A 60,948-nucleotide genomic window follows, 5' to 3' on the forward strand; every position below is an offset into this window, starting at 1 on the left:
GGTCCCACAGCATAGTCATTATTACCGTTTCCAGTTTATCAAGTTTTGCGACCAATGCAGCAGTTTAGTTTGTGTTTTCTCATCACAGTCTAAAGATATTTTGGCTAATATATCTCTAATTGCCCCGTAATTTTCTTTGAGAGTTTTTATGGAGTCTGCTCTGCAATTCCATCGGGTGGTGCTGAGGGATTTAAAAGTGTATTTAATGTTATGTTCGCTGTTATTGAGAACTGTATTCAAGCGATGTGTTGATGCACTACAAAATCTATACAGAGACTGCAGCAGTTCAAAAAAAGAGTTAACATCCTCACAGCAATTATCAACGCAGTTAACACCTATGAGGTTCAGAGAATGGGCAGCACACGGTGTATAATGAATTAGCGGGTTTTGTTTTTTCAAGTGCGCCTGGAGCCCGCTTTATTTGCCAGCCATGTTGCTAGCATTATCGTAACTTTGGCCACGAGAGTTTGACAAGTCTAACCCCAAGCGACGCACCATTTCAATCACAGATTCAGCTAGGCTAATACCTGTGTGGCTGTGGATGGGCTCAAACCCGAGGAATCTTTCCACTACTCTGCCATCTGCACTGACAAAACAAAAAACAAATGTGAGCTGATCTACATGTGCTAAATCTGGTGTTGAATCAACGATTACAGAGAAATATTTTGCATGTTTGATTTCCTCTGCAATCACTTGCTTAGTTTTTTCACCCATTAATGAAATAAATTCTTCGCCATGTATCTCAAGATGCTCCTTTAAAAAGGGGTCAAACTCCGCTATTAATTCAAGCAGTCCCAAATAGTTCCCATTGTGCGCAGAGCCCAGCAGTTTGTTGTCGCCTCGAAATGGCAGTCCTCTCGCTCCCAAAAATGTAATAACAGCCACCACACGTCTGAGGACTTCTTTCCAGTATTGCAGTTCTGACTCACACTGTTGGGCAACAGAAGCGTCCACTCTGCATGCATATTTAGATCTGTGCAATAATGATAGCATGTTTTGATGTTCTGCACTCTTTTCGTGATCACTAACCCTCTCTGGATGTTTCCAATCACAGAATCCAATGCAAAATGCATGCTTTTGGGATGACAGAAGTTTGCAGGCATAACAATAAACTGATCCAGTTGATGGCGAGTAAAGAAGCCATTCCCTTGGCACAATTTGATTGTTTGGGAGCCGGCAGTGAAGCAAATCGTTGGTGAGGGAGCGTGTCCTGCTAACGTTACTTCCAAGTCGGGACTCCCTTACCGATGCAGGATACTTGGCGGCCCGGTTCTGGAAAGCTGCAGGCCCTCTGTACATCGCTTCTTCCCGGAGCCGCTCCGTAACGGGCCCCCACAGTGCAGGATCCCCAGGGAGTAGAGGCGTTGAGATGCAGGGGCTGCTCCCAGACTCGACAAGCGGCTCAGATGGCGCCGGCGGTGACACTGGAGACCTGCCATCACCGCTTCCCTCTACGATCAGACTCGCTGCCTCTTTGTTGTTGCTTGAAGTTGCTGCTGGCTCTTCGCTCTCTGGGCCGTAAACGTAAGCTGGCGGTGTAGAAAAGTCCTGGCTAGCTGAGTTGTCCTCGTCGTTGACGGAAGCTGACTTAACAGAACTGTCGGCAACATTAACAGGAGTGAAGAAATTATCTATTTTTAAACTTTTTCCTTTTTTAATTTCCGCTTCGCGCTCCCACTTAGCTTCTCCATGTCTGATTTTTTTTCTGTTGTAGCAACGCCTGACGTCACGTAACCCGCTCGGCTTGCTTTATTGCATTTGTATTGTTTTCCTAGTAGCACTTTCACAAACATTTATAAAGTATATATCATGTAATTAATTTTACACATGCTTTTAATAATATTTTTATCGACCCCCTCGCGATTTCCGCCTGTGCAACTCCATTATATGATGGACGATTTTATAAGTTAAGCACAGTTAAAGAAAGACAGAAAGATGGAGTTTCTGAAATATTACCGTGAAGAAGGGGAAAAAAGATATAAATGTATTGTAACAGGTAGTGATGACAAAGGAGATCGCGAGTGTGGGGAGGTGATTACAACGTCAAAAGATTAATTGTGGTAGTAACCTACTGCGTATTAGTTGTACAGTGCATCTTCTGATCAGATCGGAGTAATTATGAAATGCTTTGAGCGTGGAGCGCAAATTCTTTCCGCTCCGCTCCGCTCCGCTCCGCTCACATACTCTGGTCTGAACTCACGTTCAAACTAAAGTCATAAGCAGCGCAGCGTCTCTCTGTGCAGTGCAAAAGCCCGTGTTGAATATAAAGCGGGAGATTTACCAGATACAATATTTTGCTCGTGCCCTTGCTGCCCTGGGCCCTTTAGAGGTCTTGGGCCCCTGGGCAATTGCCCAGTTGCCCGTATGGTTAATCCGGCCCTGGACAGAGTGAAAGATAACAGCAACAAACAAGGAAAGACTTAAATACTTTTTGAAAGCAGAAAAGAAGACCAGAAGCTGTGGATTAGCATTCGGCTATCTGAAAATTTCCCTCCAAAACACTAAAGGATTATATGAAGGATTTTTATCAAGGAACCACAGCTTAAAAACATCACACAATTGTTGATCTTCGGCTTCTGAGCAGCTCTATTTGCCTTTAAACATGAACACAAATTATATATTTGACTAAATTTATCATTACAAGCTAAAAGCTCAAAGCAGCAGCAGTACTCTGGTCACCATGGCGACCCTGGTGCTCTCAGAGAGCAGAGAGGTGTATTACCCAGAGAACTGTATAAGTGTTCAGGCCAGAAAAAAGCACAAAGACAAAACTCTTAGAGAAAATCCTGATGTTCTGTTTGCGGACTACATTCAACTCAATGAAAATAAAATTAAAAATAACTTCATTGCTCGGATAAATGCAAGGAAATCTGCCATTTGTGAAGAATACACACATATTTGTAAAGGAATTGGCAGAGGTGGAAGATTAACAATATGTGAAGATGAAATGCTGGACACAGACAAGCCCATTCTTACCATAACCTACTACACTTAAGGCACTTTCCTTGTGCAAGGCAATGAGGTGAGCCTGAACTAATTTGAAGGGATTTTCCCACAGGTGAAGGCCAGAACACAAGAGGAGAAAGACCAGACTGATGCAAAACACTCTGGGGACGAAGGCCCAGTGAAGCCTTCATCTTCACATTCTGATCAGAGACTGAGAGACACTTTAGCCTTACTAGAACTGGACTTCACTGAATTTAAAGAACACACCCAAACCAAACTCAGACAACAACAACACAAACACATACATACAAGAGATTAAACATCAACTCCAACTGTTGAAAAAAGACTGCAGCTCATCCATCGCTGAACTCACGAAAGCGCTACAAGAACAAAAAGAGGAAAATCAAGCTCTCCGCTCACAGATGTGCAAACTAGCGGAGGACGCACAGAAAAAAGAAGAGAATTTCTCCAGACCACGTTATGACATCTCGTATGAGTAAATGTGCCAGTTAAAACCAAGCCAGAGACAATGGCACATGTCCCCCAATCCCTGGGATCCTGCTGTATACGTGTTAGGCAGTGTAAAACGCTATTAAAGAAAACGGCTATATCTGCAAGTGCACAAGCAAGTGAAGGACTAATGAACGTCAATGTTATTATCGCGCTCAGTGTTTTATAGATGTGTTTTGCACGCATCGAGTTTATAAGTATGTGCGAGTGTTTTATAGATGTGTTTGTGCAGAGTTTGTATATGTGCGAGTGTTGTTTAGGTTTGTTTGCACGCATCGAGTTTATATGTATGCGTGAAAAAGTGTACATGCATGCATTACTAACATAATATGTATTGGTATGGATTTCACATTAGGGTGCACATGTTTTTTATGTGTTTGCTTGAACATCCAATACTATACATATATATGTGAGCAATGTATATGTGTGTACGGACGCTTTTATATTTGCTTTCATAAGCATAAATGATTAAATGCCCAATCCTACATACAAAATGCCCTATCCTGTGTTATTGGTTATAGCAGAAATTAAAAGTGTTAAATTCCTTTTTGTTAATGTGTATGCTCCAAATATAGGATGGCAACGTGAAATAACATACAAAAATAAGTGATGCAATACAACAATATGAAGATGGCAATGCATGTGTTGAAATAGGAGGTGATTGGAATTGCACAATACAGTTTTTATTGGATAGGAATGGAGGTGGGGCTCACTCAAAATCTAGTAAGTTACTACTTAATATCACAAATAAATTAAAGTTGGTGGATGTGTGGAGAAGTAGAAATAAGTTGGTGAAGCAATATACATGGATAAAGAATTTAGATTCTGTTGTGACTTACATTTAAGTCAAAGTTCAAAAGCTACATTTTATTGGCATTTTAATGTAAAAGTACTTCAGGATGCAGATTCTTTTGAGAAAATCTGTAGTTTTGGGGAAATTTGGAGACAGAGTCTGAAAATCTGACTCAATGCTAGGAGGTGGGAAAAGCACAGATTAAAGTTTTTGTAAAAAAAATTCTTATAATGCTACTGCTACAATGAAGAGAAATGTGAAAATGTTGGAGTTTGAGATTAATGAAATGGAAAAAATAATGATTGATATGGTTTATGATGGTGCAGTGAATATTTAAAAAAGAAAAAAATAGAGTTGAAGTCTATGTTGGAGCAAAGAGTTAAAGGTGCACTAGTTCGAGCGAGAATATCTTCAATTAAAAAATGGATGCTCCAACTGCGTATTTTTTTGGACTTGAATGGAAGGAAGCACAAAAGAAATGTATGCTTCATCTTAAAAGAAGAAATGGAACTATTACTTCAGATCGAACAGAAATGAGAACAATGGGCATTGAATTTTATAAAGAGCTGTTTGGTAACATGGACTGTGATGTTGGATCTATGACCAGTTTTTGCAAGATCTTCCTAAATTAAGTTCTGAGGATAAAAATTCATTGGATGTAATGATTTCTTTTGATGAACTTTCGAAGGCGGTCAAACAGCTCTCTACAGGAAAGTCACCAGGAATTGATGGTTTACCGGCTGAGTTTTATAAAACCTTTTGGGGTGTCTTACGCGTACAAAAAAGTATGAGCATATTAGCCCGGTTCTGTCAACCTTGCACTGGTTACCTGTAAAGCATCGCATAAACTTTAAAATCTTGCTTATTACCTATAAAGCCTTGCATGGTTTAGCTCCTCACTACTTGAGAGAACTTCTAACGTATTATAGTCCATCACGTGCACTACGCTCTCAGGTGTCAGGTCAGTTGGTAATACCTAGAATTTCAAAATCAAGTGCAGGCGGCAGATCCTTTTCCTATCTAGCGCCTAAACTTTGGAACAATCTTCCCTGCACTGTCCGGGAGGCAGACACACTCTGTCAGTTTAAATCTAGACTAAAGACACATCTTTTTAATCTAGCATACACTACACTATCATAATATATATATTTCAAAGATCTAGGCTGCATTAGTTAGATCAACCAGAACCAGGGACACTTCCAATAACAACTGATGCATTTGTTGCATCAAAGAGTGCAGAACAGTACTCTACTCTCAGCCAGTCTTGTCTCATTGTTCCAAGGTTACTAGAGCGGGCAGAATGCAGTCCAAGGTTACCGGAGCGGGCAGGGCGCAATCCATTCCCAGACCTGACAAATGCTGGACGAAGGACGTGGCGACTCTACAAAACTTCAGTCGCTATTAGATTATTAATCTTAATTAGATAATTGCCTTGTTGTGCAAGCACTGTCGAGCTTGTGCAGAGGCAGCAGTTTTTGCCAGAGGGGAACTGGAATCCCCTGGTTAGGCCTGTGTAATAAAGTTCGTTAGAAGGGAAGGAAGGAGGCGGGAACCGGCGAACATTTGAAAAATAAAACTTTAATTAAATAAACAATAAACACGGAAGTAACCGGCAGCCACCTCAGGGTAGACTGCCGGCCATAAAACATACACAAACTAAACATATGTCCGGGCCCGGTCCTCTCTCGTCAACAGTCCTGCCGAACATCCTTTTAAGCGCCCAATCTCCTCCGTGATAAGATGCAGGACCGGTGCGCGCACAGCTGCTTCCACTTATCACTTACGCCACCAGCCCCGCGTCACGGCTCTCGTCCCGCCTTCCTCACCACAGCCTAGTTTCCCTTTGAGGTTTTTTTCTCCTCCAATGGAGTTTTGGGTTCCTCGCCACCGTTTGCATACTGTTTTGCACTGTTTGCCTGGCCAGGGGGGGCTGCTAGAATTTGATAGTCTTATTTAATGAACACTGCATATAGGAATTTATTGTGTGTCTGATATTTGACCTGTGTTTTGACTTCCATAACCTTTTATGTTTTGCTTATAGTCAATGTTTTCTTGTACAGCTGCTTTGTAACAATGAAAATTGTAAAAAGCGCTATATAAATAAAGCTGACTTGACTTGACGGGGCAATAGCCCTAATTAGCGGGTCACTGCGGGGCAACTCATAGCTACACAAACTGTCACACACCTGTTCCGTTGGAATTTGTAGCATTGAGTCCAGAGGTGGAAGTTTGAAATGGGCGTGCATCCTTTCACTAAATTTTGCCCGGGCGCTCTCTGCTATGAGCATCTCATCACTCCATTATGACGTCTAACATTCAGCCTCCACGACTGGCAACTCGGGAGCACTCTGTTCTTAAGAGTGCTGTCGTTGCTCAGAACTTCTCCAACTTAACATCTCCATTGCTACCCTGAGTGAAACTTGGCTGACCGGTGTTGGTTCTGTCCGGGAAAAAAACTACACTTTATTCTGGAACGGATACCCAGATGGTGCTAGACCAATGCATGGTGTTGGCTTTGCAATCCAAAACAAATTACTGTCCTCAGTGGAAAAACCTGTGCCCATCTCTTCGCGTCTCTCATCACTGCGCCTGCACACAAACTGTTGCCCAGTTACAATCATAGCCACTTATGCCCCTACACTGACTTCTGATCTAGTTGTAAAGGAATCATTCTACAATCAACTGAGCGCCATTATTTAGATGACCCCCTCATCTGAGCGTTTGATGATCCTTGGTGACTTTAATGCACAAGTGGGAGCCAACTTTAGCGCATGGCCTGACATTCTGGGAAGCCATGGAAATGGCAACATGAACGATAACAGTCAGCGCTTACTGGAACTCTGCAGCACCCACAAACTCTGTGTCCCTTCCTCATTCTTTAAAGGCTCAAGCTCCTCCAAAGTCACCTAGCGTCATCCACATTCTAAGCGCTGGCACCAACTTGACCATGTACTGGTGAAGCGTGAGAATTTGAGGGAAGTAACACACTGCCGATCACTGCATTCAGCAGATTGTGACACTGATCACGCCCTTCTACATTGCAAACTAAGGATAGTCCCAAGTAAGTTTCATTACGCCAGGCTCAAGCCTACCTCTCGTCTGGATGTTTCTGCAACCTATGCTCCTGCGTCGCAGCATGCGATCCAGCAAATACTTGCTTCCAGCTTTGACTCTCCACCTTCTCATGTGGACATCACGGATGCCTGGCAGCACTTCCACTCTGTTACCACAAAGGCTGCATTCTCCATCTTTGGAAAGCAAACCAGGTCACAGCCTGACTGGTTCAAAACCCATGCCAGCCTCCTTCTACCTGCAGTTGACTAAGCGTTCAGCCAGACTGTCTTACCTGCAGCATAACACTCGCTCAAATAAGGCAGCATTGAAGCAGGCATGCCGTAATGTCCAACGGGTCACTCGCACAGCCATGCAGGCTCACTGGAGAACACTGTGTGACCGTATTGAGTCAAGTTCATCCATTGGAAACACCCGGGGTGTCTTTGAAGGTCTGAAAGAAGCCCTGGGCCCAGTTCCTAAAAAATCCTCTCCTCTTAGTTCCCTATCAGGCGAACTTCTGACTGATTTGGAATCTCAATTGGCAAGATGGGCAGAGCACTACAGCCTTCTCTATGCTGAACCTGTCACAGCCAACATACTGGCAATAACTGCTGCTGTTCCTGAGCTCCCCACCATGTCTGATCTGGATGCAGACATTACCATCAAGGAAGTCAAATCTGCAATTAAATCAATGAAAAATAACAAGTCTCCCGGAGCTGACGGCCTCCCCCCTGAGGCTTATAAGGCAGGCGGTGATGTCCTTCCCTCTGTCCTACATCAGTGGATATCTCCCGTGTGGGTCAGTTGTGGCCTGGGGGTTAGAGCGTTGGTCTTGTGATCAGAAGGTTGCTGGTTCTAATCTCAGTGCCAGCAGGTCATGACTGAAGGGCCCTTGAGCAAGTCACCTTACCCCTGATTGCTCTGCAGTAATGTGTCACTGTAAAAAACTACTTGTAAGTCGCTTTGGATAAAAGCGTCTGCCAAATGAATAAATGTAAATGTAAAGATGTCCTTAGAGATGCCAACATCATCACCATCTATAAAAACAAGGGGGACCACGCAGATTGTAACAACTTCAGAGGAATATCTCTGCTCAGTCCTGCTGGCAACATATTTGCAAAGGCAAAATTAGCTGGCAAAGGCCCCCCGCAAACAAGGTCGCCCCATCTACGTTTTTAAAGACGTCATTAAGAGGGATCTTCAGGCCTTCTCCATCAACCTGGATAACTGGGAGACACTTGCAAATGACAGACCAAACTGGCGTGCAGCAATTAACAAAGGCCGCAGGGACTCTCAGGAGGCCTATAAGTATTTTTTGGAAGAAAGACGCTCAAAACGGGAAACAGTTCGACGTACTCGACATGAATGGCCATAGTAGTAGTAGAAGTAGATAACAGCTTGGAGAAAGACATTTATTATTCACAGAGACATTTTATCACCCGAGGACTGGATAATGGAAGAACCGCTGTTCCATACACCATTAATAAGAACAAGGATTTTGTCATCTAAATCTGTGGAAAGCTGTTTTGTGAAGGCTGGGATTGTCAAATTGGGGGATCTGAGAAGTGGTGATGACTGGAAAACAGCTGAGTCTTTACAGAGTGTTCCGGGGTTGAGATCTCTTCGACTTGTGAGACGAACAATGAAGGAGGTGTGGGCAGCTGTACATGGGGCCTGCAGAGAGGCACTGTCACAGGACTTAAATGAGCACTATTTATTTCCACCCATCAAAGTGTCTGCTGCTGTGCAAGATGAGATGGAGGAAACTGGACATTCGATTTTATCATTCGAGTACCCCGAGTTGGGGAGTGTGGTGAGGAAGGCGGGACGAGAGCCGTGAGGCAGGGCCGGTGAGTGATAGTTGCAATCAGCTGTACGCGCACCGGTCCTGCATCTCTCACGGAGGAGATCGGGAGCTTAAAAGGACGACCGGCAGGACTGTTGACGAGAGAGGACCGGGCCTGGACATTGTTAAGTTTGTGTGTGTGTGTTTTATGGCTTTACTTCCGTGTTTGTTTATTTGATTTAATTAAAGTTTTATTGTTTGAATGTCCGCCGGTTCCCGCCTCCTTCCTTCCCTTCTATGGAACTTTATTACAGGGAGTTTTCAAGATGTAAAGAAGAAAGAACTCTAAATAACGTGTGTAAAAGTGACGCATCAGACTGTGCTGAGAGGAGTGAAGACTTGGAGGTGGTCAGAAGTGTTTGGGACAGATTTTAAGGCATGTTGGAGGTCTCTATATAAGTTGCCTGTTGAAAAGCGTACTGCAGATTTGCAGTGGAGACTGATGTTCGGGGCTATAGCTACGAACAGACACGTGGCACACCTCAATCCAGCAGTGGGGACAGAGTATTTATTTTGTGGCTTAGACGAAACGGTTAATCACTTATTTATTGATTGTTTTAGGTTGGAGGGAATGTTAAATTTTTTAACACAAGGTTTTATCAAATTTGGAGAGGATTTTTCTCATCAAAATTTTTATAAGTGGTCCAATAAATTTTTTTCAAGGAGGAAGAAATGTTTACTTAACTCTCTGTTGGATTCAGCTAAGTTGTCCATATGGAAAACTAGAAAAAATAAAATGTTAGGTATAGGTTCAATTGATGCTGAAATGGTACTAAAAGGGATGATAACTGCTAGAATCAAGATAAGAGTATACATATTATAAATTGGTTAGTGACATTGTAATGTTTTTGAAATTTGGTCAGTGGGGGGAGTACTTTGTCAAATTGGAGAAAATGAAATGTTGTTTTTAAATGTGTAGAAATACAAAATTTTCATTTAACGAATTAAAATGTCTATGAAAATTGTATTGAGGTAAAAGGGCAAATGGTCCATATTGTTAAGCCTCTCTCTCTCTCTCCGAGTGCATGCTGGGAGTGTGTGAACGTGTGTGGAGTGGGAGCGTTTGCCGTGGGTTGAGTGAGTTTTCTATCTTTTCTTTATACTTTTGCTAAGTTGTTGGTGTATATTTTGGAGGTTTAAACAGAGAAAGTATAAAGCTGTTGATCAGCGTGTGCTGGTCGAAATGGCAGCGTCTGAAAATGTCACGCTTGATAATCTAACGCGGTGACATGGTATCAAAGTTCTCCCCGCGGAACGCTGCTCCGTAGAGGAGTGTAGCGTAGCGGTAGCGCGAGTTGTTGGCTATAAAAGCATTCTGTTAGCGTCAAGAATGAACAGTACGATTGTTTTGTTCTTAGATAATGTGCAAAAAGTCAATGAGATTGTCGCGAATGGAATCGTCATAAATGAGTCTTACACAACGGTAATGCCTTTAATACAGTCGGCGACGAAGATCTTGATATCAAACATTCCACCTTTCATAAAGAATGAACTGATTGAAAGAGAATTGTCCAGACACGGGAAAGTTGTTTCGCAGATCAGAAAGATTGCTGTGTAAAACTGAACAGCTAAAACATGTTGTTTCTTTTCGAAGACAGGTGTTTATGATTTTTAAAAATGAGAGTGTAGAGTTAAATCTTGCTTTAAAGTTTAGGATTGACGAATTTGATTACGTGATTTATGCTGTTTCAAATGTGGACAAGGTGGACATCTTGTCAGTGGGTGTCCAGAGAATGTAGAACAGGACGTAATTCAAGGTGATATTGAAAGAGAGAGACAAAAAGATAAAGATGAAAGTGAAATCCAACCGGAAAAAGACAAGGAATTGATAGTGAATGAGGGAAGTGGGGAAAGTGAGCAAAGTGAACAAACAGTTAATCATAAAGACACTGTGAATGAAAGTAATGAGGGAAGAATAGGAGGAGAAGAAACAAATTCTGTTTCTGTTTTGGAAGATGAAATTCAAAGAGACATTGACATGACTGAAGATGACAATCTTTTTAAAACTCCGACATTGAAGAGAAAAAGTAGTGGAAAGAGACGGGTGAAAAAATCAAAGATTGAACAGGTTCAGGAAAAAAAGATAAGAGAAAGAGAGGTTCAGGAAGATATGTCTGACCATAGTAATTCTGATGACTCTGTAACAGAAAGTGAGGCTGAATCAGTGAGCTCTGTTGACTCAGTCTTTCAAAGAAGATCTGGGAGGAGTGCCTATACAACTGAAAAGATTAAGACTTTTTTGCACAATACAAAAGGAATGAAGGGAGTCCAAGTGGAAGAGTTCTTTCCTGATCGGGAATTGTTTATAGAGTCAGCAAAAATATCAATGAAAGAAGTAGGGCTGGGGGGTCTCACAGAACAGGATGTATACAGGTTAAAGAAAATTGTTCAAAAGTTGAGATCAAGTATCCTGAATGATGAAAAAGAAGTGTCTTAATTTTTCTTTTTTCTTTGTTAGCTCATTGTTTTTGTTTTGCTCAATATCTGTTTTTATTCAATTATTAATGAGTAATTTAAGATTGGGCAGTTTGAACATAAACGGTGCAAGGGATTATAGAAAAAGAGCAAGGCTTTTTGAATTAATAAGGCAAAAAAATATTGATGTTATACTTATTCAAGAAACACACAGTGACATGCAAAATGAAAGTGAATGGATGATGGAATGGGAGGGAGATGTGATTATAAGTCATAAGACTAATAAAAGTGGAGGTGTAGCTGTTTTACTAAGGAAAAATATTAATCCTGTTTCATGTGAAGTAGAACATGTTGTTGGGGTACAGTTGATGAAAGTACGGGTCAAATTTGAGCAGTTTACTGTTGTATTTATAAATCTGTATGCCCCAGTATTGGGAGGTGAAAGAGTCTTGTTTCTAAACAACGTTGAGTAAACCTGAAGAGTATCTATTTATATCAGGTGATTTTAATTGTACTGAAAATGATAACCTTGATAAGAACCACATATGGCTTCACAACAGGTTTTGAGACAAATTATGAAAGAATATGAATTATTTGATATTTGGAGGGTGTTGAATAAAACACAGAGACAGTATACTTGGACACAAGTGAGAGAACATTTTGTGACGATGGCTAGATTAGACAGGTGGTATTGTTTTAAACATCATTTTTATATTATTAAGCAGTGTGCAATTTCACCTGTAGGCTTTTCAGATCATGGCTTAGTCAGTTGTAATGTTTTTATTTCTAATGAAAAGCCAAGAAGTGGCACTTTAATTCTGTTTTATTGCAAGATAAAAAAAACTTGTGAGGTGTTTGAATATTTTTGGAAAAATTTTAAGAATAAGAAGTACTTGTTTGATTCTCTTCAGCAGTGGTGGGATTACGGAAAAGTGGAGATACAGCAGCTGTGCCGTTTGTATACTTTCAATGCTTCGAGAGACATTTCCCGATCGCTAGAAGATCTAGAGAGAGAAACACTAAACACAATGGAATCTGTTAGAGATAGAGAACATATTAAAGTTCTCAAAGATAGAAATAAAGTTTTGGATGATCTGTTGGGTGTCAAAGCACAGGGTGCTCTGGTGCGCTCACGCTTTCAAAGTGTGGCGCAGATGGATGGCCCGACCAAATTCTTTTTTGGACTTGAAAAGAAAAACGGGCAAAATAGAAATATACATTCTTTGATTTCTGAATCAGGAATGGAAATTATAGAAGCCAAAGAAATAAGAAAAAGAGCGGTGGGTTTTTATTCAGAACTGTATAAGAGTGAACACAGAGAGGTGAAAGATATAGCCAGTCTTTTTTATGAGGGTCTACCTAAAGTTCCTCATGGAATTAATGAGAAACTGGAGAAGCCTTTTACGAAGGGTGAACTGTACGATGCCCTAAAGAGTATGGAGTCTGGGAAAGCTCCAGGGATAGATGGTATTCCTGTAGAGTTTTATAGATCTCTCAGGGCAGTTTTGGCGGATGATCTGCTGGAAGTGCTAAATGACAGTTTGACCAGAGGGTTGCTGCCTACAAGCTACAGGAGAAACGTAATCACCCTTCTACCAAAAAAAGGTGACCTCAGAAACATTAGGAACTGGAGACCTGTGTCACTCTTATGTTCTGACTTGAAGATCTTATCCAAGGCTTTAGCAATTCGGTTAAGAGAAGCGATCGGGTTGTCCATGTAGATCAAACGTGCTGTGTACCCATTAGGTCTATCTTTGACAACATTCATTTAATTAGAGACATTTTGGACGTCTCTGGATCATTGGGTCTAGATTTTGGTCTTATTTCTCTGGACCAAGAAAAAGCTTTTGACCGGGTTGAACATAATTACCTCTGGCAGACCCTGAGAGAGTTTGGTTTCGGCTCAGGTTTTATCAAAATGGTCGGGGTGTTGTACGTAAACCTTGAAAGTGTACTTAAAATTAATGGAGGGCTCCTTTTAAGATCACAAGAGGTATAAGGCAAGGGTGTGCACTATCAGGTATGTTGTATGCGTTAGTTATTGAACCACTGTTATCAAGACTTAGAGCAAATATTGATGGTTGGAGTATACCTCAAACTGAATGTAAAATTTAGTTATCAGCATATGATGACGATATTGTTGTCATGATAAAAAATCAAGAAGACGTAGACACTCTGCAAGTAATTATAAATGATTTTCGAAAAGTGTCTTCAGCCAGGATAAACTGGATGAAGAGTGAAGCAATAATATGTGGAAAGTGGGAATGTAAATGTCTTCCTAAATTGCCTGATGGACTTGAGTGGAAAAAAATGGTTTTAAATACTTGGGTGTATATCTTGGGGATGACTCAATGTTGCAAAAAAACTGGGAAGGGGTTTTAGAGAAAACAAAAGGACAATTAGAAAAATGGAGATAGCTGTGGCCAAAAATTGCTTTTAGAGGACGAGTGGTGGCTTCAACTTTCTGGCATCGATTGGCATGTATTGAGCCGCCAGGTGGACTTCTTGCAAAACTGCAGGCTCATATAGTTGACTTCTTTTGGACTAAGTTTCATTGGATACCACAGAGCGTACTCTATCTTCCTAGAGACGAAGGGGGACAAGGACTAATACACCTGGTCAGCAGAGGAGCAACGTTTCGTCTACAGTTTATTCAAATACTTTTGACTGGTCCTGAAGATCTTGTCTGGAGAAGTGTTGCTAATTTTATTTTAAGACAAGTTGGAGGTTTGGGTTTGGACTCTACTTTGTTTTTAATGGACTCTGATAAGATTCAATTGAATGGTCTGACACCTTATTATAAAGGGATCTTTAAAGTTTGGAGTTTATTTGAAAAGAGAAGAGGAGTTTCTGAGTGGTTATTAGTTGAACCAACTGTGTTTGGAGCCAGGTTTGATGTATCAAGTGAAATTGCAGTGGGTTTTGAAAATGTAATGTGTACGTCAAAAAAGTGTAAACTGTATCATCTAATAGCTGCTGGGGGTCCTGAGTTAAATAATTCACAAAAGGTAGCTTCTTGTTTAAAATTAAAGTCGGAAAGATTAGCAAGAAAACTGTTGGATGTTTTAAAGCAGAAACTGACAATAGATGAAAAGTCTCTCCTTTTGAGTTATGGTGAAGAAAATGTGTTTCCAGATAATAAAGATCATTTCCCAGAGGTTTATATTACTCCTGATCTTAAAGGAGCTAATGAGGAGATGTTGGATAATTTACAAGACCTTAGCATTAATGAGGCTGATGGTAAAAAGTTTACCATCTTACCACCAAAAGTATAGAAGTTGTGTCAAAGTGTTAAATAAGAAAACTTTAAATGGAAGAGTAGATACTGTTTGGAGAGACAAACTAGGTTTGGATCAGAATGTAAAACCTGGTGGAGAATTCTGTATAAACCTCCCTTAGAAAAAAAAAGAGTTGGGGATCTCCAATGGAGAATTTTACACGGCGCAATTGCTGTTAATTCTTTGGTGAGTCATTAATCCAAATGTGGATGATGTGTGTCCTTTCTGTGAAAAAAGGGAGACAATTTTTCATTGTTTTATGGAGTGTACAAGACTGTGTTATGTTTTTGACTTTCTTAAATTGTTGTTTAGCAAGTTAAATGAAGTTTTTACTGTTCAGAGTTTTATTCTTGGAAATCAATATGTAGAATAAAATGTCAACTATTGAATTTCATTTTAGGTGTAGCAAAAATGGGAATATATATAAGCAGGAGGAATAAAATTGAGGGGTCAGAAGGATATGAAGTTGTATCTATTTTAAAGAATAAGATAAAATCAAGAGTGTGGATTGATTTTAAGTTCTACAAGATGATAAAAGACTTGATGTTCTTTTTCAAACCTGTGGTGTTATAATGATGCAATTTGCTCAGTTGTAGATGAACTTTTAATTTTTTCTTGTCTGTTACAATGATTAGCACTAAAGTTAATTTGTTTTATTGTGTTGATTGTTATATTGGAATTGTATGGATATAAAAACTGTACAATAAATGTGTGGTTAAAAATCAAAATCAAAATCTCTCTCTGTCTCTTACTCTTTCTGTCTCTTGTGTGCATGTGCAAGCGATTGCAGAGTGAGATAAGGAGTAGTTTTCTTTAGAGAAAGTTGTGCTAGTCTGCTCCTGTCGTCTTGTTGCCGGGAATCATGGCTGCTTCAGGTGTTACAAGTAGTGATGGTCTAACTCAGCGTCATGGGATTAAGATTTTGTGCAAATTTAGCGTGGAGGAATGTGCTTTAGCGGTTGGCAATGTAGCTGGTTGCAACACTATTGTTTCTGCGTCTAAAATGAACAACGCAGTTGTTTTATTCTTAAACGCGATCGAAAAAGCTAACGAGCCTGTTCAAACGGGAGTCATAATTAATGATGTGCTTACGCATGTTCTGCCGCTTAGTAGCCCTTCTAGAAAGATTATTGTGTCGAATGTTCCTCCTTTTGTTTCTGATGCGAGAATTGTCTTCCTTTGGTAAGATAGTCTCTCCTGTGCTGTAAATCACCCTTGCTGAAACATGTAGTGTCTTTTCGGAGCAAAGCCTGAAAGTTTAGTCACAGATAATGACATTGACTCTTCAGATTCAAATATTTCTGATTGTTCTTATCTTTCATCACAAAATAAAAATGATAATCAGACCACATTATATAAAGTTGAGGACATTAGCAAATTTCTTAAAGAAACTAAATGATTACTTGGAGTTCAGGTTGAAGATCACTTCCCAGATCGCTCGACTTTCATTAATGATGCAAAAATTCTAATGAAAGAAGGTGCTTTTGAAGACAAAGAAGTTTGCCGTCTCAGGAAAATTGTGAGTAAACTTGAGTTTTACAATTCTTTTTAAATGCCTTTTTCTCCAATCGCGTCTAGGGTCACCATCTGATTAACATTTCTTCAATGTTCTGCGTGTTCAGAATTGGAGAGAGGCCAGTCAAATTAAAATCTTGAAGTTTATTGATCAGAAGATTCAAAAATACAACAGCTGCTGGGTGGGTTGCCTCAGACGCACACGTCTCACACAAAGAAGCGACGTCTTACAAAGGTCCCACCCCGAAGAACAATTTTACATGGTATTTATAGTATTGATGATATCTTTTCTTAGTCCGAGAAGCTGATGTCCTTTCTCGGACGTGGAATCCTGGGAACACGTCCAATCCGTTTCTCTTCTTTGTTCTTTGTTCGGTGGAGATTTTAACTGCACTGAAAATGATAAACTAGACAGAAATCACTTAGAGCCACATATTTTCTCAAAAAAAGCTCTCACGCAATTGTTGAGAACCTTCGATTTGTGTGATGTTTGGAGGAATGTGCATCACAACAATAGGCAATATACATTGGCACATAGTAGAGAAACCTATTTCTACGGCAAGACCAGATAGGCTCTATGTATTTAATCATCAGGGAAATCAGGCCAGAGAATGTAATATTATTCCAGTAGGTTTTTCTGATCACTGTTCTGTTGTTTGTAATATTTTTATTAATTCTATACATTTAAAGAGTGCTTACTGGCATTTTAATACATCCCTTTTAAATGATAAAAAGTATATAGAAATTTTTCATTTGTTTTGGGAAAATTCTAAGAAACAAAAATCGTTTTAATTTTCCTTACAACAATGGTGGGATTGTGGCAAGGTCCACATTAAACAATTATGTCAAGAGTACACTCTTAATGCCACTGAAGACATGGCCCAATCAATGAAGATTTTAGAGAATGAAATTATAGAACTTTTAAATACAACAGCGTCTACAGGTGATGGTGAGGTTTTTGAAAGCAGTAACTCCAAAAAGGAATTGCTTGCAGATTTGTTGGTGTCAGGTACAGAAGGTAAGGACTCAAAAGCAGATTCAAAATAATGGTTTAATCGGATAATAATAATGAGCAGGAATAAAACAATAATAAGCAGATCAGAGCTTCAGATAGTCCAAGGGCTAGGCAGAGACAGGGTCAGACAGGCGGTAGGTTGGTCGAGGTGCGAACAGAGTCCGAGCGGGTAATCCAAAGGGTAAACAGTCGAGGGTCAATTTAGGTACAAACAGAGTCCAGAGGGAGAAGGCAAACACATAATCCTAAACAGCAGATCAGTCCAAAGTAATCCACAATACACACGATTACTGGAACTGGAAGAAAGCACAGTTAGCAAATAATCCAACAAGCCAGGATGGCTAGGGTGATGTAGAAAATACAACGCAACAGCAACGAAGGAGAGAAACAGAGAGGAATATAAAGGGAGGAAAATAATAAGCAGTAAGAATCAGCTGTGCACATGGAAAGGCGAGTGAGAAAGTGAAGGGAGATCAAACCCGGGACCTGACAGTAACCCCGCCTCCAGAAGCGCCTCCCGGCGCGCTTGAGGAAGGATGGTTGCGGTGGAAGGCATCGATGAGAGAGCGGTCCAGAATGTCCCGAGCCGGGACCCAGCTCCTCTCCTCAGGACCATAACCTTCCCAGTGTACTAAGTACTGGAATCCCCGGCCACGGCGCCTGGAATCCAACATCCAGGTGGAAGGATTGTGGGAAGCCATGCATCGGAGCATCCTACCCAGATCCTGGTTGGCGCGCTCGGACTGCCCGTTGGTTTCTGGATGGAATCCGGATGACAAACCGGCAGAAGCGCCAATCTGTCGACAGAATTCCCTCCAGAATTGGGAGGCAAACTGAGGGCCTCTGTCCGAAACCACAGCCTCGGGAAGGCCGTGGATGCGGAAAACATGATCCACCAAAACCCGGGCTGTTTCCTTGGCCGAAGGGAGTTTGGGAAGACCAATGAAAGGTGCCGCCTTAGAGAAGCAGTCCACTACAGTCAAGATCACAGTATTGCCACTGGACTGAGGGAGACCGACCTTAAAGTCCAGGGCAATATGGGACCATGGACGGGACGGAACCGGTAGAGGCTGTAATAAACCAACGGGAGGCGCATTGGAAGACTTATTCTGCGCACAGACCGGACACGCCCCCACGAACTGGTGAACGTCCTCTCTCATGGCTGGCCACCAAAACCGCAGGCGGATGGCAGCCAACGATCTCCTAACACCCGGATGGCAGGTGAGCCTGGAAGAATGGCCCCACAGAAGGACTGCAGTGCGTACCGACTCAGGGACAAAGAGCAACCTCCACCACGAACTGACGAGCAGGGTCAGGAGTGACCAGAATAGGTGCGGTGACAAACCTGTTCTTGAGTTCATTAAACGCACCCTGAGCTGCCGATGACCACTCAAAGATGTTCCTAGTGGAGGTCAATGCAGAGAGAGGGGCTGCCACCTGTCCGAAGTTACTGATGAATCGCCGATAAAAATTGGCGAAACCCAGGAACTGTTGAACCCCCTTAAGCGAGACCGTTGTCGGCCAATCGGAGACGGCCCTTACCTTCGCAGCGTACATGCGAACTCCCTCATCCGAGATGATGTGACCCAAGAATGAAACTGACCGGGCATGGGACTCGCATTTCTCCATCTTGACGTACAGCTGGTTCTCAAGCAGCCGTTGGAGCACTTGTTTGACATGACGGACATGCATCTGGAGGGAAGAAGAAAATATAAGAATGTCATCCAGATACACAAAGGCGAACCTGTCGATCATGTTACGAAGAACATCATTAACAAGTGCTTGCAAAACAGCCGGAGCATTAGACAACCCAAAGGGAAGGACCAAATACTCAAAATGCCCCGTGGGGGTGTTAAAGGCTGTCTTCCATTCGTCCCCCTCTCTTATCCGGACCAGATGGTAAGCGTTGCGAAGGTCCAACTTTGTGAAGAACTTCGCCCCCTGCAGGAGTTACAAGGCTGAAGACATAAGTGGTAACGGATACCGATTCTTAACAGTTATGTCGTTCAGACCTCTGAAGTCAATGCAGGGGCGAAGCGAACCATCCTTCTTCACAAAGAAGAACCCTGCACCGGCCGGAGATGAGGAGCGACAAATGATATTGGCTGCAAGAGACTCGCTCAAATATTTCTCCATGGCCACCCGTTCAGAGGCTGACAGGGAGAAAAGCTGTCCGCGAGGTGGAGAGGAACCGGGGAGAAGATCTATGGCACAGTCGTAGGGTCGGTGTGGGGGAAGAGAAGAGGCCCGGGACTTGCTGAAGACCGCTCTCAAATTATGATACTCCACAGGTACCCGGGATAGATCTACCTTTTCCTCCTGAAATGGAGGAAGGGAAGAGAGGGGGAAACAAGCAGAAACAAGACAATGGGCATGACAAAATAAACTCCATCCTGACAGAGAACCGGTGGACCAGTTAATGGACGGATTGTGGCGGGAGAGCCAGGGATGGCCAAATACCATGGGCGCTGCGGGGGGACTTAAAAATAAAAAACTAACTCCTTCCTATAGTTACCTGATGTGACCACATTCAAGGGAGCAGTGAGAGAGTCTATTGTCTGCAGAACTCTGCCACCAAGAGCACGGACAGTGATGGGTGGGTGAAACTGCCGAATAGGAAGACCCCTCTTACTGGCCCAGGTCTCATCCACAAAATTGCCCTCTGCCCCAGAGTCCAACAGCGCCGACTCGTTAAAGGAAGAGCCGCCACAGAGTGTTACCGGAAGAAGAGTTCGAGAGCAGCTTGAGGGGGAGACTGAAGTACCGCTCGCCAGGATCTCCCTATCTACCGGCGAGCGTTGGCTTTTAGCAGGCAAGTAGAAGCCTGATGACCTTGGCCCCCGCAATAGAGACAGTCCTTCATTTAGCCGACGAAGTTTCTCCTTGGCCGGAAGGCGCAGCCTACCCTAGCTGCATGGGCTCTGAAGTATCAGTGTTATCGGTGAAAGCCACCGCAGGGGACTTGAGAGACGGAAATGTGAATGAAGGTCTGGTTGAGGTCCTAACCTGGCGTCGCAGTTCCATCCTGGCGTCGAGACGAATAGCCAGGGCTATGAGATCATCTAACCGCCCCGGAGGATCACGATCATAAATCTCGTCTTTAATGTCACTGACCAACCCCTCAAGAAAACGTTCAGAAGTGCCTCTAGATTCCACTGACTGGTTTCCGTCAGAGTGCAAAATTCGATGGCGTAGTCTGCTACTGATCGATTCCCCTGCCGGAGAGCTGCTAGGAGTCTGGAAGCTTCTTTACCGAACACAGAGCGATCAAAGACCTTAATCATTTCCTCCTTGAAGTCTTCAAAGTTGACCTGAACACCAGAGTGGGCTGTCCACCATGCCGCGCCCCAATCGCGGGCACGACCGGACAGGAGTGAAATGACAAACGCCACCCTAGATCTCTGTGAGCCGTATGTGATCGGTTGAAGAGAAAAAACAACTTCACATTGAATAATGAAGACTCTGCATAAGGTGGGCTCACCATCATATGGAAGAGGGTTGTTTATGCGGGGTTCGTGGGCTCGCTCAGAGCTGGCGGGGATGACAGGGGGCTCAGAAAGTTGGAAATGCTCCATCGGGGTCCTGAGGTCAGCTACCTGGTGGGACAACGTCTCAAGAGTCTGCTGGGTAGCGACTAAGCCTTCTTGGTGATGGCCCAACAAGACCCCTTGTCTCCCTTGCCAAGCCGCATCAGCTGTGCACATGGAAAGGCGAGTGAGAAAGTGAAGGGAGATCAAACCCGGGACCTGACAGTTGGGTACAAAAGCTTAAGGGGCGTTAATGCGGTCACATTTTCAAAGCATCTCACAAATGGATGCACCATCTATATTTTTTTTCAATTTGAAAAAAAAAACAGTCAAAGTCGTATTATTCATTCATTACACTCTGACACAGGGAAAGAACTTACTGAGCCTAGTGAAATACGCAAACATGCTGTTGATTTCTATTCAATTTTGTATGAATGTTAACTGACTCATGGAGAAGATAATAGAAAAATAAATAGACTATTTTCTTAATGATCTTCCAAAAAATGAGGAAGAGTCGAACATTAAGCTTGAAAACATTTTGTCACAAAATGAATTGTATACCTCTATGATGAGTATGGAAAATGGAAAGACTCCTGGAATTGATGGGATTCCTGTTGATTTTTATAAAATGTTATGGCCAGTGATCGGTGAAGATTTATTTTTAGTTCTTAATGACAGTTTGAATAAAGGAATGTTACCATTAAGCTGTAGAAGAGCGGTTATTACTTTGTTGCCCAAGAAGGGAGATCCCCAAAATATAAGCAACTGGAGACCGATATCTCTTTTATGTGCAGATTATAAAATTGTATCAAAGGCTTTAGCTACAAGGTTAATCAAGTCCTGGGTCAAGTTATACATTCTGATCAGAACTATTGTATTCCCAATAGGTCAATCATTGATTACATCTCATTGGTCAGAGATGTTAGGGAGGTTGTAAGGCTTTTGGTGTTGATGGTGGTCTAATTTCATTAGACCAAGAAAAAGCCTTTGACCGTGTAGAGCATACATATTTGAAAGATGTTTCAGAAGCTTTTGGTTTTAGTCAGGTTTTTATAAATATGATTGGGGCCATGTATTGTGACATTGAGAGTGTCCTCAAAGTCAATGGTGGTTTGAGTGCTCCTTTTAAGATTCAGAGGGGAGTTAGATAGGGATGTGCCATGTCAGGCATGCTATATTCCCTGGCTATTGAACCTCTGCTTCATAAATTAAGTTGAGTGGTTTTACTGTACCATACTGTAATGTCAAGTTGCACCTTTCTGCCTATGCAGACGATGTAGTTGTGTTTATATCTAGTGCTGATGATATTGAAAAATTGAAGATTATAGTAGTTTTAAAAGAATGTCTTCTGCAAAAGAAGTTGTGCTCATGTTAACGCCACCTGTACAGCGGATGCTTTCGCCAAGTAAGAAAGAAGCCGAAACTAAAGAGAATGAGTGAGGCAGAAAAATGCGCAGGTACGTCTGACAAGAACCCGATGTTGTTTTATTACCAAAGAGAGGATCTTATTCCAGAGTGTGGGCTTTTTTCGGATACAAACCAGATGATACTAATCAGCAAACCATATACTCCAAGCAATGTTTAGCGATTGTTTCTGCACCAACGAGTAACACCACCAATCTGCTAAATCACCTCAAACGTCATCATTTTCTACAGTATGAGATGGTACAGGGGAAAAACTTCTCGATCACAAAGTACCAGCAAGCACTCAAAACAAACGCCAATTAAAGCAACATTATTCAATGCAACACCATACCCATCAACCTCTCCGAGGCACAAAGAAATAACGGATGCAATCGCATTCCACTTGGCTAAAGACATGGCTCCCGTGACTATAGTTGAAAAAGACGGGTTTAAAAGACTGATTCAAACACTTGATAAGCGCTATTGCGTGCCCTCTCATAATTATTTTTCACACGTGGCAATCCCTGCTCTGTACAATAAATGTCGTGAAACAGTTGAAACGGAATTGGGAGATGTGAAGAATTTCGCAGTAACTTCAGATTTATGGTATAGCTTAACGGTCCACTTCATTACTGCAGATTTTGAGATGAGAAGTAGGTGTCTACAAACTGGGTTTTTCCCCGAGGACCACACTGGTTAAGCTTTGGCGCAGGGATTAAGGGAAGCTCTCTTAAACTGGAAATTGGATGAGGAAAATATTGTATGTATTACAACTGACAATGGGAGCAACATTGTAAAAGGCCACATCTTTAAATGATTGGACACGACTGCAGTGTTTTGGCCATAGGCTTCATCTTGCAATATGTGAGTTTAACAAACATAAGTATTGTCTTGTTTTGAGATTTTTTTAAATAAATTTAATCAATGCTTAGTCATTTAAATACAGTAGCAACTAGCAAGGCATGTGTGTTAGTTTTTTAATAATACTTAAACATTTACATTTTAAAAGTTAAATTAAAAAAATATAACAAGATTCTTAATAAGGATTAATAGTTCATGAAACTATTGTTTTCACCACCTAGTGGCATCTTTAATAATAGTCTTTTTCTCTCTTTAAAATTTGAGTGGATCAAAAAGACTTGAATGTGAAAATAACTTAAGCAAGCTACAACAAAGTTACATTAGTTGTGCATCTAATTTAGCATTATTATGCTTCATGCAGTTAACTATAACTGCGTATTTAGCAATTCCAGATTTTAATCAACACAAGTATACCAAATGACTTGAGACTTGTATTTATTTTCTAGAACATGCAATGAAGGTGTCACGAAACAGGTAGGCGAGAGAAGAACCCAAGCGCAGGCAGCAATTAGGGGTAACACGGATTTTAATAAAGTAAAACAGAAAACAAATACCCACGAGGGAATAAAATCAAGGACAAAAACAGCAAAAAACAGGAACGAAAAACTCACGGAGGGTAACAGAACAGGAGGGTAACAGAACAGGAGGCTAACGCTGGGACACAGCGTAGGGACAAATCCTCAATAGAGCAGTTACACAGCGCAAACAGTTACCACGATGAACGAGATGTACGAGAGGTACGAGAACAAACGAGCACAAGACAATAGACAAGAGGGTATTATATAGGGAGACTAACAAAGGAGATAACGATGAGCAGGTGTGGGTAATGAGACACAGGAGGAAAGCAATACTAGAAACGAGAGGGGCGGGGCCAAATGACGAGACAGGAGAGAACGCATATTATGTCCTGATTGACAATAATATGTTTCTCTCCACATAAAACACGTGGGTCTGTCATGATTCTGCCCCAGACCAGAAAATCAAGACAAGAGAAGGCAGAATCATGACAGAATCCCCCCTTAATGAACGACTCCTGGCATTCACCAAGGGAGCAACTAACAAGACAAGACTGGGTAACAGACATAAACCAACAGAACATTGCAAACATGACTAAGGGCATACAAGAAATAATCACAAACGGGTTGGGGTGAGACAATAAAAATAACAAACAAGGGAGGGGGTGGAGGCAACCAAAAGGGAATGGATAGGGTGGAACAGTCTTAGAGGGAGTCATAGAGGCTCTAGGAGTCCCCGGCTGAGACACCGGCTGGCTGGGCAGGGCTTGACACCGGCTGGAACGCCGGACGGGCAGGGCTTGACACCGGCTGGAAGGCCTGACTCGGGACCACCGGACTCGGAGCCGCCCTCCGTTGCCTCTTCTTCAACCGAGCCACCCGCCTGGTGGCCGGCTGCAGGAACGAAGAGAATGGGATGAGTGGCTCGGGATTGGAGGCCTCAAACGAGGACCCCCAGGATTCCAGTCTCCCTCGCATGTCAGTGAGACTGGGTGGTTGTGGAGAGACTGCAGGGGTTGGGGTGTGGTGCGTGGCAATGCCCACATTCCTGATCTGCAGAGGACCACTCTCGGGTATCCCAACCAGCGGAGATGAGTAAAAGGAGTTCGATGAGGTAGTGGACCACGAACGACCTGTGGCAGCATCCCACACAGCATCGAAATCCAACTGTCTCATCTCCAAGCGAGAGAGTGGCTCTCTGAGACCGGTGTTAAACAGCACCGCCAGCTCCTTCTCCCCGAAGACGCCCTGTCCTGCGATGTCCAGGAACCTCTCCACATAATCATCCACAGTCTCACTTCCCTGGCGAAGGCTGCAGAGGCGGCGGGCCAAGCTAGACCGGCCAGTGTCCATGCTGCCGCTGGGTTCTGTTTTGGCTAGTTTGTTCTGTCACGGAACGTGGTGGGTGAGAGAAGAACCCAAGCGCAGGCAGCAATACGGGGTAACACAGATTTTAATAAAAGGGAACAAAAACACAAAACAAAAACCCACAATGGGGTAAAATACAGGGGATAACAAAGACCGCAAAAACAGGAACGAAAAACTCACGGCGGGTAACCAGCTGTAACAAAAAGGACGGTAACGCTGGGACACAGCGTAGGGACAAATCCTCAATAGAGCAGTTACACAGAGCATAGAGTTACCGAGAGGTACGAGAACAAACGAGCACAAGACAATAGACAAGAGGGTATTATATAGGGAGACTAACAAAGGAGATAACGATGGGCAGGTGTGGGTAATGAGACACAGGAGGAAAGCAATACTAGAAACGAGAGGGGCGGGGCCAAATGACGAGATAGGAGAGAACGCATATTATGTCCTGATTGACAATAATATGTTTCTCTCCACATAAAACACGTGGGTCTGTCATGATTCTGCCCCTAGACCAGAAAATCAAGACAAGAGAAGGCAGAATCATTACACCTCACAAAATTTTGTTCTGATTATTGTTCTTAACATTAACAGTCCGTTTCTAAACATTTAAACATCTAAACACGGTCCGTATAATCTCAGTGTAACTGTGCGCAACGCTCATGAGCACAGGCAATGTGCTTCTCTCCGTGAACATTACAGGTATGATGATTTTTATTGCCTAAAAGCATAATGATCGCTCTCTAAGTGTGATTTTGAGTGCGTTTCGTCATTTGAGCATGTTAGTTGTGATAAAGTAGTATATGATTTTACGAAAATGATCATGGTGCTAACTGATTCGTCTGATATGTTTAGTGTGTACAAGAGGGAGAGAAGCTGATACCCCTTTGATCCACTGATGTTCATTATTTTTTACAGATAAAAAAATAAACTCTTGGATCTTGTGGTCGTGTGGTCTTTTGTGTTCGGGAGTCCGTTCCAGACATGCTACACAGCTACATACAAACAAACATATCTCTTACCTTCAATTTGGTCTTTTCATTTTTCCAGATTTGGGACATTTCAAACTAATCCATAGAGAGTACCTCGTCCAGATGGGTCTCAATGTATCGTCTCACAACAATTAGCATAAAAATATAAATTCATAACCTTTGAATAAAAAGTACAGGTCATGCATGGATAACGTCTCGGTTACATATGTAACCTCTGTTCCCTGATGGAGGGAACGAGACATTGTGTCGAACCGACAGATGGGGTTTGACTTGAGAAGCTATCATCTTCTGACTAGTTTTGAAAAGACCAATGAAATTTGCATGCCGGACTCCGTCCCGGATATCCGGGTACAAAGGGAAGACAGCGTGCTGCATTCCTTCACCTATTGTGCTGAGGAGCCTGAGAGAATCTCTCGACTGCTGCAGCGGACGGCAAGTGTTGTGGCATGAAGGAGGGGGGCCTCGTCAGGGAATACCACAGCGGGCAATGGGTGGTGTCCTGGGAGGCAAACAGATCTACCTGTGCCAGCCCAAACTGCATCCAAATGAGCTGGACTGCACGGGGTGGACTCGCCACTCTCCACGAGGCATCGACTGACAAGAGAGAGCCCGTCGGCTGTCTGGTTCATTTGTGGTAACTATTCTTTGTGAATGCCATCCTGATGGTTGCTATATGCTACGGCAGTTGTGCTGTCCGACTGGACCAGCACATGCTGGACCTGCGCGAGAGGCTGTAGTCTCCTCTAGTGGAGGAGAGGCTAGTGGAGGCAGAGGCGGAGAGAGTGGTAGAGGCTAGTGGAGGCAGAGGCGGAGAGAGTGGCAGAGGCTAGTGGAGGCAGAGAGAGTGGCAGAGGCTAGTGGAGGAAAAGGCGGAGAGAGTGGCAGAGGCTAGTGGAGGCAGAGGCGGAGAGAGTGGCAGAGGCTAGTAGAGGCAGAGGCTAGTGGAGGCAGAGGCGGAGAGAGTGGCAGAGGCTAGTGGAGGCAGAGGCGGAGAGAGTGGCAGAGGCTAGTGGAGGCAGAGGTGGAGAGAGTGGCAGAGGCGGAGAGAGTGGCAGAGGCTAGTGGAGGCAGAGGCGGAGAGAGTGGCAGAGGCTAGTGGAGGCCGAGGCCGAGAGAGTGGCAGAGGCTAGTGGAGGCAGAGGCGGAGAGAGTGGCAGAGGCTAGTGGAGGCAGAGAGAGTGGCAGAGGCTAGTGGAGGAAAAGGCGAAGAGAGTGGCAGAGGCTAGTGGAGGCAGAGGCGGAGAGAGTGGCAGAGGCTAGTGGAGGCAGAGGCGGAGAGAGTGGCAGAGGCTAGTGGAGGCAGAGGCGGAGAGAGTGGCAGAGGCTAGTAGAGGCAGAGGCAGAGAGAGTGGCAGAGGCTAGTGGAGGCAGAGGCTAGTGGAGGCAGAGGCGGAGAGAGTGGCAGAGGCTAGTGGAGGCAGAGGCGAAGAGAGTGGCAGAGGTGGAGAGAGTGGCAGAGGCTAGTGGAGGCAGAGGCGGAGAGAGTGGCAGAGGCAAGTGGAGGCAGAGGCGGAGAGAGTGGCAGAGGCTAGTGGAGGCAGAGGCGAAGAGAGTGGCAGAGGTGGAGAGAGTGGCAGAGGCTAGTGGAGGAAAAGGCGGAGAGAGTGGCAGAGGCTAGTGGAGGCAGAGGCGGGGAGAGTGGCAGAGGCTAGTAGAGGCAGAGGCTAGTGGAGGCAGAGGCGGAGAGAGTGGCAGAGGCTAGTGGAGGCAGAGGTGGAGAGAGTGGCAGAGGCTAGTGGAGGCAGAGGCGGAGAGAGTGGCAGAGGCTAGTGGAGGCAGAGGTGGAGAGAGTGGCAGAGGCGGAGAGAGTGGCAGAGGCTAGTGGAGGCAGAGGCGGAGAGAGTGGCAGAGGCTAGTGGAGGCCGAGGCGGAGAGAGTGGCAGAGGCTAGTGGAGGCAGAGGCGGAGAGAGTGGCAGAGGCTAGTGGAGGCAGAGAGAGTGGCAGAGGCTAGTGGAGGAAAAGGCAGAGAGAGTGGCAGAGGCTAGTGGAGGCAGAGGCGGAGAGAGTGGCAGAGGCTAGTGGAGGCAGAGGCGGAGAGAGTGGCAGAGGCTAGTGGAGGCAGAGGCGGAGAGAGTGGCAGAGGTGGAGAGAGTGGCAGAGGCTAGTGGAGGCAGAGGCGGAGAGAGTGGCAGAGGCTAGTGGAGGCAGAGGCGGAGAGAGTGGCAGAGGCTAGTGGAGGCAGAGGCGGAGAGAGTGGCAGAGGCTAGTAGAGGCAGAGGCTAGTGGAGGCAGAGGCGGAGAGAATGGCAGAGGCTAGTGGAGGCAGAGGCGGAAAGAGTGGCAGAGGCTAGTGGAGGCAGAGGCGGAGAGAGTGGCAGAGGTGGAGAGAGTGGCAGAGGCTAGTGGAGGCAGAGGCGGAGAGAGTGGCAGAGGCTAGTGGAGGCAGAGGCGGAGAGAGTGGCAGAGGCTAGTGGAGGCAGAGGCGGAGAGAGTGGCAGAGGCTAGTAGAGGCAGAGGCTAGTGGAGGCAGAGGCGGAGAGAATGGCAGAGGCTAGTGGAGGCCGAGGCTAGTGGAGGCAGAGGCGGAGAGAATGGCAGAGGCTAGTGGAGGCAGAGGCGGAAAGAGTGGCAGAGGCTAGTGGAGGCAGAGGCGGAGAGAGTGGCAGAGGTGGAGAGAGTGGCAGAGGCTAGTGGAGGCAGAGGCGGAGAGAGTGGCAGAGGCTAGTGGAGGCAGAGGCGGAGAGAGTGGCAGAGGCTAGTGGAGGCAGAGGCGGAGAGAGTGGCAGAGGCTAGTGGAGGCAGAGGCGGAGAGAGTGGCAGAGGCTAGTGGAGGCAGAGGCGGAGAGAGTGGCAGAGGTGGAGAGAGTGGCAGAGGCTAGTGGAGGCAGAGGTGGAGAGAGTGGCAGAGGCTAGTGGAGGCAGAGGTGGAGAGAGTGGCAGAGGCTAGTGGAGGCAGAGGTGGAGAGAGTGGCAGAGGCTAGTGGAGGCAGGGGCGGAGAGAGTGGCAGAGGCTAAGAGCTTTTCTGTTTGCCTTTATCTTATGAGCAATTATTGGCATCTCCTCTATGCATGGTTTTAGATGGTCTATGCTGACCTTGGGGAGAACTTTGCTGCAGCTATTCATGACGTCAGCAGATTTCCCTTCAACTCTTGTCACTGTAAATGGTCCAAAGAAGTCAGGATCCAGTTTTTCACCTTTGCATTGCTGTGATCTTACATTCTGTCTCCACACAAGATCACCAGTGTTGTAACTGCACTGGATTTTTTCACGACTGTCCTGTTTTCTTTTCTCTGCTGCCTCCATATTTTGTTTCCACAAAACCTCAAATATTTGTTCCTGTTGTTTAATCCGGGAAAATAACCACTTCTGCAACCACTTCCAACTCATCAGTACCAACCTACACATAATAACCAAAAGTTGAACTTCAAATATTGGATCAGAAATCTGGACAAAGATAACAAAGCTTTGTACTTTCTCAAACCTGCTAGTGCTCTGGGATTTCTGAGGGGTCAATCCCAGACTTTCTTAGGGGACACCTAATAACAATTACCTCTGTTGCATTAATTTTCTCCACTATTGGTAAGGGGGACACAAACTCCTTTTAATACCCAAAATTTCACACACATCCAATTTATTTTGGGAACGTGAACTGATGGAAGAACTTGACTATGCACTTAGTGACCTCACTGGCTGACTTTTATTTAAGATGGGAGGCCTGGGGCCACTTTGTAAAAAAGATGTACTGATTTCCATTCTCAGTAGTGCTCAGCTTCCCTATAAGGTCCATGCCTACAAGCTCAAAAGGGCTGTTGACCTTAAGATGTATAAAAGAACGAATACAACTTTTTAAACACAAAAAACGAAATGTTTCATAATTAGAAATGTACATTGAACTGCATCATAAAATGTTTAGAAACTGTAGCAAAGTCTTTAAAAATGCATTTCACACCCAATTTTTAACCATTTTTCCATTCCAGTATCGGGGTGTATTCCACAGTATTCTTTCTGTTGCATTCTTTTGACTGGCATACTGTACAACTGTAGACCTTCAGTATAACAAACATAATTCTGTTATTTTAGTTTCGTAAGTAAAAGTCCACAAAAGCTCAGACTAAAACTGTGCCCATGAAGACGTACGGTCTGTCTTTATCATTTAATAGTAGTTTGGTTACACCTTATATTATATTTATATTATATACACAGATTCATCATTACCTACTTGCTTATCAACATGCAAATTGGTGTCGTATTTGTTTGTGTAAAGCACTTTCTGCAATACCCAACATCCTTTAATTCTATCCAATACCTAAACCTAATAACTATCTTATAAGCAGTAATAGAAGTTTACTGAAGCAAAAGTTGTAGTTAATAGTGAGAGTTTGTCCCATTCTAAAGTGTGACTGGTATTTTGTCCCACCGTCTATTTAAGTGAATGGAATACAGTTTTGAATCATCCAAAAGTATTGGTGTCAAAATATTTCAAACATAGTCCAAAAAATAAATACCATCTGGTGTGAATTCACACATTTGTGATCTACACTGGAGGGGAATAGTAAAAAAATTACTTTAAATTATGTTTATATTCTTCTTCGGCAGTCACTCGAAACGAGTATAACTGTCCTCTCCGTCGGGTCGCCTTATTTGTGGATCCTCAGGTGGCTGTAAAGGCCGATCTGTGATCCACAGATTCTGCTGCAATGTTGACATTTGAAATCCGAGGTGGTGTGTAGTGGTGGAGCCCTTCTCTGTTTGTCCTTGCGGTGTTGCCGCCTTGCATCTGCAGCACGGCGGAGTTCTGTTTCATGGTGTGCTGCACCCTCCTGCACTGCCTTTCTCCAGTAGTCCCTGTTAAACACTAGATTTTCCTGGTCACCGGACGTGATGTTAAACTTTTTCAGGCTGGTCTTGATATTGTCCTTAAAGCGTTTCTTTGGCCCACCAGGGGCTCGCTGTCCTTCCTTTAGCTTGGAGTACAGGATCTGCTTTGGGAGACGGTCATCGGGCATGCGGATGACATGTCCTGTCCATCGGAGTTGGTTCTGCATTATGGTTGTAGTGATGCTGGGCATATTCGTTTCCTCCAGAATACTGGAGTTTGTACGTCTGTCTTCCCAGTTGATCCTCAATATTTTTCTTAAGGTTCTTTGGTGGAATTGTTCCAGAGCTCTCAGATGTCTGCTATAGGTTGTCCAGGATTCCGCTCCATACAGCAGAGTTGGGAGAATCACAGCTCTGTAAACCTGGACCTTGGTTTCAGCCCTCAGGTCCCGGTCATCAAAGACTCTTGTCCTAAGTTTGGCATAGGCTCCACTGGCACAGCTCATGTTTAACTTCATAGTCTATATCAGCCTTGGAAGAGAGAATGCTGCCAAGGTAGGTGAAGTGGTCCACACTTTCCAGAGTGGTGTTATCTAGTTTGATGATGGGCTGGAGTGATGGCTGGTTGGATGGTGGTTGATACAGAACCTGAGTTTTCTTGATGTTCAAGGCCAGATCCAGGGCTCTGTTTGCCTTGGCAAAGGCATTTAGGATGCCTTGGAGGTCTTCAGGGGAGTGTGCTGCAATAGCATTATCATCAGCGTATTGCAGCTCCATGACGTTGGTAATCCTGACTTTACTCTTGGCTTTAAACCTGTTGAGGTGGCTTTTAAACCCCCTGTGACAACTCTTGGCCAGTAAGGTGAAGTATGGCTGCAATGAAGATGGCAAATAGGGTAGGTGCAATGATACATCCCTGTTTGACCCCGGTTTCTACAGTGAAAGACTCAGATTCAGAGCCACTGTTGAGCACTGTGGCTGACATGCCGTCATGCAATAGCCTCAGTACACGGATGTATTTGGCATGACATCTATACTTTGATAGTATGCTCCACAGTGCCTGCCGATCCACGGAGTCAAAGGCCTTTGCCAGGTCTATAAAGGCCATGTACAGAGGCAGTCCTTGTTCCCGACACTTTTCTTGTAGTTGGCGAGCAGAGAAGATCATGTCAATTGTTCCCCTAAATGGTCGGAACCCGCACTGTGATTCAGGGAGTATCTCCTCAGCTAGTGGTATCAGGCGGTTAGCAAGGACACGAGCTAGGACTTTGCCGGTTGTTGACAAGAGCGAAATGCCTCTGTAGATTCCGCATTCAGCCTTGTCCCCTTTCTTGAAGATGGTAACAATTTGGGCATCCCGGAGCTCTGAGGGGAGCTCTTCCCTTTCCCAGACCTTGATAAGTAGATGGTAGATGTGGTGCCAGAGCCTTGGTCCTCCTTCCTTTAAAATCTCCGTGGGGATCCCGTCAGGACCAGTGGCCTTGTTGTTCCTAAGATTTCTGATGGCACTGTAAACCTCAGTTAGAGTAGGAGGTTCCCCCATGTCTTCTCTGATGGGTCTCTGCGGAATATGGTCGGCGATGTCTGGTTCGGCTGAACTGTCACAGTTCAGAAGTTCTTGAAAGTGCTCCTTCCAACGTGCGTTGATGGAGTCATTGTCTTTCAGCAGAGTCTGTCCATCTTTTGAGCGAAGGGGATTTAAACCGCGGTGGCTAGGGCCATAGACAGCTTTAGTGGCGCTAAAGAAGCCTCTGGTGTTACCTGAATCTGACAGTCTCTGGAGTTCTAGAGACTTTTCTGTCCACCAGTTGTTCTTGAGCTCCCTCACCAATCTCTGAACGTCAGCCTTGGCTCTAGAGTGTGCTACCCTTTTGGCCTCACATGTTATGTCATTTTGCCACACTCTGAAGGCTTTTCGTTTTCTGAAGATAAGTTATTCTATCTCTGTATCATTTCCATCAAACCAGTCCTGATTTTTCCTGGTCTGATATCCAAGGGTGGATTTACATGAGTCATGGATGGTGGATTTGAGAAGGCCCCAGTGCTCTTCGATGTTATCAGGATATTCTTGCTGAAGACCTTTCTCGAGAGAGTCCTGAAGTAGTTGCTGGATGGCAGTTTCATTCAGGCTGTCAAGGTTCAGTCTTTGCCGGGATTGCTTCTTCTGAATCCTCCTCCTTTTTTTAAGTTTGATGGACATTGTGGATCGGATGAGGCGGTGGTCTGTCCAGCAGTTATCAGAGCCTATCATGGCCCTTGTGATGTTCACATCACAGCGGTCCCTGGCCCTTACAATTACATAGTCAATAAGGTGCCATCGCTTGGAGCGAGGGTGTCTCCAGGATGCCTTAAATTTGTTTTTCTGTCGATAAAGAGTATTGGTAATGACGAGGTTATGCTGAGCGCACTTACTCAGAAGCAGCACTCCATTGGAGTTGATGTTACCGATGCCCTCCTTGCCAATAGTGCCCTTCCAGAGGTGTTGGTCCCGGCCTACCCTAGCATTAAAGTCTCCAAGGAGGATGATCTAGTCCTCCCTGGGGATTTTTGACAGGGTGTCTTCTAGGCAGGCATAAAAAGCTTCTTTTTCTTCCACCTCGGAGTCTAGGGTAGGGGCATAGGCGCTCACTACTGTCGCTGTCTGGTTGTTGGCCAACACCAGACGGATTGTCATGAGGCGCTCGCTGATCCCCAAGGGAAGTTCGGAGAGGTGGTTGACAAGCTGGTTTTTGATGGCAAGTCCAACTCCATGGTTTCTAGTAGAGTTGAGCTGGATACTCGGCTGAAACGAGTATCCGGTACGGATAAAGCATATTTGCCGAGTACAAGTATTATACGAGTAATACGAGTCAATATCTGTGCTCGGATGGAATAAAAATCCTCATTGGGTAGCTGATTGTGTCTGCGTTCTGTGATAGGCTAGTCACAGCGCCCCTCCCTTACACATACAGATTTGCTGTGTCCCGCTCTGCTCACTCACTCACACACAGAACGCTGAGAAGAGAACAGCTCTCTTTCTCTCTCTGTCTCTCCCTCAGTCACTCAGGTTCCCGGGTCTTTTCCGTTAACGTTTAGGGTTTCTTCAGCTTCAGGGTTGTTTTTTATTTCCTTTTTTTTGCAGTACTTATTAACCAGTAGAGTTCTGGTAAACGTGGGGTTTGTTCAGACGTGGTGCTTGGTAGAACGCGACTAGCGTTGCGTCTCTGCCTGTCTGAGATTTTTTTTTCTTTTTTTAACCGTCTGCTGACTCTAACCAGTTTTTTGACTTCACGTATAAAACTATAATATTTCAAATTAATTAGCTACACACACTCTCTCTCTCCCTCCCTCCGCTGGTCATCTAATTTTTTTAACGTCTGCTAGCAATTGCATGATTAAAAATAACATACTGGTTAAAGCCCCGCCCCTTTCAAGACAACCCGACCACTTCCGGGTTAAACCCCGCCCACTTCCAGGTTAGGCCTCGCCCAGTCCGAGTACAGATACGGATACAGATAATTCATATGGTTAACAGATACAGATACAGATAATGCTGTACTCGCTCATCCCTTGTTTCTAGCCGCATTGGCTGGCTTTCCTTTCCAGAAGAAAGTGTAACCACCTTTGTTCTCCTTCAGTTGCCCTTTACCTGCCAGTCGGGTTTCGGAAAGAGCAGCTATATCAATCCGGTATCTCTGCAGTTCTCTGGCTATGATAGCGGTTCGTCTCTCAGGTCTGTCACTGGAGGTGCTGTCCATCAGGGTGCGCACATTCCAGGCTCCAAAATTCATTTTCTTTTGTTTCTGACCGCAAATGGGGTGTTCCCTCTGGACGCGGTAATCCAGTCGGGAGGTATGAGGCAGGCTATTTTTAGGGCACCTTTTCTAGCCCCTTCCCCATGTGGGGTAAGCAGAGTGGATCCTAAATAGGACTGCTTAGACATGGGTGTAGCTGCCGAAGAGCTCTTCTGCCTCGTTCCAAGAGCCCAGCGACTGATTCTGACACCCATCGCCTAATGTGCCAGCTCATGACTAGGGACTGCCAGACTACACAACCCTGCCCCCGTCGCCACTTGCTGGTCACCATAGGACTTTATCCAGGGTGGTAGGGTGGATTCCCTTTGTAGAGGACGCCTGTGCGTGACGTTGTTTAACGTGTGGAGGCTGGTGAACAGACAACCACCACACGATCCTTGGCAGGTCTGAGTCAGGATCCAGTGGCATGGGGTCCAAGACGACTGGAGACCCATCACTGCTGCAGCCTTTATCCGTCTTCCCAGCCATTGTGATGCTTCACTTAAGTCAGCCATCATCCTACGCCTGTTCCGACGTTGAGGTCTTTAGCCTTTGCCTCTATAGGCTACCCACAAGGCAGCGGGACTATTTACCTATAACTGGGGCTGTGGTTGGTGAGTGCCAGGATATGTCCACTGCTTGGTGGGCCTGAACACTACGCCTCTGGGGCCCACTGCTGCTCCGAGATCCCCTACAAGTTCAGCCTGGGTCCGCTAGGGCCCAGTTACCGTGTGTGGCCGCAAGGAGGCACTGTAGGAGTCTTGACGGTGGAGAGGCTGTGTACCGACAGGAGGAGACTTACGCACTCGGCTCCTCTTTTCGCCCCTTGCACAGGGGCTAGTCGGTGGCAAAAGCTGTAAGCAGAGTGTAGCAAGCAGAAGTAGCATGCAGCATGCAATATCTACTAAACTACAGACACTACTATTCCAGTACTACTGCACTGACGCATCACACACGCCCTGTGTATACACAGTGTGTGTTTATATTATTCTGTTAAACAGCATATGTGCATTAAAATGTTTACCATAATGTCAGAAATAAGTACCTATCCAAGCATCCATGACTAAAGTCATTCCGGACCAGTAGTATCTCTTGCAGATGGCATCCCTGGTTTTAACTGGGCCACAGTGAGCGCCAAATGAACTACAATGGAATTCTTGGAACACCTGGTCAGCAGCCTCAGAACCACAAAGGACTTTTAGTCTCAGATCAGAATGCAGTCTCCCGGTGGTTTATTTAGCATATTTGCATTAAATGAATGCTTGGCTGTAAAGATGTGTCTTTAATCTAGATTTAAATTGGGCGAGTGTGTCTGATCCTCGATTAGAGTCGGGAAGGCTATTCCAGAGTTTAGGTGCTATGTGTAAGAAAGCTTAGAAATTTAGAAAATTAAACATGAAATTAAACTTTTCTTAAGTATACCTAATAAAATAAACTATAATGGTGTCTACTGTTAGTGTAGTGGAAAGTTGTTCTTGTAGTTTCAAAAAATTGCTCAGACAAAGAGGGTCCAGGTGTCAAAAAGTTCAGGCCCAAAAAGCAAAGTTCATTTGCGCATGCCAAACAAAGTGAGATCTTCCCAAAGCATCTGAAAATTTTTACATTTATTTGGCAGACGTTTTTATCCAAAGCCACTTACAAGTAGTTTTATACAGTGGCACATTACTGCAGAGCAATCAGGGGTAAGGTGTCTTGCTCAAGGGCCCTTCAGTCATGACCTGCTGGCACTGAGATTAGAACCTTCTGATCACAAGCCCAACGCTCTAACCATTAGGCCACTTCTGACCCCCTACAGAAAATACAGTGTTCTTCAGCCCATATTTATAGTGAAACTAATGCAACTGATGTCTTCCGTTACACTTATCAGGTAAATTCCCATTATCTCTTATTTTTAATAACCCTGCATAAAGATCCCAGGCAACAGGATACGTGTTTAATCGTGGTTGGCGCATTATTATCACAAGTCAACCAATAAAGAATGAGGATTTCATAGACAAATATCTCATGTGCCCTTATTTGGACACTTTTCCGGGGTCTTCCGACTAAACATGATTTATCATTGGCTTTATAAGGCTTTATTAAAACTGATCTCACGGTTTAAGATAGTAATGTTTTTAGCGTAATAATGAGCAGCCTAGCGTCCTTGGCTTCATGCTGCAAGTTCAATTTAACTAAATTTGTCTACAAAAGTGTGTGTGGTGTACGTGCAGGTGTTCAAGTGTTCAAACAGTGCATAAAAGTATTTATTTTGTAAATAATCATTAAACAGGTATACTGATTGTAACATTAAGTCATTAAATCATCTTTATAAATCATTCGATCACAATCATCTTTGAATAAATGTGGTTCCTGATTATATTACTAATACTCCCACATATTCTAATGTCCCTGTGAATACTTCTTAATACTAAAACAGATTATAACTGTGGTATATAATACTGCACTTTGCATGTGAAAGCATCATCAAATCATCTCAAAACAACCCAGAAATTACACAATATTAGGTGATGGATTTTATTGGGTATATTAAATACACTGTACTGTAATGGTTTTAATGGAAAAGCTATTGATTCAGAATGGCATTGTAATGGAAAGCATTCAAATTTCTGTGATCGTTTCTATTAGGTTTCTATGTTTTTGTTAAACATTATTTGGGGTATTTTTAATATCTTTCATGTAATCAATGTCTTTATTAAGCCACATTTGATAGTACAGGTCATGTTAAGATGTTATGCATATCCAGTAAAGGATTAGAATAACGATCTATGCATTTCTAAACCACATTGTACATTAGATCAATATTACAAGATTTCGTGAGTAAATGAATCACAAGTGATCAGCAAACTCACCGGGAAGAATGAAACCCTTCTTTTGATCACAAACCTTTCACCTTTTGTTGCTGATGCTGGATATTCAATTTTAGAAATGAAATTAACAACTTTGAATAGGTCGGGGTTCAATTTCAATGATTTAAAGGCAAATAAATCTGTATAGAATTTACACGCGGGATTACAAAAAGAGGAGAATGAATCTTGGAAATCTTAGTTAGCTGCATCTAGAGGCTGTTCAGGCATCTTTTTACTGGCCTGATTAGAAAATAAAATACTATACTAAATTATTACTTAATTGCAAATACATTTTCAATTCATTTCAAGATGATAGGATGCATTATGAGATTAGGTGACCGTGCTTAATGTGAGATGGTGTTAACATCAGGTCCAAATGACTTAATGATATAAAATGTGTGAGATTAGACATCACCAGAGTGAATATATATACTGTCATCTAACGCCTCAAAAAACGTGTTATTCTTTGTAAAATAAGTAACCTTATACAGAAATAGTCATGATAATACAGAATGTAATCGGGTTTGTTTTATAAATGAAAGAGCATGTTGTGCACTGTTCAGTCAGCACTTCTGTTTCTCCTGAAGTCTGCTTCACGCATAAGAATTTTGATCTAATGTTGATCAGGTCGAACTGCCTTGTGCTTGTTAATGCCAGTGATTTACAGTATGCACAGAAATGTCTTGATATTATTTTGCCACACTTCATTCTGAAACCCACATCAGATGTACATTTTCACTACATTTGACATGTATGCAAACTTGCATCAGTTATTAAGATTATAACAAACAGAGCAATTCCTTGCATCATCTGTGCTCGGGCCATACTTAACAACATCCCTTTATCAAAATTACCCTATAAGGGGGGGGATCACGTGATGCTTGCAACTAGATAGACGCACTTCTTTCGCCTCCCCACTGGGTTGACGTAAAATAACTATTTTAAGTACTAATTTCGCCTTGTGACTCACTGCAACGGCTGTAATAAGTGTCAAAGTGTCCCTGGAAAACTTTTTTGCACCGCCCGCATCGAGTAAGAAGAGAGACGGACGAAAGAAGACGGCTTGCAAGGCTAATGCTAATAGCATTGCTAACGTGGCGATCACTGCTGCTAGTCAAGTTGACACTGAACACGAAGAGGCCGAGTATGAGACGGAGCAGGCGGCTACAGAATGTGAAACGGAGCCGGAGAATGTCAACCTCCAAAGAGATGACATATTAGTTGAGAGAGTAACTACCAACATCGCTGAGATGCTAGACACTAAACTTGCTGCTGTTGTTAAACCAGTTACGGAACTGTCTCAGAAGTTAGACGGCATTTTGGAAAGAGTGACGGCTATAGAAAATCGCGTATCTGATCTTGAGGATATGTCAACGGTGACTGGGCCGAAACTTGAATGTTTGGAAAATGCTCTCAAAAAAGCACTGGATCGCCTTGATAATTATGAGAATCAAAGTCGTCGCCAAAATATTAAGATCACAGGACTGAAGACTGGCTTTGAGGGGAAAGACCCAGTTACGTTCTTTGAGAAATGGATTCCTGAAGTTCTGGATATGCAGCAGGACAGGATCAAGATTGAAAGAGCCCATCGCACGGGACCCGCGCATGGAGGAGGAGAGAAAAGTGGTCCTCGGGCGGTCCTAGTGAGATTACACAACTACATCGATAAACAGAAGATCCTTAATGCAGCAAGGAACAAGAACAGGCTGACAGTGGAAGGTCAGGAGGTGTCCTTTTATCAAGATTTCTCGGCTGAAGTGATCAAGAAGAGGCAAGAGTCGGCAGGTGCCCGTCGGAGATTACGAGAAGCGGGCATCAGATATGCTTTTGTGTACCCGGCCGTAATATGGATCTTTCAGCAGGATGGAGCTACGAAAACACTTTCCAACATGAAAGATGTCAACAACTACATTAAAGGACTAACCGAGAGATCAGACACAGGTAAATAAATTAGACTGTGTTTCAGTAATAGCAACGTTTGGCTATTACTAAGCTTCAACGACGAATGAATGAACTTAAATAGTGTTTAGACGAATGCTATGACAAATAATACTGAGCTTCACTCTCCGTTAAGTCACGTTATGGGTTAAGACACTCAATCCGTATCTGTTTTAATTAGTGTTATCACAAGGATTGTTATATTGACCAACGACCCAGTTGGGAAGGTTTTTTGTTTTCTTTCTTTTGTAAAGATATTCCTTTTTCGGACACGCTAAGACCCCAGTTGTACATTCCTTGATAAGAGTATGACGAAGTTTGCTTTTGGTTTTCGTATCTTCCACCTTTTAATAGGTTTGTTGTGGATACTTAGGTCACTGTTACTCCAAGCTGTGTGTTTTGTTTTTGCTTGGAATTTTTGTTTTCTTTATCAGCACAGGCACAGTTAAATGTTGGGATTGGACTAAACATACTTATCTCTACCTTTTTGAATACAGCATTAAGTACATAAAGTACATTATATTTAGTAATGAGTATTTGAATTTGTACTTGGAATGTCAAGGGATCCAATAATCCAGTGAAAAGGAAAGCTATCCTAAACAGTTTAAAAAAGGACAAAATCCAAATTGCATTTTTACAAGAAACACACCTCAGCGACAACGAACACAATAAATATCTCCGGGAGTGGGTTGGTCAGGTTTATTACTCATCTTATTCAACAAGTAAGAGGGGGGTAATAATATTGATACATAAAAATTTGCCGTTAGTTGTTACAGACACATATAAGGATACGGAGGGGAGAATCATTTTAGCTAAAGGAACGCTTTATGGGGAAATTATTTTGTTGGGTAGCATCTATAGTCCTAATGTAAACGATGACGATTTCTCTGCCTTACTTTTTGACCGGCTTGTTTAAATGGACTCCTCAAACATTTTGATAGGAGGCGATTTTAATTGCTCTCTTTGTCCTTTTTTAGACAGGAGCCCAGCTCAGAACATACAGTCTAAAAGCGCAAGATCGCTTAATAACACATTAGAGGAAATCGGCCTGTTAGATATTTGGAGGCATTTGAACCCTTCAACAAAAAGTTTTACATTTCACTCCTTACCTCATTTATCAATGTCCCGCATTGATTATATATTTATTTCAAGGCATCTGGCCCATCTAGCGAAGAAGTCAGATATAGGAGTTATTGCCATTTCTGATCATGCTCCTGTTAGTTTAGAGATGCAACCGCCCAGGCCACTAAAACAAACTATTTAAACAAACTATTACTTTTTGATGACAATTTCATTAAACTATTAGAAGAACAGACAGATTTGTACCTAAATATCAATGATAAAGAGGACACTGACCCTAGAATTGTATGGGAGGCTTATAAAGCCTATATGAGAGGAGTTATAATATCATATACAAGCTGTAAAAAGAAGGAACGAATAATACTACAAAACGACCTTGAAACAAAAATTAAAAGGCTGGAAGAAGATTATTATGCATCAAAATCAGACGAAATCCTTAAGAAATTAAAGATATCCAGGGACATGTTAAGTGACTTAATAACAAGAAAAGCTGAGAAGGATATGTTATTTGCACAACAAAAACTATTTGAATCTGGCAATAAACCAAACAAATTCTTGGCAAGGCTGGCAAACAATGCCCCACCTAAATTCTTCATTTCGGCAGTTAAGGATGATAATGGTCAGCGACATATGGATAATAAGCACATTAATGAGTGTTTTAGACAATTTTATGAGAAACTGTATAGTTCCGAGACTGACTCTGATAAATTAAAGGATTGTTACTTTCTAAACAGCTTGAATATACCACGACTAATTGAAGAACAGGCTAACTTACTGGAGGGTCCCATTACATTATTAGAAATTGATACAGCCATTTCATCACTCCAATCGGGCAAATGCCCTGGAGCTGACGGATATCCCGTTGAGTTTTTTAAGGTCTTGAAAGGCAAGATTAACAAACTATTACAGAGAGTATTTAGTGCATCCTTTGAACATTCAAGTCTTCCGGGGACTATGTATATTGCCAATATTACAGTAATACCAAAAAAAGATAAGGATCCAGAACTACCTTCTTCCTATCGGCCGATAAGCTTGCTAGGAATAGACATGAAAATATTGTCAAAGATTTTGGCCAGTAGATTGGAGCGGGTTGTATCAGACATAGTAAGCACGGACCAGACAGGATTTATTAAGGGTCGTTTGTCATCAAACAATACAAGACGCTTGATTAATATTATCAATTATCTTAATCACCATCAAATACCAGGCGCCATTGTTTCAATTGATGCCGAAAAAGCCTTTGATCGTGTTGAATTGGAGTACATGTTTGAAGTGCTAAGAAGATTTGGTTTTAAATCCACTTTCACAGACTGGGTGAAGATCTTGTACAAGATGCCTGTAGCCTCTGTCTTGACAAATGGTCTTTTATCCGCACCATTTAAACTTGCACGCGGTACTGCTCAGGGCAGTCCTTTATCACCTTTGCTGTTTTCCCTGGCTATAGAGCCGCTTGCGATAGCCGTCAGACAGAATATAAATATAGGAGGAACTTTAATAGGAACAAAACAGCACAAAATTTTATTATATGCCGATGATATTCTTTTAACTTTGACAGATCCCGATAAATCAATTCCAGCACTGATTGATTGTATTAAAGAATTTGGACAAATATCGGGGTATAAGGTCAATTTCGAAAAGTCAGAAATAATGCCTTTAATAAACAGTGTTCAGGTCGAGCCTGCTTATTTTAAACCCTTTCGCTGGGCACCTAAAGGATTTAAGTATCTAGGAATAAAAATCACACCCAGAGTTAGTCAGCTGTATGCGGAGAATATCAATCCTTTAATTAGTCACATAAAAGAAAAAGTTACAAGTTGGAAAAAGCTTCCTTTGTCAATGCTTGGTAGGATTAACCTTATTAAAATGATAATACTTCCAAAAATTTATTATCCAGTATCAATGCTTTTTGTGTTTTTGAATCCAGATGATCTTAAGGACATTAATAAACTGATATCAGACTTTATCTGGGCAGGCAGAAAACCTAAGCTTAAAATGGATACTTTACAACTTCCAAAACATCAGGGTGGTTGGGGCTTACCAAAGATTGAGAACTATGTACTGTCTATTCATGCTAGAATTGTTTCAGAGTGGGCAACTGAACAAGATGTGACACCATGGCTTGAGATTGAAAAAATAATTAGCCAACCCTGCTGTCTTATAAACTTATTAGATAAACGTGCAAGAGAACTACCACCTGCTGTTAAAGACAATTACCTAATTAATAATGTTATCAAGTCATGGAGTATTTTGAAGAAATTATTTGTGAAATCTAAGGCTCTTAACTTTCTTGCAATTTTGGTAGAAATCCCAGATTTAACAACAGAGGGTGCTAGTCTCAATCTCAAGTCATGGCACGAAGCTGGTATCAAGAGAATGTATGATCTGTGGGACAAAGGTAAATTTAAGACATTTGAAGATATAAGATCTCAATATAACATACCTGCCAAAGACTTTTATAAGTATCTCCAGATCAGGCACTACGTAAAATCAAAGACTGGATCCCTGGAGCTACCAACGAACTGTTACTTGCTTGAAAAAACTCTACTTGAATGTCGGAAACGTGGACGTTTTGTGTCTAGATTCTATTCTGAGTTACATACTATAAAGGTAGACAAACTGAAACATTTACGAACAACTTGGAATATGCTGCTCAAAATGTCAATTGATTCTGAGTCGTGGGAGGAAATAGTAAGACTACCTTCTAGAATATCCATCTGTAATAGATACAAAGAAATGCAGTTCAATATTGTACATAATGTTTACATATCACCTTATATATACAGTAAGTATACTCCAGGTGTTTCTCCGAATTGTCCTAAATGTAATTCAGCTAAGGGCACTAGATATCACTGTCTTTGGGAGTGCAAGAACATTGAGGTATTCTGGCAGGCAGTATGCAGTGAAATCAGTTTGGTGATAGGACAGATAGCTCCAACCAGCCCGCTCATGTGCCTACTGGGGCTTATACCTGACCCTTTGAGAGCTCACAAAGTGTCATGAACGGCTCCGGGACAGGCAGGTTAGATCCAAATGCAGCTTTATTCAAAGAGAATGGTCAAACAGGCAGCGATCAACAACAGCGTCAGGGGTGTCAAGGGATATCCAAAATCATAAACAGGAACAGGCAGAGGTCGAGGCAGGCAGCAGAGAATCACGGTCAAATCAACAGTCCAAGATAATGCACAGAAGGAATAAACACAGGGAAATCGCTCAGAAATGTCAGACAGGCTAAACAAGACTTCGCAAAGAATGGGTGTGTGGAAGTGGTATATATGTGTATGTGAATGATCTGCAGGTGTGTGTGCAATCAGTGCTGATGAGTCCGGGTAGTGAGTTATGGGAAATGTAGTGTGTGAATGAATGATAAGTTTGATGTGGAGTGCCCTCTAGTGGTCCTCAAGGGCACTCCAGCTGGTGACCGTTACACAAAGAGACTGTTCAGTTTCTCCTAATGTTAGCTCGAAAGGCTATAATGGTCAAATGGGTTGGTAGTGATGCCCCCTCAACTCAGATGTGGAAATCTATGGTATCTGAAGTTGTAACTTTAGAAAGATTGAGGTATTGTTGTAATGGTAAATCGGACCTGTTTAAAAAATGGGAGAATATTTTAAAATGTCTAAAGATTAAACGGTCATAAACCAAAACTGGATAAAATGTAGATACAATCATATGACAAAATGATGTATGTAAATTGTCCACATGTTTATAGATATGTTAATTATTTCCTGTGCTGTGTTTTTGTTTCAATATGTTTTGTTTGAAATAATTACAATGTTTAATAAAAAGAATTGTAAAAAAAAATTACCCTATAACTCACAGAAACATTGAATCTTATAAATAAACTATTCAGAGCTAGTGAATGTTTTGACAGTAACTCAGTGCCAGAAGGACAATGAAATGGTTGTTTAGTGCAGTTGTTTTAATAGAAAGAAAAAAGATAAATTTCTAGTTTCAACATTATTTGTTCTTCAGACATTCTTATTTAAATGAAATGAAGTGACAGATTGTTTGGAAAATGACTCACATTTAGTTTTTGAAGGCTGAAAATGTGTCCATTTGAACAGTTTGATCATGAAGCCTCTTTGAGATCCTCATTTCTCTAGGACTGAAGTTTATAAGGCTTTAAAGATGTAGTTCCCAAAAGACAAGTGGTTCAATTACAAGAACCTAAAAGGTCATTAAGGTATCGCTAACTGTTCTGCAGCATGCAACATTTGCAATTAGAACACAAAAAGTGCCCTTCCTTCATTTTTGAGCTTTCACCATTGGCATAAAATGCATCAAGGATCTGAGCAAAACTAAAATGATGATGCTGGCGTATTCTCATGTCATTTTTACCCCTTTAATATGGCTGGAAATTTCAGGTGAAATTTGACATTTTCACCGCCCTCTACAAATGAATTGATTACTTAATAAATATTCATTGGTGGCGTTTCATATTTTTTTCACGTCACTCCAGATGTTGGTCTTGCTTCTGTAAAAATGGAAAACAAAATAACTTCAGCTAACAACTGCTTGCTTGAAAAGAATGTAATAAACATCTGTCCGTGCATCATTTGAAGGGTTCGTGACATTTTAAACATGCAGTGGTAATGTAACTTCATCTTCTGACGTGACAACCAGCCAATAGCAGGGCTTCTATCGATACATGCTGCCTTTCCAAACAGCGCGAGCGTGCAACGATATACGAAATAATCGTGTGTTCGAAGACCCGAATAATCCAGATCACGATTAGCGGGATTTGGGCATCTCGGATGTTTCATGTGATCTTGGATGAAGTAAGTGACGTACGAACAGCGGGCACCGGAACAGATGACCTCCACGTCACGCGCAGTGCTTCCGGGATCCCTACGTCAAACCGCAGTGACTAATGGGTGATGAGTTCTTTGCTCCCGTCAAGCTAGTTTGAAGATGCCGAACGAAACTACAAACCCCACGCAAACGGTGTACTCGTTCCCAGGGAAAAGCCCGATCAGTCCGATTCTTCGACAGATCGCGGGATCTCCTCTCTGCGGCTGTTGACGGGGAGAGGAGCGCAGAGGAGGTCATGGAGCTACATTAGACTCCTCCGGCCCTTCAGATCGTACAAATAGTCCAGCGGCCGCCAGTCAGGATTACAGGACACCGGGCGACGATGCGGCGCGGAAATAGACGGGTGTGAACAGAATACGAGAAGATGTCCGCGGAGCAGAAGCAGCAGCTCGAGCGGATGCGGGCGGAGCTCGAGCGGCTCTCCCGGGAGCTCGGCGACACCACGCGAGAGAAGATCCAGGCGGCGGAGTACGGCCTGGCGGTGCTGGAGGAGAAACAGACGCTTAAACAACAGTACGACGAGCTGGAGGCCGAGTACGAGACCGTCCGCCAAGAGCTCGAGCAGCTGCGGGAGGTGAGAGGCTCGAACCGGCTGGTGGGATGATGTAGCGAGGTGTCATTTTGGTTCAAATGACACTTACAGCATATTGTGTACGTCATATGTATGCGAGGATGGCGTAGGTGATGTGAAGAAACGTCATTGTGTAGTTGTGGTATATGACGTCACGGTGTACTTATATTGTTGTATTTTTCAGTTAACGTTATTTGCAGAAGAGTTTAACGTGCTTTCAAACTCAATTCACTGATGGATGTGTGAACATCCTGATAAAAGCCTCTAGAGGAGACGTCATAGCTGATCTGTGCACCCTAATGAGAAGTATTCGTCGTGTTTAGCTGTGAAATGTGACGGGCGGCATTTGAATCAGTGCGGGAAGTTTCTGTCGCCGCCTTAACGGTCAAACGAGTTGCAACTTCCACAGGAATGCCGGGAATGCGGATGGAAGCCTCGGCTGTTGACTGTACTGACTCGTGCGGGGGCTCGGTGGCTTTATCAGATGTTCTGTGGGTATCGTGCCCGTCGTCACTAATGTCATTCCAACATCAACATGTTCAGCTCATTTTCAGTTAGTCGTCTAAAAAAAACTTTTTTTTTTTGATGGTTTAGGAGCTGTAAATTCCTCCTGCATCGCTTCATATCCAGTAGGACCTACATATCTGTCAGCCGGAGTCGCTACTCAATTTCTTCATATCATATCATATATTCCTGTTTTTAGATCGCGTGATGTGTATGAGACTTTTTCTCTGTGAGAATTGGATTCAATTTGATGTATAAAGCAGTTTCCAGAATGTGCAGTGTTCAAAGGCAGGCTTAAAGGACAAAAACACAGAAAAGGTCAAACACGGTACAGCTCGTGACAAGTGTGATCATTCTACTGAAGTAATGTTAACGGAATATCCCGAAGCGTGCAACTAATCTATATAACAGTCTTCGGTGAGCAAGCCAACACGGCCTTGTGATGAAGAACCTAAACTCTAATGCTAAACTTACATCTCCATTTTTTTATCATTGATGTGACATCAAGTAGTCCTTCTTTGCTCTTGGGTTGGGGAATTTCCTGAACTGGTGCTGAGATGGTCAGTTAGTCCGCAGGCTCTCGCAAGAGGAAAGCGCACGGGATGAGGATTTTATTTTGACAGACATTGCGATAAGTAGCTTCAGCTCGATATAGTCAATAGTTTTGGGCATTATTCAAATAGGAATGACTTCTATTGGTTCCCAGCTGCCTTATTACATCACATCAACAGAATCCATAAACCGGTCTTCACTTTAGTTTCCATGAAAACAAATACAACTCCCATTATAACCCTTGAATCAATGAAATGTTCTATTGTGTTAGTGAATTATTCAAAGAGTACATAGGCTGATTTATTTGTTTTTAAGTATTTAAGATTTTAAGACATTTTAGAAAATGTGTTGAATGTTTCATTTCATCCAAGTGATATTAGCAAAACCGTTAGAATTTACATTTGTTTGAAACGCGGAGCCAGGCGTGAGTTGACACAGGGTGTGCGCATGCGTCCATATTGCAAGATGCGCTTGTGGAGACTTGCGGTGTGGAGCCGTACAAATGAACATTATGACACAGATTGTGTGTGCGATCTTCTGATTTAGAATTTTCTTTAATATTCATTTGCCTAAAACGATCGATCTGACACTGCAGACGTCACTCCTTTGGTTAGCAAGAATGCCACTTAAAGCGGGCTTGGAAAAGATGCGTCTCATAATTTCGCAAATCGCAACGTCTCACATCATGATTGGATCTCGATTAATCACACAGCCCTAATGAGCATGTGACGTTCATCTGGACCTGGCATAATCTCTAGTTAGGGACTGGACAAAACCATTTGTTATTTGAAACTGAGTTCAGAATAAGCCATTTATCGGGACGCTCCGATCCACCTGTTTTGATTCCGATTCCAATACTTCCGTTTTCAGTTTTGGCTGATACAGAGTACCGATCCGATACTTAAGTAATAATTTTAAAGTGCTGAATTACTTAACGGAAACATGTTTTCTACTTTAACACAAATGTAATCTAAATTTAGGGGTCAAAAGAATGTGTTTGTGAAGTCTCAGCTCAAAATACACCACAGATCTTTTAATACATAATGCTCAATTGCCCAGTTTTGCATGTGAGGAGAAACGTGCTGTTGTGGTGTATGTCTCTTTTAGTACAAATGAGCTGCTAGTCTCCTTAAAGCATTTAAGAGCCAGCATCTCCATAAACGTACATCGCCTAGCAGACATATGATGTCAGATAGGGCCAATTGTCTACGATACTCGAACTAGAATTTTATACAGTATCGACACCGATACAAATATCAGATCGGAGCATCCTTAATTCCTTGAGACCGTGCTGAATCATTTCCAATCCATTCACAACAAGATTGAACGACAGGTGAATGCTCTTGTTAAATTTATGTGAAGTTATCTTTACATTTTGTTGTGGAAATTGTCAAAAGTTTCCTTAATACACAATAAAATCATCATAAGACTATATTAAAATGAGCCATTTGTTTTGCTTTAACACTACAAACAATAAAATATATAATTTTTCATACAAAATGACATGCATGTTTTCTGTTTGTGCAAATTAATTCAGTACTAATATGTCAGGTGTATTCAGAGTTGAAAATGTCTCTTTTCTGAGCACTTAAAGCTTTTCTGTAGGAAAATAAGTTTAAAAGAAATAGTTGAGTCTATTTACTATCAAAGTATTTGGCCAGTAAAACCGCTATTTTGGGGAAAAATTACAATACTTGCATTGTAGGGTGATTTAAGAGCGCCCCTTAATTTTCTGTTTGCGCAAAAGATTTCAGTCAGGTGCTACAGTGCTCATAGTAAGAAAAGTTAAAGATGTCTTAACACGTCAATTATTCATCACATAAGAAACAATGTGGTTTAAAATATCGAAATGGAACATTGTGGACTAAAGAATTGAATTTTACATTCCTGTACAAATAGCCGAATTGGCAGAAATGAATTAGATTTTTAGAATCGATTGAAAAGTTGTGAAGGATAGCTATTGTGTCTGGTGCCGGTTAGCAGAGAATGAGACAATCAAATAGGAAGGAAATCTGATTCTCATTTGGGTGTTTATTTTAGGCAGCAATGCGATGGACTACAAATATCCATCTTTGTTTTAATGCCATAGTTACATATGGTACATTATATCATGGCCTAACAAAGACTATTTACACCATCACTAAATGTGAGTGAAAATATCAGCGGGAATTCTGTTATTGGCACAATAATAAAGTTTTTATAATAAACGTAAGGTTAGCTTTATTTTTATTCATACCCGTAGGTAAATTTGTTTTGCAGTAGACAGAGACATACAATGACCAAAACACATTTAAAAAACAACACAATCACATGCTACCTAAAAACAATCTACATACTTAAAATCCACCATCCTACAATTGATTTAACACAGTTAAGGCAGCGGGTTATTTTTATACCGCTTTGCGTTTGCATTTTTACACATTTAAATGTGTTTATGCACCCTACACAGGGTCCCGTCCAGCTGTGGTGATTAGGGTTGGGTGATGGCTACAAAATTGGCATCAGACGATGTCTACAGGGAAACATTGCGACGGGGTTAAAGTGAGGCACGTCGCCTGATACAGCAAAAGCTGGACAGTATAAAGTCAGGTGTGTGTCATCTGTACAGTACGAGCATTGATTGCAGTAGACACGTCTTTACGGCGAGCAAAGTCTGTTATTCGACCCCAACCTCAGCGAGACGTGTGATTTGACATCAAGATGGTGACTATCCCTTCTCAACCTTATGTGAACCGTAAACAAACTTTAAACAATTTTTACTACACGTAATGTTGTTACATAAACTTTAATAAATGTAGAAACTGTTTATGAACAAATCCCTACGTTTGAATACCTACCTTATAACAATCTCTCGGCATTTCATGGGTGGAGGTCGGCAGCGAGGGTCACGCAAAGAAAGCGAAACATTAGTTGGAATTGCAGTGCCGGGCATTGCTGGCTCAACATTGTGATGTTTTTCCACTACAACATCATCCACTACTATAGTAGGAAAAAGCTAATCGTATATTTGTTGTTCTGTTGAGCACAAAGTGAGATATTTTAAAGAATTTAGGAACACAAACCGTTCTGGGGCACCTTGACTACCATTAAATTGTTCCTACAATGGTAGTCAATGATGTCACAGAATTGAAAATTGCTAACATTCTTCCAAATATCTATCTCTGTGTTCATCAGAACTGGTGCTATATAAAATTTTAATGAACGTAACCTTGGCGGGGAACAACTTTGACAACTTGAGGGCGCCCCCCTAAGGTGATGGTATTGGAAACACTGTTTGATAGCATCAGGATTCATTTTGGAGAAGCGATGCTTTGACACAGATCACCCCTGAATCCATTCACAACTGTCTGCTCACGACCAGTGTTTGCAAATCTTGATACTCAGGCATGTGCATGTCATTGTCCTGGGATCTCTGCAGTGTCAGTGTAGATGCCTTCAGCTCGCTGCTGTAAAAGCAACCATTGGTTGAGCAAACACTTTTGCAAAGCAACTAAGTTCTCAATTGCAAAAGAGGGGTCATAAATATATGCCAGTTATAAAAAGTGACCTCTTATCCTTCCTCTGTTTTCAGGCTTTCGGACAGGCGCACTCCAACCACAGGAAGGTGGCGGCTGATGGCGAGAGTCGTGAGGAAACGCTCCTCCAGGAGTCTGCATGTAAGGAGGCGTATTACGAGCAGCGCATGCAAGAGCTACAGGCAGAAGTGCGGCAGACGCGTAACATCATGGCCAACAGCCAATCAGAGAATGAGCGCCTGGCCACCTTCAATCAGGAACTGAGAGAGGTCGGTTCAGAAATGTTGAAGTGTGTTTACGAACCTCTGAGCAGTTGCACGTCTAAACCTGAACACTAATGAATCCAATCATCAGTTAACGCTTCCCCTAGATGATGCAATGGGTATAGATTCTACGTAGGACGTAAGGCACATTTTACTTCACGAATGGTCTTATGACGGGTTGTGTGTCCAGCTGGCACAGCAAATGATACATGCACTAGGCTGTGTTATCCTCCGCTTTTCCCATGAGACTTTTCAGCTCTGTATGTGTTCAGTAACGATGGCGAGTACATTTTCCTCTGAACGTCTTAAAACAGTTGTGTAAATGAGTGGGTGTGAATAGGTGTGGAAATACCTCCACCCTACCCTCCAGCTCTCCAGAGTGCCTGTGTTTGAGACGTCTGCATGTGAGACGAAAGCATGTGAATTTGTGCATATCTGAGAAAATAAGGCATACCAAGTTGTGTTCCTCATTGACTTTGTTGTATTGTACAGAACGGTCAGATGCTGGAGCTCCAGAGGTCACGCCTGCGTGATGACATTAAGGAGTTTAAGTTGAGGGAGTGTCGTCTTCTTCAGGACTACAGTGAACTAGAGGAGGAGAACATCACCCTGCAGAAACACGTCTCTGTCCTGAAAGAGAGCCAGGTTACCTTCATTAAATCATCAACTACTGTCACGAACGGCCTCTCGGACAGGGGCGATGTCTGTTGTATTGGTAAGCGCAGCTGATGTCAGTCTGATGTGTGTTGTAGGTCGAGTTTGAGGGTCTGAAGCATGAAATTCGTCGCCTGGAGGAGGACACTCAGTTTCTAAACAGCCAGCTGGAAGACGCCATCCGTCTGAAAGAGATCGCTGAGAGGCAGCTCGGAGAAGCCCTGGAAACCATCAAGACTGAGAGGGAGCAGAAGGCGAGAGATGGCTTTTGTTTTACCATCTAGAGTTTTGACGGGCTGCTAACAATAAAGCTCAATCCAATCCTAAAAGTGTGCCTTTATGCTGGTTTAAAAATCATAAGCTGCTAGTTGAGCTGTATGTGTTTTTCTTGATTCAGGCGGCCTTAAGAAAGGAGCTCTCCCAATACATGACCATCGGAGACTCGATGTACCACAGTCCTCTGAGCATCTCGCTCGATGGGCTGAAGTTCAGCGACGACATGGCGATCGAGCCCAACAACGACGATCGCATTTACCAGAACGCTTTCGAGAAAATCACCAACAGCGACGACAACCGTGTTTCCATGCCCAAAAAAGGAGAACGTTTCCATCCATCCTCCAGCCTGGTGGACAATCTGCTGAATGAGCTGAACATCTCTGAGATCCAGAAACTAAAACAACAACTGATACAGGTGACACATCACGCTGATTTGTTATTTTACCGTATTCTGTCAGTTTCTTTGAATCTAACAGTCTTCAAATTATAAGAAATAAAATATCGGAACGATACAGCCATGCAGGAACAAGGACAGCTCATTGAAACTATGTTGAATGGTCAAATGGAAAGCATTGTGACACTAACAGTTTACATATCACTGTGAATGTATTAGGAGCATTGAGTTCATTCCCCACCTCTGGCCAGACGGTCCAAGACTCTGTGTTTGATTGACCCCCAGCTGGATGCTCAAATCCAGATAGCACTGCATTGACGCTGCAATCAGCTTGGCCATGTGTCAGGACGTGAGTTTAAAGCGCTACTTCACCCAAAATAGAAAATTCTGTTATCATTTACTCACCCTCAGATTGTTCCAAACCTTTATACATGCATTTGCTAAACGCAAAGAAAGATATTTGTAATAATGTCAGTAACCAAACAGATCTTGACACCCATTGACTGCCATAGTAGGGAAAGTAAATACTATGGGGGATTAGATCTGTTTGGGTGAACTATCCCTTTAAAGGCCGTGTAGGGCGCTTCAGAAGAGTGTGTGTCATTCGCTCAAACCCTGACCTGATCATGCTGGAGTTTGCAGCACAAAGGTTTCATTTCCAGTGAACTTGGTGATAAAATATATTGAATGATCATTTAAATGCATAGATGTCAGCTAAGCCATCTCTGGCCGCATGCATTTGAATAAGAATCACTTAAAGTTGTGTGTAAATAACCTTAATTGGCAGTAATGATTTGTAAATTTTGTCAAGGTTAATTAGCCTGACATGGCTGAAATGTCCTAGCTCGTTTCCACCCAATCTAACGTTAGCTCATTTTATTCCCAACTATCACTATGTTACCATGTTGTGCTGATGAATAAAACTTGAGTTGAGCTCTGTGCCATTTTTCTATCTTTTTTTATCACTTGTCTTAGGAGACCGGTCAGTTTTGTTGCAAGTAAAGTTTGTTTTCGTCTTCACTGTTGTTTATGGCTGTTACTATTATGATCAATGTGACATGTGCGGGTGGGGCTGTAAGATGTTTTCACATTTTTGAGTCATGTCAGGACATGTAAACAGAACTGAGAACACAGCAAATGAGATTGAGGGGATTTTTGAAGTCAAAGAGATTGCAAATGTAGATTTGATGGTAAACGTGTGATTGATTGTGAGAGGTTGTACGTTTTGAATACCAAATCTTTAGTGTTTTGGAGGATACCAGTCAATAGATATATATGTAATGATATCACTAGGTCACACTTTTCACTAAGTATTGCGTATATATCTACCAGTCTAGTGCAATTATGATCTTGCGGCGGTTTCTATTATATTTTTATGAGGAGCTTGTCCGGGAAGCACAGCTCTTTGATCACTGAAATTAACGGCCAATCTGAAATCACTGAGTTTAATTCGCCATTTACATAATATCGTCATTTTAAAAATACTTTATTATCATGAAAATACCTGAGAAGAATTGAAAAACACTGAGAGGAAGATCCCCATAAACATTTCTTGGAACTACGTGTGGTGTTGTTTACTGATCTCATCTACTGGGTGCTTATTTGAAGTTTCTACACGAGAGCCTTCTGGCTTTCAGACTTAGCGACATTTAAGTGTACTTCACTGAAGAACTGCAGTAAATTGCGTGCGCTTTTTAAAATGATTTATTGTGCAGCCCTAGATAGCACATTCAAACTGAAAGGAGAAAGTCTTGAATTTTGATTTAATGGGACTTAAAATTATAGTTTTCAGCAGCATGAGTGGTAAACTGAGATTTTTCTGGACCATATTGCTTACGGTCTTTTTTGCTTTCAGGTGGAGCGAGAGAAGGTGACCTTGCTGTCCACGCTGCAGGATTCTCAGAAGCAGCTCGAGCAGGTTCACGGAGTCCTGTCTGAGGAACATGAGAAAGTGAGCCGTCTCACGGAGAACCTCAATGCCATCCGCAAGCTCCAGGCCAGCAAGGAGCGGCAGACCGCACTGGACAACGAGAAAGACCGCGACAGCCACGAGGACAGTGACTACTATGAGGTGGACATCAATGGCCCAGAGATCCTGGAGTGCAAATACAAGGTAGAGAACTAAAGTTACTTTCTTGCGCTGTAAACGTATGTGTGTCCATTTAGTCTGCATCAATGTAATGATTCTGCTAGTTTGCTCACAGTCGGTTTAGACTGAGAAAGAAACGTTTACAGACATCTAAGTGAGACAAATGTAATATGACGCACAATGTAAGATCACACGTCCTCTTTGTGACGAAAACTTTATGTGGAATGTACAGGTAGCTGTGTCAGAGGCTAGCCAGCTGAAGGAGGAGCTCAAAACTTTAAAGGCAGAACATTCAGCTTGCCAGTCGCAGTACAAGGAGGAGCGGGACCAGCTGGAGAGCCAGGTAGTGTCTCTGAGCGCTCAGTTGACGTTCCTAGAGCACAGCAGCCGAGCGGACCGCGAGCAGTTGGCGAGGGTTGAGAAAGAGCTTCGGCAGGCCAGCGAAGTGGCGGGTGAATCCCAGGGCAGCCTAAATGTAGCACAAGATGAGCTCGCTACCTTCAGCGAGGAGCTGGCCAACCTGTACCATCACGTGTGCATGTGCAACAACGAAACGCCAAATCGCGTCATGCTTGACTACTACCGCGAAGGCAAGACCGGAGTCGCCGGCCCACAGACCGAAGGCCGCGGCCGGCGCTCGCCCATCCTGTTAACCCGTGGCCTGTTCCCTGCTGCCGACAACAGAGATGGAGCTTCCTCTCCTATCTCCTCCATGCCGTCTCCGGTGGCTGATCCCCGCAAGGAGCCCATGAACATCTACAACCTGGTGGCCATCATCCGGGACCAGATCAGACACCTGCAGCTGGCGGTGGACCGCACGACGGAGCTGTCCCGTCAACGCATGGCTTCTCTAGAACTGGGTCTCGGGGCGGACCGAGACCAGGATGCCAGCGTGGAGGAAATTCTCAAACTCAAATCGCTCCTTAGCACCAAGAGGGAGCAGATAGCCACGCTGCGAACCGTCCTGAAGGCGAACAAACAGGTGAGCTTTGAGATTTCCTAAAGCTTGCTAGGCAAATGTTTAACCTTATGAGAGATCCACAAAAACCCAGTGATTGAGTATTATTATCTCTGTGCTGTTTCAGACTGCAGAGGTGGCGCTGGCCAATCTCAAGAGCAAATATGAGAATGAAAAGGCCATGGTTACTGAAACCATGATGAAGCTTCGCAATGAGCTGAAAGCCCTGAAGGAGGACGCTGCCACCTTCTCTTCACTCAGGGCCATGTTCGCCACACGGTGAGATGACACAAACACTGCGTTAGTCATCACGGTCCTCAAATCTTTTACATCATAACAGATTAAGATATGCACCAGACTTTGTTACCCAGCAAACATTTTCATCAAGTTCAGACCAATGGGTTACTGATGCTTTTAGTGTTGCGTCGAGTGAAGCCTGTCTTTCCTGTATGTCATGACAGCGCATGAGTTTGTTTCCTGACTCTGATCTGATCAAACCTGTGCCCCTTCCAAATAAATTGTGTAATAATATCAGTAGAGTAAATTATTTTGGCTACAATAATCTTATAGTGAAAATCAGATATTGCGAGGAGCAGCTGAGCTCTGTGCCCTCTGACTTTGACCTGATCAGTGGGGGGCAAGGGGGGGTATTGTTATGCTAATGAGACAGATTGTTTGGGGGGATTTGCTGTTTCCCACAGTAAGTTTCACACGAGACCGTTTTTAACCAAAAACAGGAAACTTTATGCGTTTTGGCTGTTCATTTACACAACAACTGCGTTTTGGAGGACTGAAAATGCAAACTTTTGAGTAGTGCGTTTTTTGAAAAGTTGAACGTACACACTACATACAGCATTAGCTAAGCGAGACTAAATGCGTAATGCGAGTGATCACGACCTCATTGTTTTTTGAAAATGCAGACCTTCAGTGTTTACAGGGAAACGTTAACGGCATTGATTTAAAAAAAAATGCATTTTGAGACCCGTTTTCAAAAGTTTGCATTTTCAGTCCCCCAAAACGCCGTTTGTCGTGTAAATGAACAGCCAAAACGCATGAAAAGTTTTCGGTTTTTAGTTGTAAATGGCTCTTCAAAGTGTAAGTTTCTGAAAGCAATGACATTATTGTCTCCATGTTAACTCTGAAGGTGTTTACAGCCCAAAATCGCCATCCACTGGCCCGGCATGCATAATACAGTGTTTTTATTTCTTTTCCCGGATTCAAGTAAACGCTGATCGTTTTAATAACACTGTCGCGTGAACGTAAAACTTTTCAAAAACGCAAAGGAAAAATGCTTCATTTTATTTAAAAATGTTTCTTATTGTGTAGACATGGCATCAAGGTACTTTGACAATATTGCGTATTCTTACAATATTGTCAAAGCATTCAACATAAAACCAAAGACTTGAAATAAGCACAAACGTAAAAGTGAAATGAATATAAGGTGCTAAGTAAAGGATAAAATCTGACATTTTATGAAGGTTTTTCTCTCTCACTTCTTTAATTTGATCACAATGAAGGAGAAAGTGTGTCTCCAGTGTCACAGTGGGCACAGTGATCATGGCTTCCAAAGGAAGAATGAGTCTGAGTCTTTATTTAAACATTACTAAACTGGAGACTGTAACATTTAAACACATCTCAAAACCCCCCAAATAAGAAAAAAGATTGACTTTCACACTCCCCCACCCCAGTAGTTTGGAAGAAATGTGGTGAAATTAAGCAGCTGTCACAAACTCTTGTTTTATTGAGTCTTGCACTGGATTCTCTCCTCCTCTCTCTGTCTTTTGTTTCTAAAGTAAAGCCTATGATTCACAGTCCACACGCCTCCTTTATACACGCTTGCTGGTTCTCACGCGCAGGCTCCTCGTGGGACCCCCTCCACCCCCTCGTGATTCAGTGGACGTTTCCCAGGAGCCTTTCGCTAATGAAGCTTCCTTCATTTCTATTGTGTCCAAAACCTCAATCCCACCCGCAGTAATTCTCCAACGCACACACAATCGCTCATTCAGATTCACATTTGGATAGCTTCTTTTGGCCCGATAAAGAGTCTTATACATGTTTTGTTTGTTCTGTCAATGTAAGAGAGTAATATGAGAATCTATTAAATATCACAAAACAAATACTAAGAAACTCAATGAAATATTAGATAATTTGTTTCCCAGTTGTGGTTCTGAGGCGGGATTCATGGAGCAGAATATAGATTGTAAAGATAAAATATAGGAAGATTTTGCTCTCATAGTAAGAAAGATTTCTTGATCATTTTGTTTGTTTGGTTAATCACAAAAGGAGACGTTTTGAAGAATGTAGGAGCACTATCATTGTATTTTTTCCTACTATGGTGAAGTATTCCTTTAAGAATTTTTTTTAAAAATAAGAATAAAATGTCATATGTTTTTTATAAATCAATTTTGAGGAAAAGAATGCAAGAACTGTCTTAAGACAATTTTTGGGAATACAAAACTAGCTTTTTCTTACATTCCAATTTCAGTAAATGTTTTTTCTTCTTTAGATTGTTTTGTGAATACAGCCGTTCTGCTGGTCGTCCGTTTGTCATGACAGGATTTGATGTACCTCACTGTCAGCTTTGAGCTTTTATTTTGTAACCCTCACATAGACAATGTAAAAGTGCAGAAATATATATGTATAACAAACATCATTTCACTTCATGAAGACCACTGAATGCTGCTCACAACGGAGATCATCTCAGGGTTTAAACTGCTAAAAAAAGAAATTCTTTTTTGTAGTAGAAATATCTAAACATTCTCAAATCAAGATGCACCAAATATATTTAGTCTCTTTTTAAGGAGAAAAATATTAGAATGAAGTACGTTTATGGTAAAACAAGCAAAAAGACCGGCCAATGGGATTTTACTGTAAACTTACTGAATTCTTATATCATTTTTCATAAAACAAGACTAAATATCTTAATCACCCCTCTTGTCAAGTTATATTGATTGAAGTTTTTTTTTACTAAAAACGAGACAAAAATGCTTTGTAAGAGTGTCATTTTATTTCACACACACACAGAACGATCCAACAGATGTATAAGCTCTTTGATTCAGTCGCTCCTGAAGTCTGAGGAGTGTTCTGGTAGATGATGTGAGTGTGTGTGTGGCGTTTCATTGAGCTAGTCAAAGTTTTCAGCATTCAGGACGTTGGTGCCCTCATGTGGATGAAGGAGGAACGTTAGGAAGAGTCACACACATGTTGAGATAAATGCATCAGTCTCATCACTCAGTACAAGTACAGTAATGACAGGTACTGTTTAGAGTGTTGACAAAATGTTAATATGCTCTCCTACTTGTGAGTCACTTTGGATGGAAGCGTCTGCCAGAAGAATACATTTAGGTGCAATGATGTAGAATTCAGCTGGTGAGGACACGGATTTGGAATTAGAAGATTTTTGTTTACTTCCTCATACGTTGTTGTCATGTCAAGTTTGAAATGCGTTGTTTTTAATACGTCGGACTTTCCAAACATGCATTTGCGTTGACGTTATCGCTCCATCTGTGTTTCAGGTGCGACGAGTACGTGATTCAGTTGGATGAGATGCAGAGACAGCTCGCCGCCGCCGAGGACGAGAAGAAGACTCTCAACTCTCTCCTCCGCATGGCCATCCAGCAGAAACTCGCTCTCACCCAGCGTCTGGAGGACCTGGAGTTTGACCACGATCAGACCCGCCGGGGAGGAGGCAACGGCCGCACCAAAAGCGCCGCCTCGCGGGGGAGATCCTCCCACGACTCCAACCCGTCCCACGCGAGTCAGCCCCCCGCCTGTGGCGAGGCGTCCAGTCGCCCGGGAGCGCCGCTGGTCTTCTGCAGCGAGAAGTATAAGATCTACTGCGACTGATGCAGTTCCTGATGTACAGAAACCTGCTGGTATGCGGCTCATGCTTGCTCTGTGCTCGCCCGTAACGTGTGTTTGTGTATTTAGGCCTGCCAGCGTTCTAGCAGCCCAGTCAGCACGTTTAGTCTGGCGGGTTGGTGAAGGCTGTAGAAAGGTTTTTTAACCGTGTTGTAGGTCTGGACAGGCTCACTATGAAGCTATAAGAAAGTGTTTTGACACTGATTTTCACACGCGGATTGAGTCAGCTTTCTTTGTTAATGTGGTGCTTCTGGCAGTTTCGTGTATTTAGTGGTAAACGTCTCTCTCCTGCCTTTGAAATCTGCAGCCCGTCCAATCAAGCGTTTAGTACAGAACTAAAATATGCAAATTGAATTGTGCCATGTCTTTGTTAAAAAGATTCAAGAAAGATTTCTCCACGGGTTGAGATGAAGAGTGACGGGCAGGCGGGAGCGTCCCCTGTCTATAACATCTGCATTTCGAAGAGCTTTAATTCGTCTTATACTTGATCACATGGCTTTACGCAAAGTCGTGGAGAAGGGCTTTACTTGTGCTCATAGTGTTGTGATGTCATAACAGTCTCTGGCCTTATCTGTGCTTTCAGCTCGAATCACGAGAGGACAAAGCCACATTTCTGTTGTCACAGGGCTCAGAAATCACCCTGCTTTCACACAAAAGACACTCCAGGCTGAACAGAAATGTGTCTATATCCTCTGCAGTAGTCGCAGTGTTTGTATGTTCTTCGCAAAGCAACAGACGAAACGTGTAGTCGAATGATGAAAGTGCTTTGAGTTGTGGTGGGCTTTAGTGCATCGCAGGAGATTTTCTGAGCATGAATCATAGCAAATGTGCATTTGCCCTGTGTAAACGTGAGCCAGAGAGGCTACAAAGATGTCAGTGACCTTCAAAGCACAAACCCTGCTTGTGTTAAGGCTGAAGTAAGCTTTACTTCATAAAACATGTAAATAAATAGCAAAACACAGCAGTAAACGGTTGGGAACATCTGGTCTGTTCCCATATGATCTAGTGGTTTACTGGTTCTGATGGGCTAACTCTAAATTTGAAGTACAAACAACTCCATAAATCCATTCACATCCATAAAAACATCGTCTGCGGTGATGGTGATGCTGAGAGCAAATTCACTGCATTCCCATGAACGTCCCAAATTTAAGCTTTTATCCTTGAAACTGTGCAGCGTTTCATTGAGCTTCAGCGCACAACGAGGAAACATTTTATTTCCACAGAAACTTGACCGAACCAACCAATCAAATGAAATCGCACTTCAATCAAAAACTCAACAATGAGTGAAGTTAAATTTAATATAAAAAAACTGTGTGACACACATTGACTTTCTCAGAGATTTGGTGCTTTACTTCAATGATAAGCTTTATGAATGAGTTTTTTTGTTCGTCACGCCCAGACGTGTTATAAATAAATATATGATGGAATATAGAATTTGAGAGAATTCGTATTAGCTGCTCTGTGGTGGTGAATGGACCCTTTAACCATCAACTGTCTGCTAAAAAAAAGAGATAAAAAAGAGAGCACAGGGGAAAAAAGCGCATTGAAACATTTTTCGTGCTTGTAAAGCCATATGACATCATCATGTGGACAGTCAGCCCAGTTTTATTTCATTTATTCATGTGATTGGTTATGGTCAGATATGGAGGGCAGGTTTTTTCCAATGTATTCCGATGGCAATTCAATGTTCAGCACAAAGACACTGTACTGTTCTTCATCATTTGCCATGGGGTTAAACATAGGGCTGGGCGATCTTCCCAAAAAAGCATATCGCGATCTTCATAACAAAGAATCTCGATCCACGATCTGAATTGAAATGCATTTTTTCACAAAGCACTAGTGCCACAGAGGTTTTGTAGCACAGGCCAATAAAACGTCTGTTATCATCTTAAAAAACACAAATGCACAGATCATCACATAAATAGACAGGTTAACAACAAATGACATAAATGTTATATTCAAATGGATCAACTAGGGCCAAATCATTTTAGTTTACCCATTTCTTATTGTTTTGTGTTACTATACAATAGTAGTATATTTGTCCACATAAAATTATCGTA

At 42.7% G+C, this 60,948-nt stretch overlaps 1 protein-coding gene across 2 annotated transcripts; it reads left to right on the top strand.

Annotated features, from left to right (window-relative positions):
- Window positions 1-45,294: 45,294 nt before the first annotated feature.
- On the top strand, window positions 45,295-60,388 carry LOC306900356 (BICD cargo adaptor 2). 2 transcript variants are annotated; one of them, XM_079467248.1, is made up of 9 exons: window positions 45,295-45,825; window positions 50,450-50,662; window positions 51,149-51,301; window positions 51,409-51,564; window positions 51,708-52,001; window positions 53,836-54,093; window positions 54,302-55,051; window positions 55,155-55,306; window positions 58,543-60,388. In XM_079467248.1, the coding sequence occupies exons 1-9, from the start codon at window positions 45,616-45,618 to the stop codon at window positions 58,871-58,873; spliced, it is 2,517 nt and encodes an 838-aa protein (XP_079323374.1). In that variant the 5' UTR covers window positions 45,295-45,615; the 3' UTR covers window positions 58,874-60,388. The 2 variants fall into 2 exon arrangements, with proteins under 2 accessions (XP_079323374.1, XP_079323375.1); XM_079467249.1 differs by having other exon boundaries at window positions 45,690-45,825; window positions 50,450-50,534.
- Window positions 60,389-60,948: the final 560 nt, after the last annotated feature.

Source organism: Barbatula barbatula (assembly GCF_947034865.1).
Source record: "Barbatula barbatula genome assembly, chromosome: 11".
In the NCBI taxonomy this organism is placed as follows: Eukaryota; Metazoa; Chordata; class Actinopteri; order Cypriniformes; family Nemacheilidae; genus Barbatula; species Barbatula barbatula.

Coding starts and splice junctions, on each gene's coding strand:
- LOC306900356 (XM_079467248.1), top strand. CDS start 45,616: ATGTCCGCGGAGCAGAAGCAGCAGCTCGAGCGGATGCGGGCGGAGCTC. Junction 52,002..53,835: donor TAAAACAACAACTGATACAG/GTGACACATCAC, acceptor TTTTGCTTTCAG/GTGGAGCGAGAGAAGGTGAC. Junction 55,307..58,542: donor AGGGCCATGTTCGCCACACG/GTGAGATGACAC, acceptor TCTGTGTTTCAG/GTGCGACGAGTACGTGATTC.